We start from the raw sequence: 72,089 nt of genomic DNA, 5'->3' as shown, positions 1-72,089 counted from the left end.
GAGACGGCGCCGCGCCAGGGCACGCCTCTACCTCTGCCACCACCACCCATACGGCCGATACCATCTGCACCGGCAACGAATCGTCGGGGCACTGATGTAGCTCGAGCAGACACATCCAAGCTCAAGACGATGCATGACTACAGAAGAGCGAGAGGGCTCTGTTTCAAGTGTGGCGAGAGGTGGGCACACGATCATGTGTGTCCCACTTCAGTGCAACTCAAAGTTGTTGAAGAGCTTTCGAACATGTTCGGCCTCCACAACTTCATCGACACGCAATGTCCGGTAGGCGATGAGCGGGATGACACGATCATTGAGATATCACTCTCCGCTGTTATAGGTGGTGTGTCGGCCAAGGCATTCCAATTGCATGCCTGGATTCAAGGGCGGGAAGTTCTTCTGTTGGTCGACTCCGACAGCACCAACTCATTCATCAACAAGCAGTTGGCCAGTTCAATCACAAGGGTTCAACCCTTGCCCAAGCCCAACAAAGTCAGGGTAGCAGATGCGGTGAGCTTCTCTGCTCCTCGTTTGTCCCCAGTAGTGCATGGTATTCTCAAAGACATGAATTCTACACGGATCTAAAAGTGCTGGCCCTGGGCACCTATGACATCATACTCGGCATGGACTAGCTCGAGGAACACAGTCCTATGACGGTCGATTGGTGTGATGAGTTCATAGAAATCCAGACGCCAGCAGGTCCACTTCGGCTCCTTGGGCAGGAAGCAGCCTCGACCGACTGCCAAGCAATCAACAACATACAACTTCAAGGGATGTGCAACCAAGGGGCGATTACGCATATCATACACCTATGCATGGTCGTACCTGAGACAAAAGTAGCAGAAAGGATTCCACCTAGCATTCAAGCAATACTTGATCAATTCCCGGATGTGTTTGAAGAACCAAAAGGGCTACCACCATGTAGGATCAAAAGTATGTCTAGAGGGGGGTGATTAGACTACTTGACAAGATAATTTTTTTGCCTTTTCCCAATTTTAGTTGAGAGGCACCTATGGCAGTTATAGCAAGTCAAGTACACCCTACACATGCATTTCTAAGAGTGTAGCAGCGGAAAGTAAAACATGCAAGTGTAAAGTAAAGGAGTAAAGTAGGGAGATCAAACGCATGAGGTTGACATGCTGATTTTTGGCATGGTTCCGTTAGGTGGCGCTATCGCACGTCCATGTTAGTGGAGACTTCAACCCACGGAGGGTAACGACTGCGAGTGTCGACGGTGGGCTCCACCAACAGAGGGTCCACAAAGAAGTGGCCTCGTCTATTACACCACGACTTCTGTCCACGGAGGACTAGCGTTACTCACGGTCGATCTTCACGAAGTAGGCGATCTCCTTGCCCTTACAAACATCTTGTTTCAACTCCACAACACGAAGTAGGAAGCTCCCAAGCGACACCTAACCAATCTAGGAGGCACCACCCTCCAAAAGGTAATATATGTGGTAGATCAATGAACTCCTTTCTCTTGTGCTTCTAAAGATAGCCTCATCAACACAAAATCACTCTCTCACAGAATATGCATGGGTAGGAGAGATTTATTTAGTGGAAATCAGCTTGTGGAGGCTAGAGATCAAGATTCAAATGAATTGAGTGGAATATCTTGGTCTCAACAGATGAGTAGGTGGTTCTTTCTCAGAAAATGGATCTGGCAATGAAGTGTGTGTTCTGAGTGCTTCTCCCACGAATGAGAGGTGCGTGAAGGGGTATATATAGGCAGCAGCCAAAATCCAACCGTTACATACAAAGTGGCAAACTCGATGACACCGAAGTTGAAAATTCGGTGGTACCGATTAGCAGAAAGGTGTGAACTTTTGAATCTCGGTGAGACCGATATATGAAACTCGGTGGTACCGAAAAGGTAGTTAACGGTCAGATGGCCAAACTTGGTGGCACCGATACTCAAACTCGGGAATTCCAATTTTGTGTATCTTGTCAACACAATGTTGGTCACACTGAACTCGGAAGCACCGATATGGATTTGGTTGCACCGATTTGGTGGAAGTGGCTAGGGTTTCTGTGTGAGGTCAAACTCGGGGGGTCCGAAATATGAAAGTTGGTGACACCGAATTTGTGTATGTGGAAATTGATAGCGTGGGAAAATGACTGAGTATGTTGGTGGCTAACTTTGAGCACTTTTAGCAATCGGTTCATTTTACTACCTCACCCCCTTTTAATAGTATTGGCTTTCCTATGGACTCAAATGTGATTTCTCACAAAATAGAAAATGAAGAGCCTTCTAGCTTGAAGCTTGAGCCAATTCTATTCCTGTCTTGCATCAAGGGGAATCTCCACATAAAACTTTAGACATAGCATCTTTTGAACTTTTCTGAAATATACTTGGAAAACATATTAGTCCAATGATGCATATGTTGTGATCAATTATCAAAACCACCCTAGGGAGAAATTGTGCTTTCACCAAGACACGACTGTGACCACCGCATTCCGCTCATTCCGGAGCACAACTAGTAAATGTCAAACCCTATCGTCACAAGCCGGACCTCAAGACTGAAATTGAAGCTCAAGTGGAAGCATTGCTGTGATCACATGTGATCCAACGTAGCACCAGTCCGTTTTCATCACCGGTTATTCTGGTCAAGAAAAAAAGATGGCACATGGTGCCTCTGCATCGACTACTGCCAGCTCAACACTATCACTGTCATGAGAAAACACCATGTTCCAGTTAAGAGGAGCTGCTCGATGAGCTGCACGGAGCAGCCTCGTTCTCTAAACTCGACCTGAGAGTAGGGTACCATCAGATTCGCCTGGCCCCAGGAGAGGAATACAAGACAATCTTTCAAACTCATCACGGACATTTTGAATTCAAGTGGTCTCATTCGGGTTGGCAGGAGCACCACCCACCTTTTTGGGCGCTGCTACTACAACAAAAGACCTTCCAACGGCGCCAGAAACAAGCGTGTTGACGGGAGACTATTCTTGTCTTGATACTCCTTAGCAAAGGCACCAGGAATCCTTCTGCTACGGCTAGGACTTTAGGGACTTCCTTGGCAAATATGCAAAGGATTCCCCCGTGGCCTTGGAGCCTTGCGTTGGTGTTCCCTCAAAGCGGAAAGGGTGATGTAGCACAGCGGCGGTAAGTATTTCCCTCAGTTTTGAGAACCAAGGTATCGATCCAGTGAAGGATTGTCACAAGTACCTGCACAAACACAAAGAGCTTGCACCCAACGCTATGAAGGGGTTGTCAATCCCTTATAGAATGTTTGCCAAGTGAGAACTGAAAGCAAAAAGAAACAAAGCAAAGTAAAAGCGAAAGTGGAAACGATAGTTGTGAATAGACCCGGGGGCCGTAGTGTTCACTACTGGCTTCTCTCATGAAAGCAAGTAGACGGTGGGTGAACGAATTACTGTCGAGCAATTGATAGAACCACGCAAAGTCGTGACGTTATCTAAGGCAATGATTATATCTATAGGCATCACGTCCAAAACAAGTAGACCGATACTTTCTGCATGTACTACTATTACTCCACACGTCGACCGCTATCCAGCATGCATCTAGTGTATTAAGTCCAAAAGAACAGAGTAACGCCTTAAGCAAGATGACATGATATAGATGGACAATCTCATATCTACGATAAAAGCCCATCTTGTTACCCTTGATGGCAACAACATGATGCGTGCCTTGCTGCCCCTTCTGTCACTGGGAAAGGTCACCACACGGTATGAACCCAAAACCAAGCACTTCTCCCATTGCAAGAATCATAGATCTAGTTGGTCAAACAAAACCCAAGACTCGGAGAGACTTACAAGGATATCAAATCATGCATATAAGAAATCAGCAAAGTCTCAAATATATATCACAGATAATCTGATCACAAATCCACAATTCATCGGATCTCGACAAACACACCTCCAAAGAGGATTACATCGGATAGATCTCCATGAAGATCATGGAGAACTTTGTATTGAAGATCCAAGAGAGAGAAGAAGCCATCTAGCTACTAACTACGGACCCGTAGGTGTGAAGTGAACTACTCACGAGTCATTGGAGGGGCGATGATGTTGATGTAGCAGCCCTCCAACTCCAAAGTCCCCTCCGGCAGGGCACCGGGAAGGGTCTCCAGATGAGATCTGACAGAAACGGAAGCTTGCGGCGGCGGAAAAATGTTTTCGTGGATGCCCTGCTTTTTTTCTGGATTTTAGGGAATATATAGGCGAAAGAGCTAGGGCAGGGGGGCTCCAGGGAGGCCACAAGCCTGGTAGCCGCCGCCCCCCTGGTGGCGGCTACACGGCTTGTGGGCCCCCTGTGGCTCTCCTGCCTTGGCCCTCATGTCCCCTGATCTTCCGTTCTGGAAAAATTTATTTCAGGATTTTATTCCGTTTGGACTCCGTTCCAAAATCAGATCTGAAAAGAGTAAAAAACATAGAAAAAACAGGAACTAGCACTTGGCACTGAATTAATAAGTTAGTCCCAAAACAGATATAAAAGGTACATAAAACATCCAAAGTTGACAAGATAACAACATGAAACCATCAAAAATTATATATACGTTTGAGACGTATCAAGCATCCCCAAGCTTAACTCCTGCTCATCCTCGAGTAGGGAAGTGATAAAGAATGAATTTTTGATGCTTTCATGCTACCTAGCATAGATGTCCTTTGTAACTCCTCTTATGTGACGTGAATGTTCAGATCCATTAGATTCAAAGAAATAGTTTGCTATTGAAGTGGAGACAATAATAATTCAAGCAAACTAGCAAGGTAATCATGAACTTTCAAAATAACAAGGCCAAAAGAAAGTTATCCCTACAAAATCATATAGTCTGGCTATGCTCTATCATCCTTGCACAACGAATTTAAATCATGCACAACCCCGGTATTGGCCAAGTAATTGTTTTCACACTTTTACTTTCTCAAACCTTTTCAGCTCTCACGCAATACATGAGCGTGAGCCATGGTTTTAGCACTATAAGTGGAATGGAGTGTGGTGGAGGTTGCAAGACAAACAAGGAGAAGATGGTCACATTAACTAGGCATATCAATGAGCTGTGGAGATGCTCATCAATAGATATCAATGTGAATGAGTAGCGATTGCCATACAAATGATTCACTAGAGCTAACAGTATGTGAAAGCTTTTAAAGAATACTAGTGGGTGTGCATCCAACTTGCTTGCTCACGAAGACCTAAGGCAATTTTGAGGAAGCCTATCATTGGAATATACAAGCCAAGTTATATAATGAAAATTTCCCACTAGCTATATGGTGGTGACAAAACGAGAGACTCTCAATCATGAAGATCGTGGTGCTTATTAAGCACAAGTGTGGAAGGATAGTAGCATTGTCCCTTCTCTCTTTTTCTCTCTTTTTTTGGTGGGCTCTTTGGCCTCTCTTTTTTTGGTGGGCATCTTTGGCCTCTTTTTGTATATGGGCTTCGCTGGCCTCTTTTATTTCCTCACATGGGACAATGCTCCATCAATGATGATCATCACACTTACAACTCAAAACTTAGAACAATGATGACTCTATATGGAATGCCTTCGGTAGTGTACCGTGACAATGATCTAGCATGGCATAGACATTAATGGAAACATCATGCTAGCTATCTTACGATCATGCAATGGCAATGTAGAAGTGGTGGCACATGTCATGGTGGTAGTTGCATGGCAATATATCTCAGAATGACTTTGAAAAAGCCATAGTAGGTAGGTATGGTGGCTGTTTTGAGGGAGGCTAATGGTGGGTTTTGTGCACCGGCGAAAGTTGCACGACACTAAGAAGATAGTGATGGTGGAAGGTGAAACTGCATCTAAACCATGGACTCAACATTAGTCATGAAGAACTCATATACTTGTTGCAAAAGTTTTAGTAGTAACCGAAACAAAGCATTCAACACATACTCCTAGGGGAAGGGTTGGTAGGTATAATCCATCCGCGATCCCGACCGCCACACAAAGGATGACAATGAATAGACTAATCATGCTCAGACTTCATCACATAGCGGTTCACCATACGTGCATGCTACGGGAATCACTAACTTCAACAGAAGTATTTCTAGATCCACAACACCTTACTATCATAACTTCAATATTACCACAACCGCAACTCAAAACTAATTGAGATGAATCAAACTTGTCTAACTATTCAATGCACATGGAGATGGAAGTTTCCATATCACTTTGGATAACTACCCCTTTTGAGACTACTTTCATAGCATAGATCAACTACTAAGCCATGCGCTTCCGTGCTCTAAAAGATATAAGTGAAGCACACAGAGCAAAATCAACTAGCTCAAAACATATAAGTGAAGCACATATGAGCTGAATTGTCTACCAAAGGATATAAGTGAAGCTCGACAAAATCACGGTGAGTGCATGTATCTCTCTCTAGGTGTGCAGCAAGGATGATTGCGACACACAAAAAATAAAAGACTCCTACGATACAAGACGATCCAAGCAAAACACATAACATGTGGTGAATAAAAATATAGCCCCAAGTAACGTTACCGATGGATTGAAGACGAAAGAGGGGATACCTTCCCGGGGCATCCCCAAGCTTAGGCTTTTACGGCATCCTTGAATCAACTTGGGGTGCCTTGGGAATCCCCAAGCTTGAGCTCTTGCCACTCTTTATCTCTTTGTCCATAAGAACTTCACCCAAAACTTGAAAACTTCACAACACGAAACTTAAACAGAAACTCGTGATAACATTAGTATAAGAAAGCAAACCACCACTTCCTTAGGTATTGTAGCAAACTTAAATTCTACTTATGTTGATGTTGGGTTACTGTATTTTCAATCTTCCATGGCTAATACCCCCCGATACTATCCATAGTTTCATCAAAATAAGCAACCAACTCAACAAAAACAGAATCTGTTAACAGCAGACCAGTCTGTAGCAATCTGTATACTTCGTATACTTTAAAACTTCAAAAATTCTGAACACTTACGACAGTCTAAAGAACTTGCATAGAAATCAGCAGCAAAAAGAATAAACTCAAAAGCTCTTACAGAAAAAAAATGAAAATTCTTTTCGTGAGCAGAAAGTTTCTGTCTTTTCCAGCATGACCAAACGATCATCCCCAAGACTAACCATAATGGTTTTACTTGGCACAAACGCAAAAAGAAACACAAAAAATACAGTCATAACAGAATTATTAAAGTGTGGAAAACACAAAACAGAAAGAAAAATGATAGATTCGTTGGGTTGCCTCCCAACAAGCGCTATTGTTTAACGCCCTTAGTTAGGCATAAAGATTTCAATGATGCTCACATAAAAGACAAGAATTGAAGCACAACAAGAGCATCATAAAGCATGTAAAAATCACATCTAAGTCTAACATACTTCCTATGCATAGGCATTTTATAGGAGAACAAATTGGCAAGACAACCAATAGTTACCAAATGCAAGGAAGAAGAAAGAGACAATAGCAATCTCAACATAACGAGAGGTAATTTGGTAACATGAAAGTTTCTACCAAAATATTTTCCTCTCTCAAAGCATTTACATGTGGGATCATAATCAAATTCAACAATATAGCTATCACAAAGGATATTCTTTTCATGATCCACATGCATGCAAAGTTGACGCTCATAAAAAATAGTGGGATTGTCATCAACTAAAGTCATGACTTCTCCAATCCCACTTTCAATATTATTGCAAATATCATATTCGTCATGAGGCTTAAACAAATTTTCAAGATCATAAGAAAGATCATCACCCCAATCATGATTATTGCAACAAGTAGGGGGCATAGCAAAACAAGCACCCCCAAGCTTAGGGTTTTGCATATTTTTAGCATGATTGTCACTAATAGGATTTATAGTGAAACCATTGCAATCATGCTTTTCATTCAAGGAGCCCTTGTGAATCACTTCATAAATTTCTTCATCATGATTTTCAGATTCACGCATCTCAAGCAAAACTCCATAAAGATAGTCAAGTGCACTCAACTTACTAGCAATTGGATCAACATAATTGGATCTCTTAAAGAGATTAGCAAATGGATGAGGATCCATATCACTAGATTTTCAGCAAGCGAAGATGCAAGCATATTGAAGGCACATAGCACACGAACGAACAGGAAGCAAGCGAAAGAAAAGGGCGAACGAAAAGGCGAACGACAAAGGCAAACGAAAAAGGAAAATTGGTGAAGTGGGGGAGAGGAAAACGAGAGGCAACTGGCAAACAAAGTAAATGCAAGAGATGAGTTTGCGACACCTACTTGATTAGATCTCTCCTTCCCCAGAAACGGCGCCAGAAATACTTCTGCTACTGCAACAAAAGACCTTCCAACGGTGCCAGAAACAAGCGTGTTGACGGGAGACTATTCTTGTCTTGATACTCCTCAGCAAAGGCACCAGGAATCCTTCTGCTACGGCTACACCTTTAGGGACTTCCTTGGCAAATATGCAAAGGATTCCCCCGTGCCTTGGAGCCTAGCGTTGGTGTTCCCTCGAAGCAGAAAGGGTGATGTAGCACAGTGGCGTAAGTATTTCCGTCAGTTTTGAGAACCAAGGTATCGATCCAGTGAAGGATTGTCACAAGTACCTGCACAAACACAAAGAGCTAGCACCCAACGCTATGAAGGGGTTGTCAATCCCTTATAGATTGTTTGCCAAGTGAGAACTGAAATCAAAAAGAAACAAAGCAAAGTAAAAGCGAAAGTGGAAACGATAGTTGTGAATAGACCCGGGGGCCGTAGTGTTCAATAGTGGCTTCTCTCATGAAAGCAAGTAGACGGTGGGTGAACGAATTACTGTCGAGCAACTGATAGAACCGCGCAAAGTCGTGACGTTATCTAAGGCAATGATTATATCTATAGGCATCACGTCCAAAACATGTAGACCGATACTTTCTGCATCTACTACTATTACTCCACACGTCGACCGCTATCCAGCATGCATCTAGTGTATTAAGTCCAAAAGAATAGAGTAACGCCTTAAGCAAGATGACATGATGTAGATAGACAATCTCATATCTACGATAAAAGCCCATCTTGTTACCCTTGATGGCAACAACACGACGTGTGCCTTGTTGCCCATTCTGTCACTGGGAAAGGTCACCACACGGTATGAACCCAAAACCAAGCACTTCTCCGATTGCAAGAATTATAGATCTAGTTGGCCAAACAAAACCCAAGACTCGGACAAATATATATCATAGATAATATGATCACAAATTCACAATTCATCGGATCTCGACAAACACACCGCCAAAGAGGATTACATCGGATAGTTCTCCATGAAGATCATGGAGAACTTTGTATTGAAGATCCAAGAGAGAGAAGAAGCCATCTAGCTACTAACTACGGACCCGTAGGTCTGAAGTGAACTACTCACGAGTCATTGGAGGGGCGATGATGTTGATGTAGAAGCCCTCCAACTCCAAAGTCCCCTCCGGCATAGCACCGGGAAGGGTCTGCAGATGAGATCTCGCGGAAACGGAAGCTTGCGGCGGCGGAAAAGTGTTTTCGTGGATGCCGTGATTTTTTCTGGATTTTAGGGAATATATAGGCGAAAGAGCTAGGGCAGGGGGGCTCCAGGGAGGCCACAAGCCTGGTAGCCACCGCCCCCTGGTGGCGGCTACAGGGCTTGTGGGCCCCCTGTGGCTCTCCTGCCTTGGCCCTCAAGTCCCCTCATCTTCTTTCGTTCTGGAAAAATTTATTTCAGGGATTTTATTCCGTTTGGACTCCGTTTCAAAATCAGATATGAAAAGAGTCAAAAACACACAAAAAAACAGGAACTTACACTTGGCACCGAACTAATAAGTTAGTCCCAAAAAAAATATAAAAGGTACATAAAACATCCAAAGTTGACAAGATAACAGCATGAAACCATCAAAAATTATAGATACGTTTGAGACGTATCAGGCGCCATGAACACAACTTTGAAGCCACTTCTATGAGTCTGAGTTTTGTGTTTCTTTGACGTCATCCTCATCTTCTGTGCGACTTCGGAAAAACATGCTCATCATGTTCAGTAAGTACTGGAGTTACTTCGCAGAAATAGCTAGAAGGTCAAGCTAAGAAAGTGTGCATTCAGGCAGTAATGAATAGCTTACCTCAAACATGTCATCAGTGCACAAGGGGTGGCAACAGATCAGACCAAGATAGCAGTCGTAGTACAATGTTCCACGCCAATGGACATCAAGGGAGTCTGTAGGTTCTTGGGCTTAGCGGGGTACTACCGTCGCTTTGTACATAACTTTTGGGTGATCTCAAGGCCATTGTTCAACCTTCTCAAGAAAGGCGTGCCATTCCTTTGGACGTCCACAACAAAAAGTGCATTTCAAGTTTTGAAACAACATCTTAGATCAGCATCGGTACTAGCACTTCCCAACTTCCATCAGCAGTTCAAAGTGGAAACTTATGCCAACGAGCGGGGCATCGGGGCGATTTTCCAACAAAAAGGCCACCCAATCGCATTCCTGAGCAAAGCTCTCAGGCCAAGATATCAAGGTCTATCAACATATGAAAAGGAGTACCTCGCCATCATTGTTGCGGTGGATTAGTGGCATCCATATTTACAACACGCTGAGTTTGATATATGGACTCACCAAAAGAGTTTGACACACTTGGAAGAGCAACGCTTAACCACCCCGTGGAAACAGAAAGCCTTTACCAAACTGTTGGGTGTGCGATATCGCATTAGGAGAAAGGCATGGATAACACGGGCGCGGATGCTTTATCTAGAGCCCAACCAGGGGACCGGCTCACATCCATCACTTCGTGTCATCCCAGTTGGTTGGAAGACGTCATAGCCAGCTACAACAACAACCCAAAAGCACACAAACTTTTGGACCAACTGGCAGTGCGAGAAGATCCCAAAGGCAGATTCCAACTACAACAAGGGATTTTCAGATTCAGAGGCAGGATTTGGCAAGGCGGAGGAACTCAAATTCAGCGAAGGATTATCCAAGCATTCCATGACAGTCCTATCGGGGGTCACTTAGGTTTTCCAGTCACTTATAAATGCATACTTGATGACGAGATGAAGTATATACTTTTCGCACCCCATTTGTTACCCCAAGTGGAAGGTTGAGATATAGTCAGCAGCAAGTTTTCCCTCACACGGGAACTGTAAGGTTTATCGAACCAGGAGGACTCCTAGGATCAACAAGTAGGTGTCTTCCACCCTGGCGCTAGCAGAAGACATGGACCTGCACACACACAAATAACTTTGCTCCCAACGAGTACAGAGAGGTTGCCAATCTCTCTGGCCTTGTAGTTTGCAAAGGATCAAAACACAAGCGGGAATAGTAATAGTGATTGCAACAGAAAAGTAAATGAAAACGGTAAATGGTGGAGGTGTAAACAATGATGGTGATATGGACTGGAGTCACGTGATGTTCGCTAGTGATGTCTCTCTCCCAAAAGACGATAAACACTATGCTTGGGTAAACAAATCACAGTTGGGCAATTGACAGAATTATGAACGCACCGCAATGCTAATTATGCTACTTGATAGTTAGAGGTTCAATAGTAATGGGCAGTATGCCAAGATAAGTAGACTGTTTATTCATCAGCATCTACTTACTAATCATCCACTTTGAGATATCTATCCAGAACATCTCGCTGGTATTAAGTTGCGAGCCCAACCCAAAGTGTAAACTCAAAGCAACGGACAACTGCATTAACGAACTATGCGTAAGGTAAACAATCCTTGCAACCGTGGTCACAAGCACCGTTGTTTTCTCCCTAGTGGCAACAACACATCCCCTAGTCTCTTGTTTCCGTCACTCAAGCTAGACATCGAGGGCCATGAACCCACAATCATGCATAATGCTCCCTGATAACCCACAAGTATAGGGGATCAATTATAGCCTTTCTCGATAAGTAAGAGTGTCGAACCCAACGAGGAGCTAAAGGTAGGACAAATATTCCCTCAAGTTCTATCGACCACCGATACAACTCTATGCACACTTTACGTTCGATTTACCTAGAACAAGTATGAAACTAGAAGTACTTTGTAGGAGTGACAGGATAGGCTTGCAAGAAAGTGAAGAACACGTAAATAAAACTAGGGGCTGGTTAGATAAATAAACAACTACGAGTGTCTAATGAGTGTGGAACAGTGGTGGTAGGAGTTGCGGAATTGTCCCTAAGCAATTGACTACGTTACTAGATCGATAGCAAGTATCATGTGGGAGAGGCCTCTGCTAGCATGACATCCCTTACTTGGAATTCTATGCACTTATGATTGGAACTATTAGCAAGCGTCTGCAACTACTAACGCTCATTAAGGTAAAACCCAACCATAGTAATAAGATATATTGGTCCCCCTTCAATCCCATATGCATCGATTTCTATGCTAGGTTTGAATCTTCTGTCACTCTAGCCTGCCAATACATAGTCCTATCAACATACAACTAACCCTATGGTGTGATCCACGCGTGCGATCATATGATGGGCACCAAAGGACAACAACATAACCACAAGCAAATTAAACCAATCATAGCAATTCATCAATCACCGATAGGACAACGATAATCTACTCAGACATCATAGGGTAGCAACACATCATTGGATAATAATATGTAGCATAAAGCACCATGTTCAAGTAGAGGGTACAGCGGGTTGCGGGAGAGTGAACCACTGAATATAGATGGGGGAAGATGATGGAGATGTTGGTGAACATGACGGAGGTGTTGGTATAGATCGCCGTCACACGATGATGTCCCGGGCGGCGTTCCGGCGCCACCGGGAGAGAGGGGGAGAGAGCCCCCTCCTTCTTCTTCTTCCTTGACCTCCTCCCTAGATGGGAGAAGGGTTTCCCCTCTGGTCCATGGTCTCCATGGTGGCGGAGGGGCGAGAGCCCCTCCGATATTGGATCTCTCTCTGTGTGTCCTTCTGTTTTTCGCGCTCCCAGATTCTGCGTTTCACTGTTTCTTAAATTACTGGAGATCCGTAACTCCGATTGGGCTGAACTTTTAACATGATTTTCTTCCGGATATTATCTTTCTTGCGGCAAAAGAAGGTCTCCAACCGCCTTAAGGAGTGGCCACAAGCCTGCCTGCCGCGGGCCCACCCCCTGGCCGCGGCAACAGGGCTTGTGGGCACTCCGTGCATCGCCTCGCGTTGATTCTTCTTCCCAAAAATCATAAATATTCCAAAACAAATCCCCGTAAGTTTTTCTTACGTTTGGACTTTATTTGATATGGATATTCTGCGAAACAAAAAACATGCAACAAACAGGAACTGGCACTGGGCACTGGATCAATATGTTAGTCCCAAAAGTAGTATAAAAAGTTGCCAAAAGTATATGAAAGTTGTAGAATATTGGCATGAAACAATCAAAAATTATAGATACGACGGAGACGTATCAGCATCCCCAAGCTTAATTCCTGCTCGTCCTCGAGTAGGTAAATGATAAAAAAGATAATTTTTGATGTGGAATGCTACCTAGCATAATCTTGATCATATAATATAATCATGGCATGAATACTAAATCACTAGTGATTCGAAGCAATAGTCTATCATTTGACATAAAGACAATAATATTTCAAGCATACTAACAAAGCAATCATGTCTTCTCAAAATAGCATGGCCAAAGGAAGTTATCCCTACAAAATCATATAGTCTCGCTATGCTCCATCTTCCCACACAACGTATTTAAATCATGCACAACCCCGGTTTTAGCCAAGCAATTGTTTCATACTTTAGTGTTCTCAAAAAATTTCAACTTTCACGCAATACATGAGCGTGATCCATGGACATATCACTATAGGTGGAATAGAATATGGTGGTCGTGGAGAAGACAAAAAAGGAGAAGATAGTCTCACATCAACTAGGTGTATCAACGGGCTATGGAGATGCCCATCAATAGATATCAATGCGAGTGAGTAGGGATTGCCATGCAACGGATGCACTAGAGCTTATAAATGTATGAAAGCTCACAAAAGAAACTAGTGGGTGTGCACCCAACTTGCTTGCTCAGGAAGACCTAGGGCAATTTTGAGAAAGCCCATCATTGGAATATACAAGCCAAGTTATATAATGAAAATTTCCCACTAGTATATGGAAGTGACAACATAGGAGACTCTCTGTCATGAAGATCATAGTGCTATTTGAAGCACAAGTGTGGAAAGAGGATAGTAGCAATTGCCCCTTCTCTCTTTTCTCTCATTTTTTTGTGGGCTCTTTGGCCTCTCTTTTTTATTTTTATATTTTTTTTTATTTTGGTGGGCATCTTTGGCCTCTTTTTTGTAAATGGGCTTCGCTGGCCTCTTTTATTTCCTCACATGGTACAATGCTCTATTAATGATGATCATCACACTTACAACTCAATACTTAGAGCAATGATGACTCTATATGAAATGCCTTCGGTAGTGTACCGTGACAATGATCTAGCATAACAATGACATCAAAAAAATGGACAAGCCATGGAAACATCATGCTAGCTATCTTACGATCATGCAATGGCAATATGGAAGTGGTGGCACATGTGATGAGACGGAATGGTGGTAGTTTCATGGCAATATATCTCGGAATGGCTATGAAAATGCCATAATAGGTAGGTATTGTGGCTGTTTTGAGGAAGGCTATATGGTGGGTGTAATGCACCTGCGAAAGTTGCACGGTACTAGAGAGGCTAGCAATGGTGGAAGGGTGAGAGTGCGTATACTCCATGGATTCAACATTAGTCATAAAGAACTCACATACTTATTGCAAAAGTCTATTAGTCATCGAAACAAGGTACTACACGCATGCTCCTAGGAGAAAGGTTGGTAGGAGTTAACCATCGCGCGATCCCGACCTCCACACAAAGGATGACAATCAATAAATAAATCATGCCCCGACTTCATCACATAACGGTTCACCATACGTGCATGCTACGGGAATCACAAACCTTAACACAAGTATTTCTACGAATACACAATTCCTCACTAGAATGACTCTAATATCACATATTCATGTCGCAAAACTATTGCAAGGAATCAAACATATCATATTCAGTGATCTACAAGTTTTATGTAGGATTTTATGACTAACCATGTGAATGACCAACTCATGTTAACTCTCTAAATAGATATAAGTGAAGCATGAGAGTTTAATTGTTTCTACAAAATATATGCCCCGCTCTAACAAATATAAGTGAAGCAAAAGAGCATTCTACAAATGGCGGTTTTCTATGTGTAGGGAAACAGGCAATCCAAACTTCGAAAGATATAAGTGAAGCACAAGAAGCATTCTATAAAGCCAACCAAGTACTATCTCATACCAGCATGGTGCATAAAAGAAAAAGGAAAAAATAAACACAAAAGACGCTCCAAGCATTTGCACATATCATGTGACGAATTAAAATATAGCTCCGAGTAAAATTGTCGATAGATTGTAGACGAAAGAGGGGATGCCTTCCGGGGCATACCCAAGCTTAGACGCTTGAGTCTTCCTTGAATATTACCTTGGGGTGCCTCGGGCATCCCCAAGCTTAGGCTCTTGCCTCTCCTTATTCCTTCATCCATCGTGCTCTCACCTAAAACTTGAAAACTTCAATCACACAAAACTCAACAAAACTTCGTGAGATCCGTTAGTATAATAAAATAAATCACCACTTCAAGTACTGTTGTGAACTCATTCTAAATTCATATTAGCATTATATCTACTGTAATCCAACTTCACCATGATTCATACCCCCCGATACTACCCATAGATTCATCAAAATAAGAAAACAATGCATAGAAAACAGAATCTGTCAAAACAGAACAGTCTGTAGCAATCTGTATATTCTGTATACTTCTGATATCTTAAAAAATCTGAAAAATTACGAACGTCTGGAAAATGTGAATATAAATCAGCAGCAAAAATAATAAACTCAAAATATCTTCCATAATAAAAATGAAAATTAATTTCGTGTGCAGAAAGTTTCAGTCTTTTCTTAGCGTGATCAAACAACTATCACCCAAATTAATCGTAAAGGCTTTACTTGGCACATTATTTTTAAAAACACAAAGGAATTGTACAAGGGGATAATTATTTTTTTGAGAAACTTCCATGTAAAATTCTAAATTGTTTCCATGAGCATGAACACAAGTGTTCAAGGTCGACCCTCACTTCCGCAATGCATCACCTTTCAATCGCTTCTCTTTTTGAAAAAGTTTGAAGTTCCCCTCTATATTTTTTTGTTTTTAAACTAAATAAAAGCACTCAACAGAAATAAATGACTCTCTAAAACTTCCGGGTTGTCTCCCAGGCAGCGCTTTCTTTAAAGCCATTAAGCTAGGCATAAAGTGCTCAAGTAATGGATCCACCCGGATCCCAAGGTATATCAAAGCCAATTTTAATTAGCAATGATTTGAAATTTAGTAGTGAGCACAAGGTAACATATATCAAGCAATGACGAAGTCTAACTCTCTTCCTATGCATTGTCATGTCATAAAAGAACAATTCATGCACATCAAGTAATGGCCAATACATAGCATAAGCACTTTCTTGCAATTTTATCGTATTGGAAACATAGAGAGGTGGAGATGTAGTTCCTCTCTCATAATAATTGGAAGTAGGAGCAACAAGCACATGCATATTATATTCATAAAAATCATCATGTGTAACATAAGGAACTATAGCTAGCTCATCTTCATAAGCATCATTCATATTGGCATCATGGCCACAAGCATAGCAAGCATCAAGTTCATCGAAAAGGGATATTTCAAACGAATCCAAGGGATCATAGCATTCCTCCTTCGGTAAGAACGAAGGGAAATTAAATAATGTATGAGTAGAAGAGTTACTCTCATTAGAAGGTGGACACGGGTAGCTGGTCCGCTCTTCCTCCTTTTGTTCTTCGCTCTCCTCTTCATCTTTTTCATCTAATGAGCTCACAATTTCAGCATTTTCTTCTTCCATAGTTTCCTGCAAAATAATAGTCTCTTCTTGGGCAGCATAGGATTTCTCCTTAAATCTTTCAATATGGGCATTATATTCATGATTAGTATAACAATAACAAAGCATAGCCAAATTTTCAGATCGGTAAGGAGCATCATCATTATCATCAGACCTTTTAAACAGAGCCTCAAGTTCATAAGCACCCATAAAAGCAACAAACTCTTCTATTTGATCCACATCATAGTAATCATATATACCACTAGCATAAGAAGCCAAGGTTCTATGATCATTAAACTCACAAGAAAAGGGAAGGTGTGGAGCCTTCATCCTAGAGCAACAAGTAACACCATGTCTCTTGCATAGTTCCCAAGCATACCATTTCAACAAATGGATTTGATCCCATAAAAGTTTCCCCTTTTGAGTCAAGCGATAATCCCTAAAGTATTCACGTTGATCCAACGTGTATCCCATTATATAATTGGATGGGGCTTTCTCAGGATTATTAAAGAAGTGCATAATATTTTCCACATAACGAGCCTCGAGGGTTTTAGGAGGTTCCCCATCTCCATGAGTAGCAAGTACACCTAATTTTTTTGGTAGTTGGTGTTCCATATCCATCATTAAAGATAGAGAACAACTTAGAACAACAAATAAATCTACTTAGTGATAAAGCAAACAATCACACACGAGGATATTCACCCCACGCTATTGCTCCCCGGCAACGGTGCCAGAAAAAGGTCTTCATAACCCACAAGTATAGGGGATCAATTGTAGCCTTTCTCGATAAGTAAGAGTGTCGAAACCAACGAGGAGCTAAAGGTAGGACAAATATTCCCTCAAGTTCTATCGACCACCGATACAACTCTACGCACACTTTACGTTCGCTTTACCTAGAACAAGTATGAAACTAGAAGTACTTTGTAGGAGTGATAGGATAGGCTTGCAAGAAAGTAAAGAACACGTAAATAAAACTAGGGGCTGGTTAGATAAAGAAATAACTACGAGTGTCTAACGAGTGTGGAAAAGTGGTGGTAGGAGTTGCGGAATTGTCCCTAAGCAATTGACTACGTTACTAGATCGATAGCAAGTATCATGTGGGAGAGGCCTCTGCTGGCATGTCATCACTTACATGGAATTCTATTCACTTATGATTGGAGCTATTAGCAAGTGTCCGCAACTACTAACGTTCATTAAGGTAAAACCCAACCATAGCAATAAGATATATTGGTCCCCCTTCAATCCCATATGCATCAATTTCTATGCTAGGTTTGAAGCTTCTGTCACTCTAGCCTCCCAATACATAGTCCTATCAACATACAACTAACCCTATGGTGTGATCCACGCGCGCGATCATATGATAAGAACCAAAGGACAGCAACATAACCACAAGCAAATTAAACCAATCATAGCAATTCATCCATCACCGATAGGACAACGATAATCTACTCAGACATCACAGGATAGCAACACATCATTGGATAATAATATGTAGCATAAAGCACCATGTTCAAGTAAAGGGTACAACAGGTTGCGGGAGAGTGAACCGCTGAATATAGATGGGGGAAGATGATGGAGATGTTGGTGAAGATGACGGAGGTGTTGGTGTAGATCGTCGTCACACGATGATGCCCCGGCCGGCGTTCCGGCACCGCTGGAGAGAGGGGGAGAGAGCCCCCCTCCTTCTTCTTCTTCCTTGACCTCCTCCCTAGATGGGAGAAGGGTTTCCCCTCTGGTCCATGGTCTCCATGGCGGCGGAGGGGCTAGAGCCCCTCCGAGATTGGATCTCTCTCTCTCGGTGTGTCCTTCTTTTTCTGCGCTCCCAGATTCTGCGTTTCACCGTTTCTTAAATTCCCGAAGATCCCTAACTCCGACTGGGCTGAAATTTTAACACGATTTTCTTCCGGATATTATATTTCTTTCGGCGAAAAAGGGCTCCAACCGCCTTAAAGAGTGGCCACAAGCCTGCCTGCCGCGGGCCCACCCCCTGGCCGCGGCAACACGGCTTGTGGGCACTCCGTGCATCGCCTCGCGTTGATTCTTTTTCCCAAAAATCATAAATATTCCAAAAAAAATCCCCGTAAGTTTTTATTACGTTTGGACTTCGTCTGGTATGGATATTCTGCAAAACAAAAAACATGCAACAAACAGGAACTGGCACTGGGCACTGGATCAATATGTTAGTCCCAAAAATAGTATAAAAAGTTGCCAAAAGTATATGAAAGTTGTAGAATATTGGCATGAAACAATAAAAAATTATAGATACGACGAAGACGTATCACTCCCTCTTGGAGTTACAATCTACTACTCGGCCAAAGCAATAAATAGCAACGGAGAACATGCATGAATCACTAAGGAACATAATATAAAAGGATAATCAAATATATAACCCATAACAATCTGAACATAATCTCATAATCCATCGGATCCCAACAAACCGAGCATAGCAATAGCAAGAGAATTACATAGATGCCTTGATCATGTAGGGCAGCTCACAAGGACTAACCATTGAAGGACAAGATTGGAGAGAAGGCATCACATAGCTACATGTCATGGACCCATGGTCCAAGGAGGACTACTCATGGCACGTTCGGGAAGCGTCCACGACGGTGGAGAAGCTCCCGGAGGTTCATCCTCCCTCCGGCAAGGTGCCGGGAAGAGGTCTCCTCATGCTCCCAATCTCGGAAGCGTTGTGGCGGCGGAAGGATGGAGAAATTCGCGATTCTGGAAGTTGTGGAAGGTTTTCCTCTCGGAGGACTAAATATACCCACCCAGGCGACCTCCTGGCGCGGCCTAGGGCCTCGCCGCGCCAGCAAGTTGCCTGGGAGGCCCGTGGCTCATCTTCGGTGATCTCGAAGCTTCTGTTTCGCTGATTTTTTTATATATATTTTCTGGAAATTTTCGCGCTTCGGGAAATTGGGTAAAAGCCCATGCAAAATAGACATCAACAGACAGAAACTGGCACTGGGTGCACTTAGTTAGTAGTTTAGTCCAAATCTCTCCCTAATAATAAAGCAAATACGGTTTCTGGTCGCCCGTCTTGAAAATTATCCCTAAAGTTTGCATAAATTACCCACCGTGCCACCGGTAAGTAATAGAAACGTTTCACAAAGCGAAAAATCCTGGACTCGGCCGGTCCATTTAAAAACGTCCTATATTACGCTCTGCACGCTCGGAGAATATCCAACACACCGTAAGGGCTGGCCCATGCACACGCGCCTGCTTTTAGTTCCGTTTATTTATTTATTTTCAGTTCTGTTTTATTTTTTTAATTTAAATAATTTAGAACTTCAAATAATATTTAAAATTTTAATAAACTGAAAAATATAAATCGACATATTTAAAAAATTAAAATGTTTGTGACATTAAAAACTGCTCGGAGTTTTGTAAAAAATACTCGCATATACAATAAAATGTTTGCAATTTTAGAAAAATGTTTGTACAAAAAGAAAAGTCCATGATCTAAAATACAATTCCATTTATTAAAAAAAATTAAAGGCATTTAACAAAATGCTTTCTAATTTAAAATATGTTAATGCATTTAAAAAATGTCTTAAAATTTTAAAATTAGCTAATGCGTGTTTTGATAGTTTCTTTTTTTTATTTAAAATTTTCCGTTCCATTTTTGTTTATTTATAATTTAAATAATTTAGAATTACAAAAACTTTTGCATACTTAAAAATAGTTATTTTGAATTAAAATGCTAACGAATTTTTATTTTGAACTAACAATAGGATTCAAAAAAGCGCCGGATTTTTATATTTTTTTTGCAAATTCCAAAACAATGTCCATGAATTTAATAAATATATAAGTTATTTATAAAAATGTTTGTTTATTCAGAAAAAGTTCATGCATTTCAAAAAATGTTTGTGATTTAAAATAAAATCCTCCAACATCAAAAATTATGTTTGTCTTTTCTTGAATTGGTCACCAATTCAAAAAATAATATTTAAACCCGTTTGAAATATAAAAAATATTCACGATTTTTAGTAAATGTTTGTAAATTGTAAAATAAATTCTCGATTTTAAAATTGTTCCCATATTTGTAAAATTGTTCACGAAAGATCTAATATATGTAGTTAAACATTAATGCTTCTAAGTCTATGTGACAATATACCTCTGTGAATTTTGAAGAATTAACTGTTGGATGGATCAGATTATTATTGTATATTTTCTAAAAAAAATCTTGAAATTCAGAATAAATCTTTGAGTTACCAAGATTTTTGACAACCATGATATATATTTTTTGAAAATGAAAAGATTGCTTCAACTTGTGAATAAATTTGAAAGAAGAAACATTTTCTTGCAATTGTGCACAAAATTTTCTAAATTAGGCAATGATATGTGAACATAATGTGGTCACCATCATTGAAGAGTATGTTTTTTTTTCTTCCGTGGCAACGCACGGGCCAATTTTCTAGTATGTGTAAATGATATAAAAGTGTAGCAAAATATATAACATTGTCACCCAAAAGATCATGGAACAAGCAGAAATTATAGATACGTTTGGACGTATCAACATCCCCAAACTTAAATTCTGCTCGTCCTCGAGTAGATAAATGATAACACAATAATTTCTGTGGTGACATGCTAACACACACATAAGAACTTCAAAGTAAAGCAAGTAAGATATGCAATTCAAGTCAAGACAATAACAAGCAAGAGTCTATATCTAGTATTGAGTTTAGCAAAGTAAGAACATAAAAGTGCAAGAGCTCTCGCTGTCCGTGACTCGAATGTCTCCAAATGGTGTTTGGATGCAAGAAGTGGGAGATGGGTTGAGATCACAAAATATTTTTTATAATTGAGAACTCAATCTACTAAAATTTCACACTTGGTCTCCTTCAGAATCTTATTTTGACTCATCCCCAAACCACTAGTCAGGCACAAGTGAAAATGATCCTCTCCCTTTCGACTTTGAGCACTCATGCAATGGATGAGCGTAAGCAAGATATGTTGGCACTTAGGATGAAAAAGAGAATAATGATGGGGAAGGAAGACAAAAAGGTGTGAAAGGCTCACATCAATGAGGACAACCATAGGCGAGAGAAAGCCAAATGAGAGATATGATGTGAGGAGTAGGGATTGCCATGTAACATGCACATATGAGCAAAGGAAGCTCTCCAATGGAACTAGTGGGGGTGCATCCAACTTGTTTGCTCATGAAGACCTAGAGCTCATTTGAGGAGGCTCATCATTGGAATATGCAAACCAAGTTCTATAGTGTACAGGTCCCCACATAGTTATGCATGAATGATAATCTCTATATAGTACCAATATAGCAATGGAGTACGAGTGTGGATCTTTCAAAAGGAATAGTAGTGTTGCCCCCTTCTCTCTCTTTTTTTATATATTTTTTGTGGTCTTTTTGGCTCTTTCTTTTTATCTCTCATTTGTCCTCTTTGGGATATTTTCCTCACTTAAGGGAAACACTCTGTGTTTTACATGAATAAAAAGAAGATCATCACACTTTATAAGAAGTACTCAACATAAAGACAAGTGAAAACTATCATGATGTATGCAAATGTACGCCTCTCCCAGTGTAGCAGGATATGCTATGATACTAGCGCGTCATGTAGCAATAATTGGGTCAAGGCCCAACTATCATACGGCTCTACGATCAAGCAAAAGCATGTATGACATGAAGATCAAGTCATGAGATGGTGGATGTTGCATGGCAATGTATCTCGAAAAGGCTATGGAAATGCTTTAATAGGTAGGTATGGTGGCTGTTTTGAGGAAAGATATAATGAGGCTTATGTATGATAGTGCGTATCATGTCATGGGTTTCGATGCACCGACGGAATTTGCACCAACTCTCAGTGTGAGAAAGGGCAATGCACGGTACCGAAGAGGCTAGCAAAATATGGATGGTGGAAGTGCCAACAATCGAATACTCACATTAGTCCAAAGAACTCATACACTTATTATCGGTAACTCTCTATCTAGTTAGAAAATTCACAAAAAGACAAGTACCCCGAGGAGGAGTGTTTGGGGGTTTGGTTATCCTTGTGCATCCTCGACTCATGGTAACGTGAGGTTACTCTATATATTCCAACCCCTCTAGAGTTAGCGATCAATTTAGTAGCTAGAGTTCTCAACTAATTTTTAGTTTTTCAAAAACACACGGATTTCCCAAAATACGACACCTATCACTAATAGGCTCAAGCTCTTGAAGAGACATTACTTAAATCAATACCTCAAAACTATTGCAAGTTACTACCATCCTTAAATAGCAGCCTCAATTACCTACTTATGGAAGACATACAACTCAGTGCAATGGGCCAACTCTCTGAACAAGATAAGCATGATAACTCAAAAGAGTTCCAAAAGCAACCTAAATAAAAGCTCTTAAAAGGATAAGCATGAAAACTAAGAGCTAAGCAGTATAATAGCTATCGAAAGATGAAGAACACACAAAAAAGATAAGCACGAAAACCTATGTTGTGTTCTAGAGTGGAATGGAGCGTGTTTCTCTACCAAACAAGGTAGGCTAGATTCATACTTGTTATGAACAGCAAGAAAAACTAAAACAAACTTAAAAGTAAAAATATAGCATATAACATATGAAGTGATAAAAATATAGCATGGAGATGGACGAACTGATGATTGTTGATAGAGAAGGGGATGCACGGGGGCATCCCCAAGCTTAGACGCTTGAGTCTCCTTGAATATTTATTGGGGTGCATGGGGGCATCCCCAAGCTTGAGCGCTTGACACTCCTGTATCTTCTTTCATCATCTCCCATCGCATACTTGAAAACTCCCTTCATACGAAACTCATCATAAGCTGATTAGAGTGGTTAGTACCCTTAATAAAATAATTCATTACCTGCCGGAAATGAAGATTTTCATGAAAAACTACTGTTTCTCATGATTTCCAAAAGGTTTTGAAAAACAAAAAGTAAGCTTAAGATTTGCAAAACAATGAAAACGCAAAACATGGCAGAATCTGTGAAAAACATAACAACATGTAATAAATGATTTATTCGGGGCACTTCTGCAACTCAAATAAAAAAACACAAAACTGATGCTAGAAAGGCAATTATATAGAGCATTCTGTCAAAAACATTTAGATCAAAAAGGTGATCTGGTGATTTTTGGCGAATTTTTCCGTCGGGCAGACAGAATCTGTTTCTGGACAGCATGTCACATTTTTTGAACTTTCTTGCAATCGGAGGCTATAACTTGGCACAAAGCCTAAAAATAAAGATACAATAATGTTGATACAGTAGTAACAAGCATCAAGACCACTAAAACAAAAAGTAAAAACAAATTGGGTTGCCTCCCAATAAGCGCTTTCTTTTATGCCTTTGAGCTAGGCATAATGCAAGAAGATCAAGTGTTATCAACTCCAAAAGAATAACTTGCCCGAGTAACAGACTCATAAGGTAACTTAATCTTCTTTCAAGGGAAGTGTTCCGTTACCTTTTTAAGAGGAAATTGGAATTTAATAATTCCCTCTTTCATGTCAATGATAGCACCAACGGTGCGGAGAAAAGGACGTCCCAAAATAATTGGACATGAAGGATCACATTCAATGTTGATAATAAGATAATCAACAGGCACATAATTATCATTGACAATAATAAGCACATCATCAATTCTCCCTAAAGGTTTCTTTATGGAAGAATCAACAAGACGAACACCAAAAGAACATGGATCACAAGGTTTCCAATCAAGCATATCATACATTATTTTGGGCATAACGGAGGCACTAGCTCCAACATCACACAATGCAAAGCAAGAGATATTATTCAATTTTATTTTGACCATAGGATCCCAACCATCTTCTAGTTTTCTAGGAATAGAAGTCTCTAGCTTGAGCTTCTCCTCCCTAGCTTTGATAAGAGCATTGGTAATATGCTCGGTGAAGGCAATATTGAGTGTACTAGTGTGGGGGTCTTTAGCCATTCTTTGCAAAAAAAGGTGATAACTTCGGAGAGACTACAATTGTCAAAATCAAGATTACTACCATTAATTAAAGTGGTAGTCATGTCATCTAAGCTCATTCTTTTAGTAGTCTCTAAATTCAAAGGACCTTCTTGTCCTATAGTTGAGGCATTAGCATCACCATTAATAGGTCCATTGGGACTAGGAGTGCGATGGGTGCTAAAAGTTTTTAGATCCTCAACAACTTGTATAGTAGCAATGGTAGTATGTGTAGGAAGGCTCTTAATCCTATCTTCCTCTTCTTGAGGTACAACCACTTCAGGTTTGGCTGCCATTTGATTTATCAAAGTGGACTGTGTGTGAGACATATTGGAGACCTCGGTATCCGTGGTGGTGAGTATAGTTTGGAGATTGGAAATTTCATTGTTCAGGCTCTCAAGTTGTCTTCCAATGTTTTGCAAAATAGAAGAATGCTCATCTAATTGTCTAGAGAATGCCTTGTTTTGTTCATATTGAGTGTGCATATAATTCTTTGTAGCCTTCTCTATCTCTAAAAGTTTTTCATAACTAGGCATTCTTCTATCATTAGGAGTGTAACCATAGGTGTTGCTGTTCCCATAGTTGTTGGGTGGGAAAGGTCTAGGATTGCTACCAAAATCACTCCTATAAGCATTATTATTAAAGTTGTTCATAGAGATAAAATTAACATCAACTTGCTCTCTTTCTTGAGCAACCAAAGAATTTAAAGGAACATCATGAGGATCAATAGAAGCTTGCTTAGTAAGTAGAGTCATGATCATGTAAACCTTATCATTAAGGAAGTAGATCTCCCCAACAGAGTTTACCTTCCTACCCGCTGGAGCTCTCTCGGTGTGCAATTGAGAATAATTTCTCATCATCTCATCCAATAGCTTTGTGGCATCATGCTACTGCAACAAAAGACCTTCCAATGGCGCCAGAAATAGGAGTGTTGCTTGATACTCCCGCGCCAGAAATACTTCTGCTGCGGCTACGCCTTAAGGGACTTCCTAGGCAAGTATGCAAAGGATTTCCCCTGTGGCCTTGGAGCCTTGCGTTGGTGTTCCCTCGAAGCGGAAAGGGTGATGTAGCATAGCGGTGGTAAGTATTTCCCTTAGTTTGAGAACCAAGGTATCGATCCACTTGAGGAGTATCACAAGAGCCTGCACAAACACAAAAAAGCTTGCTCCCAACGCTATGAAGAGGTTGTCAATCCCTAATAGATTGCTTGCCAAGTGAGAACTGAAAACAACAAAGTAACAAAGCAAAGTAAAAGTAGAGGTGTAAACGATGGATGTGAATAGACCCAGGGACCGTAGTGTTTACTAGTGGCTTCTCTCATGAAAGCAAGTAGACGGTGGGTGAACAAATTACTGTCGAGCAATTGATAGAACTGCGCAAAGTCGTGACGGTATCTATGGCAATGATTATTTCTATAGGCATCACGTCCAAAACAAGTAGACCGATACTTTCTGCATCTACTACTATTACTCCACACGTCGACCGCTACCCAGCATGCATTTAGTGTATTAAGTCCAAAAGAACAGAGTAACGCCTTAAGCAAGATGACATGATGTAGAGGGATAATCTCAAACCAATGATGAAAACCCCATCTTTTTACCCTTGATGGCAACTACTTAATGTGTGCCTTGCTGCCCCTACTGTCACTGGGAAAGGTCACCACATGGTAGAACCCAAAACCAAGCACTTCTCCTATTGCAAGAATCATAGATCTAGTTGGCCAAACAAAACCCAAGACTCGGAGAGACTTACAAGGATATCAAATCATGCATATAAGAAATCAGCAAAGACTCAAATATATATCATAGATAATCTGATCACAAATCCACAATTCATCGGATCTCGACAAACACACCGCCAAAGAAGATTACATCGGATAGATCTCCATGAAGATCATGGAGAACTTTGTATTGAAGATCCAAGAGAGAGAAGAAGCCATCTAGCTACTAACTACGGACCCGTAGGTCTGAAGTGAACTACTCACGAGTCATTGGAGGGGCGATGATGATGATGAAGAAGCCCTCCAACTCCAAAGTCCCCTACGACAGGGCGCCGGGAAGGGTCTCCAGATGAGATCTCGCGGAAACGGAAGCTTGCGGCGGCGGAAAAGTATTTTCGAGGCTCCCCTAATTTTTTTGCTGAATTTTTGGGAATATATAGGCCAAGGATCTTGGTCAGGGGGCGGCCAGGGAGGCCACAAGCCCTTACACCGCCGCCTCCCCCTGGTGGCGGAGTGGGAGCTTGTGGGCTCCCTGGAGCCCACCTGGCTTGGCCGAGAGGCCCCCTGATCTTCTTTCATTCGGGAAAAAATCATTTCGGGGTTTTTATTCCGTTTGGACTCTGTTCCAAAATCAGATCTGAAAAGAGTCAAAAATACAGAAAAAACGGGAACTGGCACTTGGCACTGAATTAATAAGTTAGTTCCAAAAAAATATATAAAAGGTAGATAAAACATCCAAAGATGACAAGATAATAGCGTGAAACCATCAAAAATTATAGATACGTTTGAGACGTATCACATCACCAAGTGTAGTTGACATAAAGGTTCCTCCCGCGGCTGAGTCTAACAGACTCCACGAGGTAAAGTTCGGTCCTTCATAGAAAGTTTGGATAACCATCCAAGTAGTCAAACCGTGTGTAGGGCAATTCTTAACAAGATATTTCATACGTTCCCAAGCTTGAGAAACATGTTCATTATCCAATTTTCTAAAATTCATAATGTTACTCATCAATTGGATAATCTTAGCACGCGGGTAATACTTCCAAATAAAAGCATCTTTGCACTTATCCCAAGAATCTATGCTATTACTAGGCAAAGATTGAAGCCACACTTTAGCTCCTCCTCTCAAGGAGAAACGAAAAATCTTAAGTTTAACAATATCACCATCTACTTCTTTGTATTTTTGCATATCACGGAGCTAGTGGCTCTAGTGGCGGGAGCAGCAATAGGAGTGCAAATAAAGTCATTGTTGTTGTGACTAGTGAAGTCACACAAATCGGTGTTCTCAGTGGAACCCATAGCAGCGGCAACAAGCAAGAACAAAGCAACTAATTTTTTTTTGGTTTTTGGTATAAGACTCTGAAGCAAAAACTAGAAAGCAAACTAACAAGACTAAAAAGCAAAGGTAAAAGATAGCATGCAACTCCCTATCTTGAAGAGTGGAGTCCCTAGCAACGGTGCCAGAAAACTTTGCTTGATGACGAGATGATGTATATATTTCTCGCACACCGTTGGTTACCCCAAGTGGAAGGTTGAGATATAGTCAGCAGCAAGTTTTCCCTCACACGGGAACTGTAAGGTTTATCAAACCAGGAGGACTCCTAGGATCAAGAAGGTGTCTTCCACCCTGGCGCTAGCAGAAGACGTGGACCTGCACACACACAAATAAATTTTCTCCCAACGAGTACAAAGAGGTTGTCAATCTCTCCGGCCTTGTAGTTTGCAAAGGATCGAAACACAAGCGGTAATAGTAATAGTGATTGCAACGGAAAAGTAAATGAAAATGGTAAATGGTGGAGGTGCAAACAATGATGGTGATATGGACCGGAGTCACATGATGTTCACTAGTGATGTCTCTCTCTCTCTCAAAATATGATAAACAACTATGCTTGGGTAAACAAATAACAATTGGACAATTGACAGAATTATGAACGCACCACAATGCTAATTATGCTACTTGATAGTTAGAGGTTCAATAGTAATGGGCAGTAGCCAAGACAAGTAGACCGTTTATTCATCAGCATCTATTTAGTAATCATCCACCTTGAGATATCTATCTAGAACATCTCGTCGGTATTAAGTTGCGAGCCCCACCCAAAGTGCAAACTCGAAGCAACGAACAACTGCATTAACGAACTATGCTTAAGGTAAACAGTCCTTGAAACCGTGGTCACAAACACCGTTTTTTTCTCCCTGGTGGCAACAGCACATCCCCTAGTCTCATGTTTTTGTAACTCAAGCTAGACATCAAGGGGCATGAACCCACAATCATGCATAATGCTCCCTCTTGGAGTTACAATCTACTACTCGGCCAAAGCAATAAATAGCAACGGAGAACATGCATGAATCACTAAGGAACATAATATAAAAGGATAATCAAATATATAACTCATAACAATCTGAACATAATCTCATGATCCATCGGATCCCAACAAACCGAGCATAGCAATAGCAAGAGAATTACATAGATGCATTGATCATGTAGGGCAGCTCACAAGGACTAACCATTGAAGCACAAGATTGGAGAGAAGACATCACATAGCTACTGGTCATGGACCATGGTCCAAGGAGGACTACTCACGGCACGTCCGAGAAGTGTCCATGGCGGTGGAGAAGCTCCCGGAGGTCAATCCTCCCTCCGGCAGGGTGCTAGGAAGAGGTCTCCTGACACTCCCGATCTCGGAAGCGTTGTGCCGGCGGAATGATGGAGAAATTCGCGATTCTGGAAGTTGTGGAAGGGTGTCCTCTCGGAGGACTAAATATAGGCCAAAGGAGGGCATCGGAGGTGGTGGGACCCACCCAGGCAGCCTCCTGGCGCGACCTAGGGTCTGGCCGCGCCAGCAGGTCGCCTGGGAGGCCCTTGTCCCCCCTGTGGCCCATCTTCGGTGATCTGGAAGCTTCTGTTTCGATGATTTTTTATATATTTTTTCTGGAATTTTTCGGGCTTCGGAAAATTGGGTAAAAGCCCATGGAAAATAGACATCAGCACACAGAAAATGGCACTGGATGCACCGAGTTAGTAGGTTAGTCCAAATATGTGTAAAATGATATAAAAGTGTAGCAAAACATATAACATTGTCACCTAAAAGGTCATGGAACAAACAGAAATTATAGATACGTTTGGGACGTATCAATACTGCGACTGATCGCGTGGCCAAAAATGAAGACCCACATCCAACAATATGTGTGCTCGTGTCTAGTGTGTCAACGAGCTAAACCGGATCGCACAGCTTCATCGGGATTGCTCCAACCACTACCAATCCCCACTCAGCCGTGGGAGATGATCTCCGTGGACTTCATGGATGGTCTACCTCGGTCTAGCAAATTCAATTGTCTCTTGGTCATTGTGGACAAGCGCACCAAATTCAGCTACTTTATACAGTTGGCCCATCCCTACACAGCAGCAACAGTGGCTTAGGTGTACCTGCAACAGATATACAAGATCCACGGTCTCCCGACGGCTATCATTTCCGACGGAGATCCGGTGTTCAGAAGTTATTTTTAGCAGGAGCTCTTCAAAGCTTCAGGGATCGAACTGAGACTCGGCACAGCCAATCACTCACAAATAGATGGTCAAACCGAGCGGATCAGCGAGTGTGTGGAAACATTTCTCCGCTATTTTACACAAGCCTATCCTCAACGCTGGAGTTTCTGGATACCTTTGGCGCAGTTCTAGTACAACAACACACACCATTTAACCATAGGTATGACTCCATTGAGGCCATGTTTGGGTATGAACCAAGGCACTCGGGAATTTCAGCAGTAACTGCTTGCTCTGTACCAGCTCCCAAGTCATGGATCAAAGAACATGAGACGATGCAGCAACTACTCCAACAGAACCTCAACAGAGCGAAGCAGCTCATGAAGCACCAATCAGACAAGAAGCGCTCCCTCAAAACTTTCGAAGTAAGCGATGAAGTTTACCTGAAACTCCAACCCTATATCCAAACTTTGATGGCACCCCGGATAAACCACAATCTGTCGTACAAGTACTATGGACCTTTTCCTTTCATCTCCAAGATCAACGATGTGGCATACAAACTGCAGCTTCGTCCTCACGCAATAGTGCACCCGGTTTTTCATGTGTCGCTACTGCGGTGGGCAATCACTCCTCGTATGATGACTAAAACTGATCTAGCACATTGTACGGATGATCTCGCTATTCCAGTAGCAGTTCTACAAACTCGATGGCGCAAGAAGAACGAGGGCGTCCATGAACAAGTAAAGGTTAAAATGGTCCAATTCTGATGCTCTGGGCACTACCTGGGAGGAAAAGGCTAGTCTCGTCGCTCGGTTGCCACATGTAGAGGATTGGGGTCAAGCATTGTCTCAAGAAGAGGGAGATGTCATCATACCTGCACGTAGGGACCCATAGGGCAGCGACCCCAGCATCGTCAGCACTCCCCCTCGGCCCACCAGGCTACGGCGGCCCAACTCCAACGTCCACGGCCCGGACTAGGCCCAGTGAAGACCCACGCATCACCTACTTATGCGTCCGTGCGCGTTGAGGGAGGCATCTAATGGATCAGGCGGCCGACGACTTGGCTTTCCCCTTTTCTTCCTCCCGCACAAACCCTAGCCAGATCTTCGATCTCATGTATCCATACGTGTAATAGCTACCTCGAGACATTCCTACTCACCATATCAGTTATACTAGTCGGCACCTATCATAGAAAGCTCCAGATTGTTGCGATTTGCCTTAACAATGTCGCCAAGGATCCATTCGACTGCGTGGTGTCGACGGGCTTCGACTATTGCTGCTTATTGGCCACTCGTCCCTAACGATGACGGTGAGTTGCTCGATCAAGCTAGAGCAAGTTGTTGTTCATGTGCTTTCAGTAGATGCTGGAAATTTAGTGAATTTGTGAAGGAAATTCAGTGAATTTGTTCATGATTCTATTATGCGTAGGGGTAGTTTCTTGAATCTGACGTAGCCTGAGATGTCTAGTGTACTCCAAGTACTCCACTCTAGAGAAACCGCTGACAAATCCCTTTCAATTCTGACTAGCTACAAAACATGGATAGATTTAGGATTCTTGATTCAGACCAAGAAGAATGCTTTCAATTCTTGATTTAGGAGTAGGATTCCGAAACATGGATATATTTAGTTAAAGCTTAATTCAGCAACATAGATATATTTAGTTAAAGCTTAAATGAGGAACATGGATAGAGCAAGGTTGTGACAAGTTCAAATATTGGAGGTTTTTAAGTCCACCAAGAGCTTTTTGGATCCCTTCAAAACAAGAGCAGAATGATTCTGGAGTAAAACAAGACCACTAGTGTAGCTTGGCAAATGATTCTCACAGCTTTGATAGTCCATCTACTAGATTTGTGCCTTTGAGTTTAATTATAAATTTATAACAAGAAGGTCAATTTTAGTTAATGTTATGAGTAATCTTCTCACCAGAGTTTCAGATAAATCTTAATTTTTGGAGGCCACTTTTTCAGTTAAGGCTTAGTGCACACAAATTTCAGTTAATTTGTTGCTCACAAAGAGGCCATTGTTTGATGATGTCATTGTTCCATAAGCTTGTGGTTGCTGACTTCTACTTTAGGATTCGTGTCCAACGGGATAAGCGCACCAAAGTCGCTAGAACGAAGTGGTGGAAGCTCAAGGGGGAGGCATCCCAGGCTTTCAGGGAGAGGGTCATTAAGGAGGGCCCTTGGGAGGAAGGAGGCGATGCAAACTTGATGTGGACGAGTATGGCGACCTTCTTGCGGAAGGCCGTTGTAGAGGAGTTTGGGGTGACCAAGGGAAGTAGAAGGGAAGCTAAGGACACCTGGTGGTGGAACGATGAGGTCCAGAAGGTTATTAGGGAGAAGAAGGACTGTTTCAGATGCCTATATCTGGACAGGAGTGCAGCTAACATGGAGAAGTATAAGGTGGCGACGAAGGCTGCAAAGCGGGCGGTGAGTGAAGCGAGAGGTCGGGCGTATGAGGACCTCTACCAACGTTTAAACACTAAGGAAGGCGAAAGGGGCATCTATAAGATGGCCAAGATTAGGGAGAGGAAGACGAGGGATGTCGGCAAAGTCAAATGCATCAAGGACGGAGATGATCAGCTTCTTGTGAAGGATGAGGCGATCAAGCATAGATGGCGGGAGTACTTTGACAACCTTCACAATGGAGAGGTTGGCAGCTCTACCATTGAGCTAGACGACTCCTTTGATGATACCAGCATGTGCTTTGTGCCACGTATCCAGGAGTGTGAGGTTAAGGAGGCGTTAAAAAGGATGAAAGTAGGCAAGGCGATGGGTCCTGATGGTATCCCATCGAGGTGTGGAGAGGCCTTGGAGACATAGCGATAGTACGGCTAACTAAGCTTTTCAACCTCATTTTTCGGTCAAACAAGATGTCCGAAGAATGGAGGCGGAGTATTTTAGTACCAATCTTTAAGAACAAGGGGGATGTTCAAAGTTGTACTAATTACCGCAGAATCAAGCTGATGAGCCATACTATGAAGCTATGGGAGAGAGTCATTGAACACCGCTTAAGAAGGTTGACAAGCGTGACCAAAAACCAATTTGGTTTCATGCCTGGGAGGTCTACCATGAAAGCCATCTTCTTGGTACGACAGCTGATGGAGAGATACAGGGAGCAAAAGAAGGACCTTCATATGGTGTCCAAGGCCTATGATAAGATACCTCGGAATGTCATGTGGTGGGCCTTGGAGAAACACAGAGTCCCAATGAAGTACATTACCCTCATCAAGGATATGTATGATAATGTTGTGACAAGTGTTCGAACAAGTGATGGCGACACCGATGACTTTCTGATTAGAATAGGGCTACACCAAGGGTCAGCTTTGAGCCCTTATCTTTTTGATTTGGTGATGGATGAGGTCACAAGGGGTATACAAGGAGATATCCCATGGTGTATGCTCTTTGCGGATGATGTGGTGCTAGTCGATGATAGCCGAAGGGGGGTTAACAGAAAGTTAGAGTTATGGAGGCGGACTCTAGAATCGAAAGGTTTTAGGCTTAGTAGAACTAAAATTGAATACATGAGGTGCAGTTTTAGTGCTACTAGGCACGAGGATGGAGAGGTTAGCCTTGGTGGGCAGGTGGTACCGGAGAGAGACACGTTTCAATATTTGGGGTCCATGTTGCAAAAGGATGGCGATATCGATGAAGACGTGGGCCACCGAATCAAGGCTGGGTGGATGAAGTGGCGCCAAGCTTCTGGCGTACTCTGTGACAAGAGAGTGCCACAAAAGCTAAAAGGCAGGTTTTATAGGACAGCTATCCGACCTGCAATGTTGTATGGCGCGGAGTGTTGGCCATATCCAACAATTAGGTGTAGCAGAGATGCGCATGTTGAGATGGATATGTGGTCACACAAGCAAGGATCGGGTACGGAATGACGATATATGAGAGAGACTTGGGGTAGCACCGATTGAAGAGAAGCTGGTCCAGCATCGTCTTGGATGGTTTGGACATATTCAACGGAGGCCACCGGAAGCGTCGGTGCATAGCGGACGGATAAAGCGTGCTGAGAATGTTAAGAGGGGTCGTGGTAGACCAAACTTGACATGGGAGGAGTCCGTTAAGAGAGACCTGAATGTTTGGAATATCGACAAAGACTTAGCCATGGACAAGGGTGCATGGAAGTTAGCTATCCACGTTCCAGAGCCATGACTTGGCTTCGAGATCTTATGGGTTTCAACTATAGCCTACCCCAACTTGTTTGGGACTGAAAGGCTTGGTTGGTTGGTTTGTTGGATTGTTCCATTAACTAAGGGGAGTAGTTGAATCCTTTGTTGTGTATAAACCATGTGCAGTTAAAACTAAATTAAAAACCCAAGTTCCATGATTAGGAGTAGTAGTAGGAGTATGATTAATTAGGAGTAGCTAGGAGAAAAATTAAAATTAGGAGTAGGAGTAGGAGATGATTAGGATTAGCTAGGAGCAAAATAAAAAATAGGAGTATGACTAGAGAAGCTTGCATTAAAATTAGTGGGAATTTCTGGGTCAAGCTACTCATATTAAGGTGAGGGGTAAAGACTAAATATGGTTTCCGTGAATGTCTGTATTTTGGACAGATATTTAGATGCATTGAAAGATGAAGGTTAGGGGTAAAGTTTAAAATTTCAGTTAAATAAAATCAACTCAACCTTTTACTTTTCCTTTAAATTAAATTAAACGAAATTTTCCTTCTCAGTTATGTCTTCTTTCTCTCTTCCTGCTCTCTTCTGTTTCTCTTTCACTTCTCTTCTGAACTATAAGCATGAGTACGATTACAATGTTTGCAAGAGTACAATTACAAGCATCAGTACACATAATTCCTTACTGTTCTTGTACTAGATAGTTGCTTGCCTATTGTTCCAGAGTATCAGCAAAAACAATAGACAACAGGCCTAGAGGAACAGAGTATCAACTTGCTTAATTTGCTTGCCTATTGTTCTAGTTTGTGGCTGCTCAACTTATTGTTCCAGTTTGTACTCTTTGTGAGTGTACTCAACACATACGAACCAACACAACTTACCGGTCTTGCAGAATAGTGTTCCCGTTTGTTTAGCAGATTTGTGAGTGTGATCTGACAGTCCTCAGAGTGTTATCTTTAGTTCCTATTCCAATTTTTGGTTGCCCCTATTCCATTTTAGGTACTCGTCTTGTCCTTGTTGATCTTGCTATTGTTCTTGCTTATATGACAGTACTCCTCTTGTTGATTTGTCAATTTCACATATGTGGCAGCTCATGTTCCAGTTTGTGCCTGCTCCTATTCAAGTCTTCTTCACAGTATCAACATGCTTGATCAACACAGCACAGAGGAATCACCTACTATTGACAGTGACAACAAAAGGTACTCTCACTGTTGATCTGCTGATTTTTTTAGCAGATTTGTGAGTGTGATTTGCTTAGCAGAGCAGGATTTGCAGAACACATTAGTGTGATTTGTGAGAGTGTTCCTTGCTGATTTGCTTAGCTGAATAATGCACGTACTCCAATCTGCAGCAGGGCAGCACAACCTACAGCAGACCAGCAGAGCAGGGAAGTTCAAATTGATCCAATTTCATGGGATTTTCACTCCATCGGCAAAAGGGATACTACTGGCGGCAAGCAACACAACTCCTCCTCATGTGGCGAGCTACAAAGGGTGAATTCAAGATAAATCAAGCATCGGAGCAGCACAGGGATGAGAGGAGCAGAGGAGCATCAGGATCAATTCCAGAAGGACCCTAGAGTTGTGGCAGCCGGCAGGGGCGGTGGGGGAGCTGTGGCCGGCGGGGATGGACCTGAAGCTCTCAATTGGAGTGGAGGAAGACGGGGGGAGATGAGGGAGCTGCGGGCTGGAGGGGGCTGGCGGAGGGGAGGAGCCTCACGGAGGGAGCTGTGGACTGGAGACGCCTGACGGACGGAAGGAGCCTGGCGGAGGGAGCTCAGGAATAGAGGGGCGTGATGGAGGGGAGGAGACTGGCAGATGGAAGGGGCCTCGTAGTTTGGTACTTCTCCCCGATTTTCAAATCAGGGGTAATTTGGTACTTCTCCATGATTTCACCTGGTCGAAAATTCTCCTCTTATATTTGTAGGAAGTATTATTTATTCCCTCTGTCCTATAATATTTGATCGTTTTGCAAATTGCTTTACATGAAACGTGCTACATATGTGTCGGCTAAATTTTTTTAAAGATCAGTCGGGTCATGAGCCGTCAGATCTAGCGCATTGAACAGTCGAACGCGGCTTCATCATTGCAACACCTATCTTGGTCCAGAATTATTTCTGCAACATAGGTCTTGTTGTAAAAAATTTGTGCGATAGCTTTTTTGTTGCAACTAAAATTTTGTGGCAAACAAATTTTACAACCGAGTTCTTGTTGCATTTTTTTTGCAAGAGAGGTTTTGTTGCAGAACATAGTATTTTGTAGACATTGCAACATCGTATAAGTTTTAGAAGCATAGCTCATGTTGCAGAAGTGTGTTTGGCGAAGGATGGTATTCGAGTCCTCACTTGGAGAGTTATTTACACAAAACCACCACACTTGAGGCTAGGGTAACAGATCAGTACCACATCTGAGCCAGGTCGCAGAAAATAACCGGTTCTGCGCCTAATGCGTAACAGGCATCACTCACGGGCAGATTTGGCCGTGAAAACAGCCAAACCGACAGGTGGGACTGACCTGTCGGGTCGACATGGCGTGGGATGGAGGGCGCCGTTAGACGGCGGGAGACGTGTGTTTCCTGGTCATGTATGACTGGCTCATGCGGGTGGCTGGTCGCACCAGACCAACCGACCGCTATGTCTCCACCTCGACGCCCACCCCCACCGCCACCGTCAACTCGCCGTCGTCCGCCGCTCCACCATGGTTTCTTGGAGCGAGGGGTCAAGCTCTTCTTCGAATGACGAGAGTGTGACTAGCCAGGTACGCGAATTTGGGGATTCCATCATTTACGGTTAGGTTTAGGGTTCTTCATTTGGGGATTTCTTAACAGCTCGGTGATTTGTTCAATTTCTTATGTTTTTAGCTTCCTAGGACTATCCCATGCTATGAATGCAGTGGCATTTCTCATGAACTCTCTTCTCACTATCTGCATCTAGAGCCTTGCCTCGGGCAAGTTGCATTTCAATCTATGGACACTGGTCGGCGTTTTCTTGCTTGTGCAAAGGAGAAGGTATGATGCTTAGCACTATAATTAGTTAATCTTAGTTAGTTTCTGCTCTACTCAATTTCATGTTTTGTCATAATTGCCAATAATCACTGATATATTTTTTTATATTTAGGCAGGACAAAAGTGCAACTATCTGGAGTGGATAGACCCTGAGTGGTCAGTTGCTATGCAGTTTTGCATAGCTGAATTGTGGAGCATGTATGACAAAGAAAACGAGGACATAATCAGAGACAATCTTAAGATTGGTGAAGAAAATTTCAGAGTAATTGGAGAAAAGAGGAAGATGGAGGAAGAGCTTAGATTTTTAAACTTGATTTTGCAAAAATGGTGACTGACAAGGAGGAGGCTATTAATCAGCTTGGCAATGCTAGGTTGGCTCTTAGTGATCTGAAAGAGGAGATTGAGAAGGATAAGTTGGCAGACCATGGTTGCACCAATATACATCAGGTACTTAGGGCAAAGGCAGAGAAGGAGAGGGACCATTTTGTGCTAAAGAGACCAAGTGAAGCAAGAGAAGAAAAAGTTGGAGTACATCATTTCTGATTTGATGAAACAGAAGCATGGCTATGAGGACAAGAGCAATAAGTTGAAGGAGATCTGATGTCTCTCTCATACATCTTCACAAGGCAATACTTTTTTGCAGCATCTTTGGAAGGAAACTGAAAATATAATGACCATGGCTCCTCAGGCCTACAGAACAATTAAAGTTTTCAGTACAGTGCAGCTAGAACTAACCCACATCGATTTCTAACACTAAGTTGCATCATTTCTAACCCTAAGTTTTTGACACTGGCACTGAGATTACCCGGGTGGAGATGAAGTGAAGGGGGATACTTCCTCCCCCATCGAATGAGCCCGTGCCGCAGCCTTCTCTGACTCCGTAGCACCCTTGCCTGCCTCCTCCGCATACGGGGACGGCGACGGCACGACAACTTTTCCCCCGCCGACGAGTCCGAATCCAGGTCGGCGGAGAGACCATCGGGGTTGGGTGTCGTGTTTGAGCTCAACTTTCCAATGGCGTCGTATTGCGGGCGTCAGCCACCGAAACAACGGGCACCGCCGCAGTCGCCGCCATCACCTCCGCCGGAGCTGGTCGCCATGACTCGCGTGGGAGGAAACTGAATCGGGAGTGTAGATGAAACGGCGAGCAGGTGAACTAAGACACGGCCAGGAAATGGCCGTCTCCCGCCGTCTAACGACGCCCGTCAGCCCACGCCACGTCGACCCGACAAGTCGGTCCCACCTATCGATTTGGCTGTTTTCGCGGCCAAATCGGACCGTCGGTGCTGCCCGTTACGCATTAGGCGCAGAACCGGTTGTTTTTTGTGACCTGGCTCAGATGTGGTACTAATTTGTTACCCTAGCCCCAAGTGTGGTGGTTTTGCGTAAATAACTCTCATTTAGAAACGTGTCATGCAAAGAAGGTGGCGGACGCGACCGTTGCGATCCAGCGGGTGATGTTTTCCTGATTAGCTTGCAAAACAATATTATATCATGGGACGGAGTGAGTAACTTTCTATCGATGACATTGATCATTCACTAGTCTAAGGACTTTGATATAATTTTTTTATACTTATGACAATTTATACTTCTGACTATCCTTTATAGTAAATCTAAGTTATTTGCACTAAAAATTATTTATTTCCTTTGTCTATAAAACAAGGAAAACACTAACAATCAGCCGGCGGATCGCTCAACCGCATCCGCCGGCTGATCCACTTTGCACTGTATGGGCACACTAGCACAGACTATTCGGTATATGAATATGACTGACGCTGCTGATGTTAGCGCGACATGCACTACCAAGCTTTTTGTTTTGTGAACCCTATTTCAGCAAAATAAGTTATTGTTTTATGGTGATGCTTTTATGTACTACTAGCAAAAGAGCCCGTGCGTTGCAACGGAAGAAAAAAAATACCACACGCTTTTAATTTTTTTATAATCATTTTAATTTATTAAAATAATAAGCTAACTAACTAATGTAGTCAGCCATATCCTATTTTGTTGAGAAATCAACCCGTTCATTGTTAATTCCACCATGATGAAAAATTAAGCGCGACAAGCAAAGCAAAACAAAGAGGCTACGTGAATAGATCAATGTACTGTTATTTTATTTCTGTAAGTACATCTAGTGCCCCTTAGTGATTTTGGTGGTTTGAAGACTTATAGGTTAAGTATCTAATGTGTTTATGAGTGTACACAGGATCTATAAGTCATCGAGGAGTTTGAGATATTTGAAGAATATCGACCCCTAAAAATATATGTCTTCAGTTGAAGAAATTGGTCTGAAGCTGAAGAAATGAATCGCGAAGAATTTGCGATGAAATTGATATTCCTCGTGAAGATATTGATATTGAGAAGATCGGTGGTTCCTGAAGAAAATCGTTTTGAAGGAATTGAAGCGTGAAGACATACGTTTTCTGTTTTACTTTCTTCGCATTTGATGAATAGGAACACCGTACTGTTAAAGGGGGTCAAAGTAATACTATGGAATGGATTTCCTCATGATGCTCAACCCAAGCCAAATCCTACCAAAAGCCTCAAGTGAGGAATATGAGTGACATGAGGACTCTCACAGTTGAGGGTCCCGACCGTTTCGATAGCCACGCCAAGTCACTGGTCTTATCCACTCTAACGGTCATATTATTTAAGGGCATTAATGTCAAATCATGTCGGGATGCTCCCAGGCTATAAATAGCCGCCCCCCACAACCACTAGCTGGTTGGCTGCTCCACTAGAAACTGACACTTGTCATAAGAGCAACCCAATTCCTCAGAGCTTTCAAGAGTAAATCATCAGTGAGGAAATACACCACCCACCGAAACCACAAACCAAACCTAGTGATTGAGCATCACTGAAGAAGTTGTTCCTGTGTGGGACTGAAGCCTTTTACCTTTGAGGACTGTGCATCCTCCAGACGGTTAGGCGTCATGGTCTAGAGCAATCCAGCAGTCAATTGTGGATCGCCGGGTGACCGAGTTTGTGAGGGTTTGGAAGTCTGCCCTGAAGACTTACCACGAGTGTTGGGCGAGGACTGTGTGTCCTTAGCTCAAGGAGAATACGGTAGGGACTGGGTGTCCTTTGGTTTCAATACCAAGCCGCTCCAAACAAGATGTACAACTGTCACAGCAGTTGGAACTGGGTCATCAACAACAGTCTTCACCAAGAATCGGGTTCTAATTCCTCAACTCTTTACTTTCTCTGTATTATGTGTTGATGACTTTCACTGTGACTGTTTGAAGAATTTGCTGAAGACTTTCTCTGAATTTCCTCAACCCCAAATTCTTCAGTTGAGTTAATCATCATCTGCTTTCTGCGTGCGTGCTTACTGTGCAATCTGTTTTCACATTCTTCACTCTGTAATACTGCTATTGTGAAAGGTTGCACGTCTGATCCGTAACCGTTTCCGCTGTAAGTTAGTCATCAGTGAGGAATTTCCTCAAAAGGAATTTCCTCAGTGATGAAATTCTAAAAATCTCCTATTCACCCCCCCTCTAGTCGATATAACGCACTTTCAATTGGTATCAGAGCAAGGTACTCCCTTGTTCTGTGTGATTTTGGTTTAACCACCTGGAGTTTTAGTTATGTCGACTGCAGGCATGTTTAAGGTGACTGCAGCATGTCCTACCTACGAGGGAAAGAACTTTCCCTTCTGGAAGAACAAAATGCAAATACATCTACAAGCTATAGACAATGATCTCTGGTATATTGTGGAAAATGGTGTCCCCATCATTTCTGTTTGTGTCACTGCAGCTGATGTGAAGAAATTCAAGCAACTCGATTCTCAAGCGAAGAACATCATCTGTGGTCATCTGAGCCCTGGCCAGTTTGGAAGAGTAAGTGCCTTAGGCTCTGCTACACTGATCTGGGAGAGACTGTGCAAGGTAAATGAAGGAGTATCAACCCAACGTGACTCTCGTGTTGATATTCTTCGCAATCTCTTCAATCGCTTCAAGAGACATGACAATGAAAGCTGCCAAGACACCTTTGATCGCCTCACTGACATATCAAATGAACTGCAAGCACTCGGAGCTCGAGACATCACTGATTACGAAGTTGTGAAGAAACTGCTGAGATCTTTGGATTTTTCATTTGACACTTTAGTTCTGATGATCCAAGAAAGACCAGACTACAAGATGCTAGATCCTGCTGATATCCTTGAAAGGCTAAATACTCATGAATTCCAGCTAGAAGAAAAGAGAGATCTATATGGACAAAGCTATTCCAGACCACGTGCACTGAAGGCAAGAGCAATTTCCTCATCTAAAGAAGAAGACACAGATGACAGCAGTTGTGACCCTGAAGAATTTGGTCAGGAACTTGCAATGCTTGTGAGGAAATTCCAGAGATTTACACGACGAGGCCAGTTCGGTAAATCATCGAGAAGAGACATGAGGAAATCACAATCTGCATCTGAGGACTACAAGAAACGGACCTGTCACAAGTGCAAGAAATCAGGTCATTACATTGTTGATTGTCCTCGCTGGGGAAAGGAATCAAAGAAGAAGAAATACAAGGATGACAGTTCTGATGACTCAAAGAAGAAGAAGAAATCTTCAAAATCCTCATCCTCAAAGTCCTCCTCACACAAGAAGACTAGCTTCAGAAAGGCTCGGGCACTTATTGGCAAGGAGATGGATTCCGAGGCAGAATCAGAAGAATGTGATGATGAAGAAGGCTCTGGAGAAGATTCAGAATCCGGACAGGCTAGTCTTGCACTAGCAACCAATTTCGTCAGCAAGTCAATCTTCAATCTTGAAGAAAATGAGTGCACCAACCATACTGATGACTTCGCTCCAACCTATTGCTTCATGGCAAAAGGTTCAAAGGTATCACATAATGCCTCCTCATCTGATTCAAGTGACTGTGAACATGATGATTACAAAAAACCCAGTTACAGTAAACTTGCCATCATTGCCACTAAACAATAAACTGCTCTAGAAAAGCTTCAAAAACTGCTAGACAAAAGTGATGATCTGTTGAATGATGAAATGAATCTTAATCAAATCCTCGCTGATGACATGAAAAATCTTCAGACTAGATTTGATATTCTTCAGGATCGTTATGATACACTCCTCACTGATCATGAGAAGCTTTCCTACGAATTTCTTCAAAGGAAGCTTGATCTTGAGAAACTGAGGATGTCTTATGATGATCTTCGTATTGAAAATGATTCATTACTAGCTCAACAGATCAGCGCTAGTCAAGTTGAATTTATTCCTCCATGTCTTAAATGCATTGATCGTGAAACTGCTAATTCTTCACCAGAATCTTCAAATGCTACCACTGCTACAAATACTTCAACTGCACCTGTTGTGTTTATTTCCTCACTTGAGGAAAACACAAATGTCACTGATGAAAATGCAGGGTTGAAGGAATTATACGTGACAGGCATGTACAAAAGCCTCAAAGGACATCAAATCCTTTGTGATGTGCTCAAAAAGCAGATCTTGAACAGGAACCCGAGGAAAGAAGGAATTGCCTTTGAGAGGAAATTGAATGCTGATGGATCTTATTGGAAACCTGAGCAGTATTCCAAAACCTCATGGGTTGCTGCTACTGGGCCTCCTTTTGATCCATCTAATCTAACTGGCTTCTCATGTGAATTATCCTATTCCTTGGATGAGTCATTTGATTCCAACTATAAACTGTTCAAAAATCAAACTGGTGAAGTATTTGCTCGATATGTTGGAACTAACTGCAGGAACGGCCCTCCTCTGAGGAAAATCTGGGTTCCCAAAAGTTGTCTTGAAAATCTTCAAGTAAATGTCCTCATGACATCACCTCTGAAGAATCTGAACCCCAGATTAAATTCCTTAGGAGGACCAAAGTCTTCAAGAGGATCAAAATCCTCAACTGGTCAAAACTATGCTCATACCCGTGCTTATGCGTCTAACATGCAGGAAAACTACAAGGAATATGATTATGAGCGCTATTCTTCAAATCATTATGTTCATAAATCCTCAAACCAGTTCTTTGCATACTCATATGAGTACTTTAACCCCCCTACTTTTAAGAGAAATGCATTAGCTTCAATGCCACCTTTCTCATATGGTGCTCGCAGGATGATGAACGCTTTGCCACCCCTTCAGATGTGGGTGGTGAAGAAATCAAACTAATCTCTTCTGCAGGTCAGGTCTCCAGATGAATATCATCATCTGAAGAATTTGTTGGAGACCTGAGGAAATGCTTGATAGGACGCAAGCTAATGATTGATGAAATAGAAATATTTCACACGTCCTTACATTTCTGTTATGATGAGATTAGTATCATATTCTTCAAAATTTGAAGCATATGAGATGGTAAGCTGTACTAATTCATCTGCAGGATGACAAACCCAAAAATACTGAGTGGGTTCTCGATAGTGGCTGCACACATCACATGACTGGTGATAAAAGCCTACTGATGAATATGTCACTAACTCCATCACCTCTGAAGCAAATCACATATGCTGATAAAGGTAAAAGCAAGGTATTGGGACTTGGCAAAGTAGCTATTTCCAAGGATAGGCATATGGACAAAGTGATGCTTGTTGAATCCCTTGGTTTTAACCTCATGACAGTCTCGATGCTTTGTGATCTTGATATGATTGTTATCTTTGGTAGATATAGATGTGTAGTCATCATGGAATCTGACAGATCCAAAGTCTTAGAAGGTGTAAGAAGAGGGGATTTGTACATTGTTGACTTCTCTACAGGTCCTCAACCAGCCACTTGCTTACTAGCAAAAACCTCAGAAGGATGGTTGTGGCACCGAAGACTAGGTCATGCAGGCATGAGGAATTTGCACACACTTGCAAAGAAGAAGCATGTCATTGGCATCGAATCAGTCAAATTCCTCAAGGATCATCTCTGCGGTGCTTGTGAATCTGGGAAAATGACCAGATCCAAGCATCCCTCCAAAACCATCATGACCACTACACGTCCATTTGAATTGCTTCATATGGATTTATTTGGACCTACACACTATGCAACACTAACTAATGCAGCATCTCTATATGGCTTTGTCATAGTTGATGATTATTCCAGATACACTTGGGTGCATATCATAGTGTATAAAACTGAAGTGCAGGAAATCTTCAAACGATTTTCTTCAAGGGCCTCGACGAACTTCGGCATCAAGATCAAACATATTAGGAGTGATAATGGAACCGAGTTCAAAAACACTGGTCTTGATGATTATCTTGATGAACTTGGTATTACTCACGAATTGTCTGCTCCTTATACTCCTCAGCAGAATGGTGTCGTCGAAAGAAAGAACAGGACTCTGGTTGAAATGGCAAGAACTATGCTTGAAGAATATCAGACTCCTCGTCGCTTCTGGTCTGAAGCAATCAACACTGCATGTCATATCATCAACAGGGTATATCTTCACAAATTCCTCAAGAAAACCTCATATGAACTCCTCACTGACAAGAAACCCAATGTAAGTTATTTCAAAGTCTTCGGTGCAAAATGCTGGATTAGAGATCCTCATCATAGCTCAAAATTTGCACCTAAGGCATATGAAGGTTTTATGCTCGATTATGGAAAGGACTCGCACACCTACAGAGTCTTCAACAACTATCACAACAAAGTTGTTGAGACTGTAGATGTGCGGTTCGATGAAACTAATGGCTCGCAAAGAGAGCAATTGCCTTCTGATCCAGATAAGCTGTCTCCTGAGGAAGCAATAAAGCTTAAGCCTACTGAAGACATTGTCCCCACTGAGGAAATTGGTGAAGAAACAATCCCAATCGCTGATGAAAGTCAAGAAGATGCTCCTGAGGAAATCGCAAAAGCACCACTTCCTCAGCTCAGACAAAATCCTCAACCAGCTCATCCGAGGATTGCAAATGCAGTAGAACTTGACAAAATCCTCAACGACATCAACGCGTCAGGTCCTCTCACTCGCTCAAAAGCTTCACACTTAGTTAACTTTTGTGGGCATTTTTCTTTTGTATCCATCACAGAACCCTCAAAAGTAGCTGAGGCTTTTCTGGAACCGGAGTGGATCCAATCCATGCAAGACGAACTTCTTCAATTCAAGCTGAATGACGTATGGGAGCTCGTCAAACGACCAGATCCTCGCAAGCATAACATAATCGGCACCAAGTGGATTTTCCGAAACAAGCAAGATGAGGACGGTCAAGTGGTGAGGAACAAGGCACGACTTGTAGCGCAAGGCTACACCCAGGTTGAAGGAATAGATTTCGATGAAACTTTTGCACCTGTTGCTAGACTTGAAGCTATTCGAATTCTACTTGCTTATGCTAATCATCATAACATCATCTTATATCAAATGGATATGAAAAGTGCATTCCTCAATGGTAAGCTTGAGGAAGAAGTATATGTTGCTCAGCCCCCAGGTTTTGAGGATCCAAAGAATCCAGACAAAGTCTTCAGACTCAAAAAGGCTCTGTATGGTCTCAAGCAAGCCCCTCGGGCATGGTATGATACATTGAAGGAATTCCTCATGAAGAAAGGCTTCAAACCTGGTTCACTCGATCCAACTCTTTTCACAAATTCTTATGATAATGAGTTGTTTGTATGTCAAATATATGTTGATGATATCATATTTGGCTGTACTGACAAAAGATACAGTGATGAATTTGCTTATATGATGAGTGAAGAATATCAGATGTCTATGATGGGGGAGCTGAAATTCTTCTTAGGTCTTCAAATTCGTCAACAAAGCAATGGAATCTTCATATCACAGGAGAAATACCTCAAGGATGTTCTGAGGAAATTCGACATGCATGAATGCAAAGGTGCCAAGACTCCAATGCCTACCAACGGTCACCTCGGCACTGATGAAAATGGTAAAGATTTCGATCAGCAGGTATACCGTTCTATGATTGGCTCTTTATTGTATCTATGTGCATCTAGGCCAGACATAATGCTTAGTGTTTGCATGTGTGCACGTTTTCAAGCAAAACCGAAGGAATCACACCATAAGGCTGTGAAACATATTCTTCGATACCTAGCTCACGCACCAACACTAGGATTATGGTATCCCAAGGGCTCCAATCTTCATCTGGTAGGGTATTCTGATTCAGACTATGTTGGTGACCGTGTGGATCGCAAGTCAACTTCTCGCACATGCCATTTCCTCGGAAGATCACTGGTTTGCTGGTCCTCAAAGAAGCAGAATTGCGTATCACTCTCCACTGCCGAAGCTGAGTACATTGCTGCTGGTTCTTGTTGTGCTCAATTGCTATGGATGAAGCAAACCCTCAAGGACTACGGCATCAACATGAAGAATGTGGCTCTCTACTATGACCATGAGAGTGCTATCAAGATTGCCTACAACCCAGTGCAGCACTCGAAGACCAAGCACATCCAGATTCGTCATCATTTTCTTCGGGACCATGTCCTCAAGGGCAATATCCTCATCGACCATGTGAAGACTGATGATCAACTGGCTGATATCTTCACTAAGCCCTTGGATGAGAAAAGGTTTTGCAAGTTGCGGTCTGAGCTAAATATCTTAGAATCTTCAAATGTTTTGTAAAAACATGCACACATCCTAACACTTATGCAAAGTTGATGACTTAGATGTGCAACACATGACGAAACGATTTTCTTCAACCAATGAAGAAAGTCACTCTGAATGTGAAGAAATTAACGAAGAAATTGATTCTCAGGGCCCTACGACAATTGTATGTGGCGTCTGTAATCAACATTCTTATATGGTGGGCAACGCCACCGCCCAATGTGAAATTCCTCAAGTTGATTTTCTTCAAATGTTCAAATTCCTCACAATGCATTTTTCTTCAAAACAGTTGTTCTTCATTGTGATGATCTATTGCAAAATCTTCAAAAACACTTGATGACTTTCATTTGCCTAGGTAGACTGTGATTTCTAGTCCTCAACAGCATTCACTTATTGCTATTTCTTCAAGTTGATGTTTCTGCTAAGTGAATGTGATCGGACCCTATTTTCCCTCTATGCTATACTTACCCAGTCTATTCAATTCTTCATATGCGTTCTACTTGAAACTTTGTTCAAAATCCTCACTGCATTCTTGTCAGCTGATGATTTTGTAACGAAAATCCTCAAATCTTCGAAAAGTTGTTTTCTTCAAAGGAACAGTAACTGAACCCCCACTTCCCACGATTGGATAGCCACGATCTCCACTATCTCCACCGCATCGTACGGGAGCTACACGTGTCCTGCGGAGACGTAGAGGCAAGGGCTATTCGGTCCGAAACTTTCACGCCAAACAGTAACTTTCGGGCTATAAATATGTCCTTAACCCCTTCAGTATCTTCTTCTTCGCCTCATCGCTCTCCTGCCATCACACTCTCCATCGAACCCTAGCGCCACCGCTGGTTGTCCTGTCGCCGGCAAGGAAGAGCTTCACTGCCTCAACCTTCTCGCCGTCGGGATCACGCCGAAGTCGGAGCATCTACGTCCGCCGCCGCCGTAGACGTCCTCTGCTACCAAGTTAGGGTGCATTGGACGCTTGACCGAAGAGCCTCTCCAACGCCACCTTTTTGTGTTCTTCGTTCGCACCTTTCAGGGTAATTATATCCCATTTTTACAACAGATTACATCTGAAATTTTACCTCTCCCATGTGAAATCTGTTTTTCCTCAAAGATACGATGCGCACATGATTCCTCAAACACTATCCATCTCCACAATCATTGATGAACTAGCTAAGCATCTAAGATTTTCACGAGATTCCTCAATTGTGCGAATTTTCGGATCTGTACAACTCTGGAACCCAAGAACAGAATGCTTAAGCAAATTCCTCAACCACTGGTTATATTCCTCAAACTGTCAAACTTTTTCATTTTCTTCAAATCTGAGAACGCATATGACCTCTCCAAATTCCTCGCAACTATACTCTGTTCACAGGTACACACATGTCAGCTGATGAATCTCTCGGTTCTCATCACATTAACTCATTTGCAGCGTTTCTGGAAGAAACTCTTCAAGGCTCATCAGAATCCTCAAGAGTTCAAAATCCTCAGAAAGTTCCTCGTCTGAAGAAAATGGAGGAAGAAAGGAAACAGAAGGGAGGAAAGAAACTGGAGCAGAACACAGCTGTTGATATTCCTGATGACATATACCTGGACTATTGCACGCCTGATGATGAACCTGAGACTATGCCTAAAAGGAAGATTAGGCTGCAGAAAATTGAACGCAGATGGGCAAAGGAGTGGAAGGAGTACAGGTTTGTGACTCCAAAATATGCGAAGAAATTCGCTTTGAAGCCTCCTGGCAGAAGGGCCCCACTTGAGGATCATCAAGTAGCTCATCCCTCAAGTCTTATGACACTTGATGACTACCCAGATGAAAAAGAAAGGCATCTGGCCAAGCTCAAGAAGCAAGTAGAAACAGTAGTGAAGAAATTTCATGAATCCTCAGCTGCTGCCTCCGGTGCTGCTCATTCCTCAGCAGCAAAAACCTTAGGCTCTGAGATTCCTCAACCAAAGTCTGTGCCAACAAAGCCAAAAGCTTCAAAACCCCAAGAGAAGTTTCCACAGACTTCTGTCACCAAACCCTCAGCTCCAAAACCCTCGGTTCCAAAGCCGTCAACACCAAAACCATCAGCGCCAAAACCTTCAGCACCAATCGCATCTACACCAAAGTCCTCAGCTCCACCTCCAAAGCCAGTACAGAAGAAAGTCGTGAAGACTACGAATGCTAGCTCTAGCTCCTCTCTCCCAGCTGCAACTAGCTCGGAGACAAAGTCTTCAACACCCCTTTTGAAGACTTTGACAACAACTGAACCTGCACCTCTGCCCAGCCCCAGCAAAATCATCACAGTCCCGTCTGCATCAGATGGAAGTGATGAATATGATGATGAAACTCTGGAAGCCATCATCAGGAACAAGCAAGAAAGGGTAGCACAAGCATCAGGCAGTGCTATTCCTCTGGCGATGGACCCCAAGGTCCTCCTCGACTTCATCAATGTGTGGTATGAAGACCCAAACACACCCATTGATGATTTGAAACTTCCTCCTGGTGTCAGCCACATGGTGGCTACCTTCATAAACGAAGCCAAATGGAAGGAACAGAAGGCCAAGAAGGCAAAGATTGCAAAGGCCAGAAAGGAGAAATTCCTCAGGCAAAATGTTCTCAAGCTGACGCCTGAAGCATTGGTGTCCACCCAGGCAGAGCTGCAAGTCTTGACTGACAAGTGTGAGAAACTGTCAGACCGCACAAGCATCAAACGCAATTTCATCAAGCTAGCCACTAGTGCTGTTGATGATTACAACAAACGTCACCCCCCACCAGCACCGACTCCTCAGCCCCTGGTTGAACAGCCAGAAGATGCATCTCCTGATGAGGAGGAAATTCCTCAAGCTGAAGAACAACACCAAGAGCGTCGTGCTGATGAGCCGGCTATTGAAGAAATCATCACCGAGACTGCTCCTGATGAAACTGCAACCCCTGATGAAACTGCTCCTGATCCAGCTGCTTCATCAAAGCAGGCTGATGACTCTGTTCAAGCTGGTTCCTCACTGCCAGCTGGAGAATCTGTTGAGAAAACACCTTCACCAAAAGCTTCAAAGATGAAGAAGTTAATCCCGTCTGCATCAGACGCGAAAAAGACAAGAGAAGCTGAGAAGGAAGCAAAGAAGAGAAAAGCTTCCTCAGCAGAAGAAAAGATTGAGGCAAAACGCCTCAAGGAAACTGAAGAATCTGCCCCTCTGGACCCGGTGCCTCTTAATGTTGCACCCTCATATGAAATGGTCGTCCTTGGTGACCACACTACAAGGGCAGATGAGGAAATGAAGGATGCTACCTCTGAGGAGCATACTGATGAGGAAATACAGATTGATGACAGTCCTCAACCTCATATTCCTCAGAAAGAAACTACTCAAGCTTCAGCTGCAGCAGCTGATGAATCTGCGTCTGCCACAAAGTCAGCTGATGAAAATCAAGCTGAAGAAAATGTCCAGTCTGAGCAGGCTCCTCCCACTGAACAGGCTGACCAAACTCCTCAAGCTGAGAAGGAAGAAGAAATTCCTCAGCCTGATGCTCAGCCAGAGCAAGAAATTCCTCACCCTGAGGAAACTGCTGAAGAAAATGTTCCCGCCCCTGACAATGACTTCATTGTGCTCAACCCCGAGACTACCATGGTTGTTTCCCCTCCCATTCCTCAGCACAATCTCAATCCAGTTCAGCGCCTGCCATTCTTGAAGCGGCCAAAGTTTCAGAAAGAGAATTTCTTTGAGGAACGCATGTATTTCATCGGAGAGAATCCTTATGACAGGCCTCAAATGAGGCATCTGAAGTTTTGGACAAGGACTCAGATGAACTACTATGCTTCTGTGCTCTGTGGACGCAACAAGATATTCCAGCACAAGCACATTCCCCATGATGAACTTGAAGAGATTCCCTGCATGGAACCAGTCCTCAGTGTCCTACATGATGTAGGTTTGCTCCCTATGTGCTCCGACATATCAGATTGGAATAGTGAGCTAATTCTTCAGTTCTATTCAACTCTGCACATCTCGGGCAATGCCGATGACATCAACACTTGGGTGTTCGACTGGATGACCCAAAATACTCACTGCAAGGCTCCAGCATCTGAACTCCTCAGAGAACTGCCCGTACCAATTCCTTCAGAAGGGGCAGTGAAGCTTTATGGTGAGCGTGAGCTGCCAAATGGAATGATGGAAGTCCTCATGAAGCCTTTGGCTACAGGAAAACCCTCAAGAACCACATTCCTCGTCCATGAGCTCAAGTACACACCCCGGTCTGTCTACCGCATTCTCTGCAGTGTGCTCGCGCCAATCAAAGGCCATGATGATGACGAAGATGTCGTCGGCCTCATGAAGAATATCCTCTTCAACATCATTCACGGTATCCCCATGAATATCCATGATTTCTTCTTGAGGACTTTGGCTGACAATGCAATGTGCCCATATGATCACAAAATTTATGCACCATGGATCATGAGATTCCTCAGGACAAGGACAGGCATCAACTTTCACGCAGATTTCCAGAACCATGTTGGTTATATGCCTCCTATCCGGGTCAACAAGAAGACTTTCGAGCCCATTGAGGGAAAAGGAAAGTCTGTAATTGATGAAGGAAGCAGGCCTCTTGATGGTCAATTTAAAGAGCCAGATGCATATTCCTCATGGGACGATACTGAGACTCGACCACCAAGCCCAGTTCCTCCTCGCGTGCTAAACACCAGAGAGCTTCTTCTCAGTCTTCATCAGAAAGTCGATCACAACCACAAATGGGTCAAACGCCAGTTTGGTGCCATTGTGAAAACCCTCACTGAGACACAGAACAGTGTGAAGCTTAATCATCACTATCTGCATGAGGTTTTTGATCGCACCTGGGCTACCCTTGCACATCTGAAGACCCAGACTGAGCTCGAAGAATTGAACTTTGAGCAGGACTTTGACTGGTCGTGGCCTCCCAAGAAGAAGTTCAGGCCCATTCCTGTGCCAGATCTTGAAGACAGCTCCTTCTCGTCATTCCGCACCGCCGAATCTGATGAGGAACAACTCGACACCGCAACAGGACCAAGGAAGAAGACTACACCCAAGAAGCGCCAAGGATCTTCATCAACCGCAACGAAATGAAGTCTTCACGAGCGTTAGTCCTCAGTTTGTCCCTTTTTGTCACTTGATGACAAAGGGGGAGAAACTTGAGAGTTAGTCTTCAAACGGGATTTATTTTTGGGGCTTATGAACTATATTTAAGTTACAAACTCTTGGCTCTTCTAAAGTTTTTATGTAATGAGTTGTAACTTAAGCCCGATGGCTCTGACGCTTTTTGAACGTTTTTCTTCGCATGCTTATTCCTCAAGTTTTAATGCACGCATGCTGGAATTCGTCAGATACCATTTCCCATCATGCATTTTCATTTTCTTCATATGATATGTTATATGTATGCATGAGTTACAAGATTCAGGGGGAGATCTCTATGATATAAATCATCAATGTGCATATGCTATAAAAGCAAAATCCTCAAGACTTAACCTAATTGTCATCAACCACCAAAAAGGGGGAGATTGTAAGTGCATATAGTGCCCCTTAGTGATTTTGGTGGTTTGAAGACTTATAGGTTAAGTATCTAATGTGTTTATGAGTGTACACATGATCTATAAGTCATCGAGGAGTTTGAGATATTTGAAGAATATCGACCCCTAAAAATATATGTCTTCAGTTGAAGAAATTGGTCTGAAGCTGAAGAAATGAATCGCGAAGAATTTGCGATGAAATTGATATTCCTCGTGAAGATATTGATATTGAGAAGATCGGTGGTTCCTGAAGAAAATCGTTTTGAAGGAATTGAAGCGTGAAGACTTACGTTTTCTGTTTTACTTTCTTCGCATTTGATGAATAGGAACACCGTACTGTTAAAGGGGGTCGAAGTAATACTATGGAATGGATTTCCTCATGATGCTCAACCCAAGTCAAATCCTACCAAAAGCCTCAAGTGAGGAATATGAGTGACATGAGGACTCTCACAGTTGAGGGTCCCGACCGTTTCGATAGCCACGCCAAGTCACTGGTCTTATCCACTCCAACGGTCATATTATTTAAGGGCATTAATGTCAAATCATGTCGGGATGCTCCCAGGCTATAAATAGCCGCCCCCCACAACCACTAGCTGGTTGGCTGCTCCGCTAGAAACTGACACTTGTCATAAGAGCAACTCAATTCCTCAGAGCTTTCGAGAGTAAATCATCAGTGAGGAAATACACCACCCACCGAAACCACAAACCAAACCTAGTGATTGAGCATCACTGAAGAAGTTGTTCCTGTGTGGGACTGAAGCCTTTTACCTTTGAGGATTGTGCATCCTCCAGACGGTTAGGCGTCATGGTCTAGAGCAATCCAGCAGTCAATTGTGGATCGCTGGGTGATCGAGTTTGTGAGGGTTTGGAAGTCTGCCCTGAAGACTTACCACGAGTGTTGGGCGAGGACTGTGTGTCCTTAGCTCAAGGAGAATACGGTAGGGACTGTGTGTCCCGGGACTGGGTGTCCTTTGGTTTCAATACCAAGCCGCTCCAAACCAGATGTACAACTATCACAGCAGTTGGAACTGGGTCATCAACAACAGTCTTCACCAAGAATCGGGTTCTAATTCCTCAACTCTTTACTTTCTCTGTACTATGTGTTGATGACTTTCACTGTGACTGTTTGAAGAATTTGCTGAAGACTTTCTCTGAATTTCCTCAACCCCAAATTCTTCACTTGAGTTAATCATCATCTGCTTTCTGCGTGCCTGCTTACTGTGCAATCTGTTTTCACATTCTTCACTCTGTAATACTGCTATTGTGAAAGGTTGCACGTCTGATCCGTAACCGTTTCCGCTGTAAGTTAGTCATCAGTGATGAATTTCCTCAAAAGGAATTTCCTCAGTGATGAAATTCTAAAAATCTCCTATTCACCCCCCCTCTAGTCGATATAACGCACTTTCAATTTCACTCATGGGGTAGAGAATGTGGGATGAGATGACAAACTGAAGGTGGCGTTCCATTCTTTGTCTCTACAACAATACAATCTTACATTCAATACATTCATTCATCAGCAAACAAATCCCTAGAAAATAAAATTTCTTGCCGGTGCTTGGCACACGGTTGGAGGCATGGGGAGGGGATCTCACCAGATGATGAGTTCCTGCCGGAGGAGGGGATACGATGAGGGGAGCAAGGGTTAGGCGCCTCTATCTGGCCATAAGGAGTCGCCGTTGCCGCGCCATAACCTCGGAGTTCCCCGTGTGAGCCATGGAGGCCTGCCTCCACCTGCAAGTACTTCGCTCTGCCGCGCTGCTGCCGTTCTGCATCGAGCAGACGCATCATCCCAAGTCACTGTAGCTGTCGCGTTGATTTGATCCAGAAGCTGTGCTCGAGCGCCGAAACGGGGGCAACAAGCGGGCAGAGGTATGGCCGTGGAGGCGGGTGGGTTGAGATCGACAACAGTGATGGTTGAGGTCGGCCGCGGCGGCGAGTGGTGTGGCAGCGGCATGGGCACTGGCCAGGGTGGACCAGGGTCGACGCGATGCTCTCGATCGCCGCAACGGGGGCAGTGAGCAGGGAGAGGTACGGCCGCGGAGGCGGGTGGGTTGAGATCGACAGGGGTGGCGGTTGAGGTCGGCCGCGGCAGCGAGTGGTGTGGCGGCGGCCTGGGCACAGGCCAGGGTGGTCCAGGATCGACGGGAGGAGGCGATGCGTACGGGTATAATTTTTGCAGTGAATCGTTTTTTTCTTTTGCGTTGCAGATAAATGATGGAGCGCGGGTTGAATAACAAAAATTAAGAGGCTTTTTATAAAAATACCGCGATGGATTTTCCGACGGAAGCAATAGCCGCTTTATTATTAGGTATAGATTACTTGAAACTAAATGCCAAATCGAAATGGAACAGTCCTCGTAACGAACTATCGAAGTTACTCGTGCACTGCATGGACAGGAGATCTAAATTGAGATCACACCCACCCAAGAACCAAAGCGCACGCAAGAACAACGCAATGGCTGACGACTGGATAAGATAGCAAGAAAAAAAATTGGACCATAGCCGGGGAGTCCCAAAGGAAGAATATGTATGGAATAGAGAAAACCACACAACATCCATAGGCGACGGCACCATAGAAAGCAGACACCAGAACCATCCTTTAGATTTACATCACCACCATTCAGATGACTTTCGATCAACATCACAACCGTTCAAGTACGACAACCATCCTTTAGATTTACATCACCACCATTCAGATGACTTTCGATCAACATCACAACCGTTCAAGTACGACAACCATCCTTTAGATTTACATCACCACCATTCAGATGACTTTTGATCAACATCACAACCGTTCAAGTACGACAACCATCCTTTAGATTTACATCACCACCATTCAGATGACTTTCGATCAACATCACAACCGTTCAAGTACGACAACCATCCTTTAGATTTACATCACCACCATTCAGATGACTTTCGATCAACATCACAACCGTTTAAGTACGACAACCATCCTTTAGATTTACATCACCACCATTCAGATGACTTTCGATCAACATCACAACCGTTCAAGTACAACAGTTGTGACACGGAGACGCTGGCATCAGAACCATTTTGGGTGTGTCATTTCCGCGCACCCAGAAACTGTGTTAACGAGCAGAGCCTGCCATACTGATACATGGCTGAAAGAGTTAGCGTCGTTAATGAAGTCTGAACCTTCTAGTTGGTGTCTTGGTGAGGATTTCGTTCACAGGGGACAAAAAAGGATAGCTCGACAGGACAACAAAATCTTTTGCATTAACCATCAGCAGCGCGCCCCGTCGTAAGAAGGAAACATTCAAGCTTCTTCACTCGGGAAATCGCAGGCTCCGCTAAACTGTACTTTACCCAACTCGCCAATCACTTCCTCAAGCTGTTGGAGATTATGATACAGATAGTTAGATTATGGATATCACCGAGACAAGTATTCTATGGCTAAGCACCAAAGAACAGAATATAGGAGGTATCCAAGGAAATGCAGTGTGGAGACAGAAAGAAAAAGGTTGAAGATCTTAGGGTACCTTCGAAATGTGCGTCAAAAAGTAATCACGGTGGTGCTTGCTTGACTTGGATTCAGTAGCATGAATTATTTCCTGCATTAACCAAATGATATTAACAAATCGCATGGGGTGGTCACGTTTGGTAATAATAATAATATAACGATGAATCATACTTGTATTGCAACAATCATTTCAAGAGCAGACAAAACAAAGGTTTCCGAAAAACAGACACAGTCACAGTGCTATCTTCGTGTAGAAAAAACCTAGTGGAGACATGAAAAAATAACCCATCGAACCATGCACACGATTTTGCACTAATTGTTCAGTTTAAGATCATATGATTCTTATGCGTAAATGCAACATATGCTCAATTTCGAGCTTATATGCTGAATATAAAAGCTTAAAACTTAAGAAATTCAGTAGATCAAGATCAAGCAAGGAGATGATACTTCAGAAGCATGCAAATAAACATTCCTTTTCTCCAAGCAGGTCGATAAAAATATTAAACAAAAGGCTCTGTTTGTGAATGCACAAACAAAAAAGGAATACAGGTTGTCCATAAGAAGGCAAAAAAAGGTCGTAGTTGGTACACAACAATTGTGCTACCTCATCAATATAGAAGTCAAAGTCTGCACTGGATGTGATCTTTCCGTAATTGTCAACGGCATGAGTTTTGCGTGTGTACGCCAGAAGGATTGTCCTGTCCATATACAAGTTAGGATCCCTAAAACTCTTTAACATAATCAGTAAAACATAAATAAAAAAACTATACAGACCTTAGACTGTCCTCATTCAGTTTCATGTGCTGGGCAAGTTTGCCGATGGTTATCGCTGAAAACACTTTTAGGAAGCTTCTGATATCCCCAAGAAATTGATGTTGCTTCACTTCATCAAGAAACAGCTTCAATTGAAGACGATATACATCCTGGACAGTACGCAATTTAGAGCTTGTTTTGTTGACAGAAGTGAAATTGCAAACTAAGCCAAAGAAAGCAATGTCTCTATAATTTCATAAGCCATTAAGCCAAAGAAATACAATTAAAGCAATTGCTCTATAATTTCATAAGCCACGAGTACATGTCATGCCAGAAACCAGAAAATAGTGTTGAAACTGAATTTAGTACTACTAAGGTCGAATCAGTACATATACATTAGCATAAAACATTCCTCTCTACAAAAAATTTCATAACAGATGTTCACGGGCTACAATAGTATAACTTCGTCTATGTATGTGCCCAATTTTACGTTTCTATATACTTCCTTAGTATATAACTGTGAACCAATTAATATTGCTAAGAATTTTTACTAGGTTATTCGTTTTTCTAATCCCTGGTAGTTATATCTAGTAACTGGTGTTACTAAACCATGTGGTTCCTGTTTTTTCCTTTGTTAAATCACAGTGTGGTATCAAGCCAATAACAGCTCGTGCCGTGGAAGACAGGACCTTGCGGAGTTACTGTTTCCTTTAACTTTTCCCATTCAAACTGTACCAGACTGGACTGTTAATGGAATTATTATTACCCATGCAAACTCAAGGCCCTCGATGCTTCTTAATGCTTATTTTACCCGGTATGCCATGGGCGCCAGAGTGACAAAAGTTGTGGCGTTTCAGCTTATCACTTTTGGCCTTTCAATGACAAAAGTTGTGCAAACATATACTGATGCGGTAAAAACGGAACAAGCAAAGATACACTCTATGTTCCCAGACTAGAAACGCCTTGGTACCTAACCCAATTTGGGATACAACAAAATATACATACAAAGGAAGAATACCGGTGCTATATTAGCTTTAGATAATACCTGGTTGTAATCTGTGAATGGCTCTTCTAAAACTGGAGGCCATGCAGCAATGAACTTGGGGCAGGCAAAGGAAAAGAGTTCATCATGATATGCCACACCATCACATCTAAGCATCTTTTCCATTTCGGTACCATACTTCCCCTTCAGCTCAATGCCAACATTTTCATCTATTAGATTGTTCTGTGGGCACAGTGAGAGGCAGATTGCCAATAGTGCATACATCTGCCCATTCTTCTTCAGTAGAAGGTCATACTGTGGAGACTTCTCGTGGTTTTGCTTATACTTCAGGATATACAGCAGAATTTTGTTGAATTGATGTATCACGTCAGCATACCTAGATCAGTCCAGAAACATGGTGAATCAGTTAAAAGCAGTTCCAGCTTGGACAACATCACGATGCTACAGTGCAACTAATAACATGTGCCTATTGCACGCCACATAGCAACATACTCTTATCTTTGTACAACTAAAACACATGCTCCAAATTATTGATCGGGTAATATCACTCATCAGAAGCACAGAAACCATTAATACTTTATCAGGTAATAATATCGAAATAATATCATTCATCACAAACCCCACGAAAATTAAGCACTTTCAGTTAAGCACGGGAAACAAGAATAATTTATTGGCAATCAATTACCATAGAATAGCTTAAACACGGTAGGGACAAAAAGGAAACTTCAACAGAAGCTTTATCGATAAGAAACCATGATGTTAAACTACAATTATACATTTATGCCAACTCACTCCAAGCTCAAAGTACACAACAATAGGACCGCCTATGAAATTTTTACATTTGGGGAGACAAGACATTCAGTCATTATTTCTACAAAGTGGAGGGGCTACAACTATCATATCCCATAATGTGCACTTCAGTGTTAGTAGAATGCAATATAAATATATATGGTGAAAATGCTCAAGCTAGTGTATTACACACCTGTGCATCATGAAGTTAGCAAAACCATAGTAGTAGATAGTGGAAATGTAGCTCCCAGTCACATTGGTGTAGACACCCTGCTGGCCAATATCTATAGGCAACAAGCACTTGAGCCCAGTATGGTAATCCCCTATCAGGCAATGCACCCTCAGCAGTCCAATCATGCTGTAGTACCCCAGCATCTTCAACACATTGCTCCCACCCTGCTTGTGCTCATACCCATTCGTGATCGTGAACTGCTCAAGCCCCTCCTCCCTCTCCAGGGTCTCTCTGATCATCGAATTCTCCACCAGTGCCTTCAAGTAATTAAGAACCCCATACACATTCCATGCCTGTAAAGAAGACTATTAGTTAGGAAACTACCACAAACATATCCATCCAAATTCAAGCTAGACTAACCAATAGTGACCTTAGAAACACCCAACTCAAGCCTAACTGATAGACATATTGTAACAAGTCACAACTCAATATCAAGCAAGAACCACCTGTGCAAAACACACACTTATGGCTAGCTCATGAAAACTAAGTTAACCAACTGAGAGTACAATTGAACAAACAATCTGCAGGCGCCACATAAGTAATCAAAGTAGTGTGTACTATGCACTGAACCTGCAGGGACTACCCTCAACAAGCAAAAACCACCTCTGCCACCACAATCCACATACATAACTCACGAATAATACTGGGACACAATGAAATGCAGTAAACTGCCACAGCACAAGCCACATCTGACACCTCAAGTGTACCTCCTGAATAAAATTGGGACTGGCGTTGATATCCTGTTGTAAGCACGAACCAGCTCAGCATCCTAAATATCACAATCTAATTGAAACATAGAGAATAACGAACCTACCATTCAGTAAACTATACTGCCAGGAGAAATTGAAATTCGCCAAAGGACACCATTTATTTACCATGCACGGACCACAGTTCGTTCTAAAAGCCAACTAAATGGACATAAGTAAGCGCGGACCTTGTCGAAGCGCTTGAGTAGGCCGATCTCCTCCTCGGTCTTGTCCTCGAGTTTGGTGCGGTACTGGCAGAATCTCTGGAACTGGGACACGAACCCATCGACCATGTCCCAGAGCCACTGGTTGGGCAGCTGCATGGTGACGACGTTCTCGAGGACGACGGCGAAGAGGGAGCAGTAGGTGTCCCAGGAGTCGGCGCGGTGCGTGACGGTGAGGCCTGGGAGGCGCGCGTGGGCGTGGCGGGACGTGAGCTCGCTGTAGAGGAGGAGGAAGACGTGGTCGTCGTCGCAGTAGGGCGCGACGGCCTTGGCGGACGGCCAGCGCGCGTCGCGGTAGACGCGGTCGGAGAGGCGGTGGAAGTCGCCATCGTACAGCTGGTTGGCGCCGAACACGTCGCCGCCGCGGATGGAGCGGTAGAGGTCGGAAACGAAGCCCTTGACGGAGTCGGGGATGTGGTCGCTGTAGGAAGTCGCGACCGTCCCGGAGGCGGCGGCGGCGGCGGCGGCGGCGGGCATGGTCGCCGGTGAGGGGTCTAGGGCTTAGGTAGGGGTGGGGATCCGCGCTGAGTTTGCTGCGGGGGTTTTGGGGTGGCTCTGGCCTCGTGTTGGCTGCCGATTGGTGCGGAACAGGAGAAATGGAGAATGCTGTCCAGCTGTGAGGTCTCGACTCTCGAACAAAAGGGCTTTTCGGCTAGCTCCTCGCTCTTATCTTACTGTACACCGATAAATCAACTCAATTCTGGAAATGCTACTCCCTCCGATGTTGATTAATCGTCCCTGATTCCATACAAATTTATACCAAATAAACGATAAAATTAATAGTCCTTAAAAACTCGTGACAAAAAATCCACGTCAACCTAAGTACTTGGACGGGGCAATCAAGCAAAGCCGACTTTTGAAATCCCACAAGTGGGCCTCAAATTGGGGGAGCTTTGAAGGACTTAGGATGTCTGCCATGTCAATAATCTGACACGCCGGGTTCACATAGAACTCTTTGCTCTTAGCCGACTCTAGAACCTTTCACGTATTCACATTGGTTGACCGACATGCACCCTACTCGCATTCACGATGGCACGATGATTGAGAAGCCTTATTCCACTTTTAAGGTCGATTGGCCTCTTGCACACAAACCCTAGCCGCACATTCCTCCTCCTTTCCCACATCTTCACGGACTGCCGCACACCTTCGGTCGCGGCGATGGGCAAGAACGAGGACAACAAGAAGACCTAGGTGTGGTGAATGCTCGGCGGCTATTGCTCTAACCAGTTGTCGCCATGCTGGGGCAACAAGAAGACCTTGGTGTGGTGAATGCTCGGCGGCTACCGTCCTAACCATTTGTCGCCATGCTAGGACACCAAATCTGGGAGGAGTCCTGAATTCAGTATGCATTGTCATCCATGGTCGTCGGGCCTATCGTCGTCCACGGGTCCATCCACCGTGAAGGTGGATCCGGTCTCCTTGGAGCGCGAGGAGTAAAAGCCTCACCTGCTTGTCGTCACGGCGTCGAGAGGCGACGAGTTTGCGGCGTGAATGGAGGAGGAATTGTCATTGCTCGCATGCACCATCCCCGCCGTGTCGCTAGCTAGACAACCAATGCCCTCCCCCCTCCCGTCTGTTCGTCATGAAGGAGGAGTCCTCCTCCCCGTCGCGTCTAAGTCACCCCACGCCTTCACTACTACCAAAAGGCATAGTGTCAATTGCACGACACCCTCCAAGTGCAAAGTCTAGGCGGAGGAGCGCCATCGAGAGCGGTGCAATGTCCATCTCAAGACAACGTTCATCAAGATCGAGACGCTAGTGGTAGCATGTGGATGTTGCTTATTTATTTGTTGGTCTCTTATGCCTATTTTGAATTATTTTTCTATACCCAGACCCGTGCCTTCTTGAATTGTATGAATGATGTAATGTCGGGTTAATGTTGACCTCTGCTTGGTGATAATTGTGTGTCGACATATGTATGCCATAATGTTATCTTGTATGTACTCATATATCTTGTTTAGTTGTACTTATTGTGATTTCACCTTGTTATCGGCATATGACACTTGCTTGTATGATTGCTAGTCATATGTTGGGGCGACCAAAAATGCGCTTTTATCTTTGAGAAAGATTGCAAAGTCTTCTTGGATTTAGGACCGCATCTTGAACGTTACATATTCTCCTAAGCTCCTAACTCCAAAAGTACTCAACATATCGTAAACCCTTATGTGTGGCCCTACAGGTTCGGTGAAATATGGACATGACAGATTCTGTTTTTGTTGTGTTGATTGCTTATTTTGATGAAACTATGGATAGTATCGGTGGGTACTAGCCATGGAAATGTGAGAATACAGTAATCTAACACAAATATAAATAGAAATCAAGTTTGCTACAGTACCTAAAGAGTTGGTAGTTTGTTTTCTTGTGCTAATGATATCACGAGTTTCTATTTAGGTTTTGTGTTGTAAAGTTTTCAAGTTTTGGGTGATGTTCTCATGGACAATGGGATAAAGAGTGGAAAGAGCTCAAGCTTGGGATGCCCAAGGCATACCAAGCCAAATTCAAGGACACCAAAAAGCCTAAGCTTGGAGATGCCCCGGGAAGGCATCCCCTCTTTCGTCTTCAATCCATCGGTAACGTTACTTGGAGCTATATTTTTATTCACCACATGATATGTGTTTTGCTTGGAGCGTCGTGTATTATAGGAGTCTTTTATTTTTGTTGTGTCACAATCATCCTTGCTGCACACCTTTTTGAGAGAGACATGCACTCATCGTGAATTTGCTAGAATACTCATTGGGCTTCACTTATATCTTTTGAGTTAGGCAATTTAGCTCCCATGTGCTTCACTTATATTTTTTGAGCTAGATAACTTTGCTCTTGTGCTTCACTTAGATCTTTTTAGAGCACGGCGGTGTCATATTTTTGAGAAATAAGAACTCTCGATCTTCACTTATATCTTTTTGAGAGTGCTTTCTCTGAGTAACTTGGTAGTTGGCTTGTGCTATGAAAGTAGTCCTAAAGATGATAGGCATCCAAAGAGGATATAATAAAACTTCCATATTCATGAGCGTTGATTAGTAAAGAGACGTTTGATTCCTCTCAATTAGTTTTGAGACATGGATATGGTAATATTAGAGCTTTGTTAGTAGGGTGTGGTGAATCTAGAAATACTTGTGTTGAAGTTAGTAATTCCCGTAACATGCACGTATGGTGAACTGCTATGTTAGGAAGTCGGAGCATAATTGATTTATTGATTGTCATCCTTTGTGTGGCGGTCGGGATTGCGGGATGGTTAACACCTACCAACCCTTCCCCAGGAGTATGCGTTTAGCACTTTGTTTCGATTACTAATAAAACTTTCGCAATAAGTATATGAGTTCTTCATGACTAATGTGAGTCCATGGTATAGATGCACTTTCATCTTCCATCATTGCTAGCCTCTCTAGTGCCGCGGAACTTTCGCCGGTGCACAAAACCACCATATACCTTTCTCAAAACAGCCACCATACCTACCTACTATGGCGTTTTCATAGCCATTCCGAGATATATCGCCATGCAACTCCCATCGTTCCGTCTCATGACTTGTGATGTCACTTTCATATTGCCATTGCATGATCGTAAGATAGCTAGTGAGATGTTTCAACGTCATACGCTAAGCTAGATCGTTGCACATCCCGGTACACTGTCGGAGGCATTTCCTATAGAGTCATCATTGCTCTAAGTATTGAGTTGTGAGTAAATAAAAGTGTGATGATCATAATTATTAGAGCATTGTCCCGTGTGAGGAAATAAAAAAAAAGAGGCCAAAGATGCCCACCAAAAAAATAAATAAATAAAAGAGGCCAAAGAGCCCAAATAAAAAAAAGAGAAAAAGAGAGAAGGGACAATGCTACTATCTTCTTCCACACTTGTGCTTCACAATAGCTCCATGTTCTTCATGATTGAGAGTCTCTTGTTTTGTCACCATCATATACTAGTGGTAATCTTCATTATATAACTTGGTTTGTATATTCCAATGACGGGCTTCCTCAAAATTGCCCTAGGTCTTCGTGAGCAAGCAAGTTGGATGAACACCCACTAGTTCTCCTTTTGAGCTTTCACACACTTATAGCTCTAAGTGCATCCGTTGCATGGTAATCCCTACTCATTCACATTGATATCTATTAATGAGCATCTCCATAGCCCGTTGATACGCCAAGTCAATGTGACCATCTCACCTTGCAATCAATCGTGAAGGGATTGACAACCCCTTTGTAGCGTTGGGTGCAAGTTTGCTGTTTTTGCGCAGGTACTTTGGAGACTTGCCTTGATACTCCTACTGGATTGATACATTGGTTCTCAAACTGAGGGAAATACTTACTGCTACTGTGCTACATCACCCTTTCCTCTTTAAGGGAAAGACCAACGCAAGCTCAAGAGGTAGAACGCACCCCTACCTGGCATGCCAAATGTCGGAATCGGGGCTCCGCAGACCCGGAAAGGTTCAAACTCTGGGTGCACTTGCCCTCCTACCCTGTTCTATCTCTCAACTTCACGGCGACTCACCGGTGGCTTGAGCTAAGGCAATCGAACTAGAGCACGCGAGCAGTTTACCCAGGTTTGGGCCAACCTACGGTGTAAAACCCTACTCCTGCTTTTCTGGATTCCTTGAAGGTGGAATACGGGTACAAAGGTGGGTTCTTGCCCTAGTGGAGACGACGGGGGTCCGATCTCTCCTACTACGGAGGTCGGGCTTCCCTTTTATACATGCATCGGTCCTCCTACCCCCAATAATTGCCCTTGGCGGGAAGGGTTGCCAGAACAGCCATTTTGAAAGGGGACAGGACTACGGCCTGCCCTCACAAAGGTGGTCATCGCATGCAAAAGCCCTTCTTCATGACGCACCGGTGGGCTCGGGGGTGACCTCCGTCCTGTCGAGCCCCCAGCTTTGGTCCTCTTGCACCGACCGAGAAACCTTTGAGGGTTTGCCTTGGGGACCCGCGACTGGCTCATCTCCCTTAGCACCAAAGGGGAAAGATTATGCGTCCGTGCCTGTTGGCACCGGCCCTTGCGCCGCGCAGTGCGACTCTCGTCACCCGCGTGAGGAGGTCGGACCGTGCGACCCCGACAGGCCGCCGTTGACTTGTCTGCCCCGCGTGGTCCTTAGGTGGCCTCGGGATGCATCTCAGTAACGAGTCTTGTTTGTTGGGCCCGCCGCAGGGCCGAATTAGCCCAGCGCAACGCGTCGCGCCCGGGCCGCAGGCCGACGGGCCTGGATACCCCCGGTCCTAGGGGGCCGTAGTGTGAACATGGAGTGTAATTGGTTTGGTGCCAAAAAATTGGCATGCCAATATTTGGCATTGTGCCAAATACCGGATACTAATTTGTTGGTTACCAAGTTTTTTTTGTCCATCTCACATGAAATTGCCAATATTTGATAAGCTTGGTATTGCCAATATTTGGCAATGCCTATATTTGGGTAGCCTAATATTTGTAGCAAACCAATCATGCTCCCGATCTCTTGGGAAGGACTTCCAAAGATCAAGGACAAGATTGTGCTTGTGCGAGGAGTAATACTACCGAAGCACAACGCGAAGAACGTGATGAGGATCTGCGCGACGATGGAGAATGATGCAGTTGTCTCTAGTGTCGATGGTTCCTTAGTTGATGATAACCTCTCTTAGTTTTTACGTCTTGTTGTTGAGCTATGCTCCTCTTGAACTTTGCTCCTGCGTGAGCTGTTGCAGGGCACGTCTTGCCTTTAAATTTGATATGTTAGTTTCTGTGTCATTAGGTTTTCGTCCCAATGATAAAAAGATTAATGCAAGCATCTACATTGGTTTTTTCAGTGATGCGTTGAACTCATTTTCTTCCTTTCTAGTGGTGTGTTTTTCTCCCTCGCCTTCTAAACAATGTCGGATCGGCTTTGTAATTCCGTTAAGCCCGGTTAGTGAAAGAAAAGATTACATCGAGGCATCTTTCATGCTTGCATTATTGTACTTCCTCCGTTTTAAATATAAGTCTTTTTAGAGATTTCACTACGGACTATATACAGAAAAATGAATGAATTCACGCTCTAAAATATGTCTATATACGTCCGTAGCGGAATATCTAAAAAAGACTTGTATTTAGAAACGGAGGGTATTGTGGAGCCAAGGAGATTACACATCATTTGCTTGATTTGCTTACAAATGAAGATAACAGATGCTTACTCACAGTACCAATTTGAAGAAACAGCCACCCTCAACGAGATTTTTGCGGTGATTAACTTGGCCCTAGCTAGCATGTTTTAAATGGCAAATCGTGGCTGGCAGCCGCACGCACAGGACAGGACCACCCTGCCCCTGCCTGCCGATCGACGGGCCAACATTCATGAAGACCAGCATGATTAATTGACACATGGAGGAGACCGCTACATTGCCCATGTGTGGCCACCTCGTTGGCCTCCGCACGCACTGTCGCAGCGCGCTACAAGTTCGCTACCACCGCTCGCTCGGGCTACGTTACGTACGTACGCCGCAGTCCTCAACTCCTCATCGTCCACGCACGTTCTCCCGCCCGGTCGCGGACAGACGCAGGATGATCGCAGGCAGACAAATGCGCGCGTGCACGGTGAGAGCAGCGTATACGTATCGTATCGTCGCCATAGCAGCAGCACAGCTCGTGCTAGCTAGCCCGCTATATATCCGTCCGTCTCGTCAGGGGCCTCCCGGGTGCTGTCGTCGTCCTCTCGGCTCCATCAGCTCCATCACTATCACCTGTGCCTGTGTGTGCGCACGACGGAGTGGCAGTGGCGCCACTATCGATCATGCCGACCGGCCTCTCCGTGCCGCGCTCCTCGTCGTCCTCGCCATCTTCCTCCTCCGCCGCCGCGTCCCCTCACGGCGGACTGTACAGGCCGGGAGGCGAGCGCGAGAAGAGGACGCCCTCAGGCGGCAAGCGCGGGCGGCGGCTGGCGGCGATCGGGCCGCGGGCGAGGTGGGCGCGGGAGTGGGACCGGGCGTACCTCCTGGCGTGCGCGGCGGGGCTCATGGTCGACCCGCTCTTCCTCTACGCCGTGTCCGTCAGCGGCCCGCTCATGTGCGTCTTCCTCGACGGCTGGTTCGCCGCCGCGGTCACCGCGCTCCGGTGCATGGTGGACGCCCTGCACGCCTGGAACCTGCTGCTGCGGCTCCGGACGGCGTGCGCGCCCGGACAGGAGGAGGAGGACGACGGCGACGGCGACGAGGAGGCGCAGCGCGTCGGCGGCGCCGCGGCGCCGGCTCGGCTGCCGAGGTCCAAGAAAGGGGGCCTCCTCCTGGACGTGTTCGTCATTCTTCCGGTGATGCAGGTGCGTCCATGCCGTGCGTTCCGTCAGCTCAGCGGAATGTTTTAACTGTTTGTTTGATTGGTACGACGAAGCATCTTTCACATGCAAACAACCTCGCAATGGCCCGTAGTGCCGGATTATTAGAACCAACGCATGTCCAAAACATCCGGAGACTGAGGAATTCGGAGCCTTCGACGTTGCAGGCCTGTAGTGATGCCCTCCTACTCCTAGCATGTCGTCGTGGTATGATGCGGTAGCATCGCATTTCCTCCGGCCACGCACAGCCATGGACGGTCTGCAGAGCCTGCACCCAGCAACGTGCTGCAGTGCAGCGCCGTAGCTTCCGTGTAAGCAGTGCACATGGCCATGGTGCTCGGTCTAGTCTCTAGTGTGATGCCAGGGGGCGATGCGTACTTGGGCGGATTAGCCACATTGGGGCCGTTGCCGAGCCGTCGGTTTACTACCATGTTTGAGCCAACGGCGCATTCAATGCAGATTCAAAGTTGGTTCCAGAATGAATGGCCGCTGCCAAGGCCCCACCGATACGTGCAGCGGCGCTACCTGTGACTGTGAGCTGTGGCTGCCTGCCCGATATTTCTTTCCATTCAGCTTGCTTTCTTTGCTTACTTATCATTGTACTGTAGTAGTAGTCCTTCTGGTTCAGATGAGTCATGTGGATGAATACGTGATGCAAGATGTATGTATGTATGAATGGATGGGTGCCGTGCGCAACGCAGGTGGTGATCTGGATGGCGATACCGGCGATGATACGCGCGGGGTCGACGACGTCGGTGATGACGGTGCTGATGGTGTCGTTCCTGTTCGAGTACCTGCCCAAGATCTACCACTCGGTCCGCTTCCTCCGCCGGATGCAGAACGTCGCCGGCTACATCTTCGGCACCATCTGGTGGGGCATCGCGCTCAACCTCATGGCCTACTTCGTCGCCGCCCACGTACGTCCCGTCCACCTAGCTCCCCCGTGATCCACCGGTCATCTTCATCGCACGTACGGCCCTGTCACGCGCGCGCGCGCGCGCACATGGCATTCTGGCACGCGAGCTTCATTGCTGAGGCAGCAAAGGACACTTGGGCGTTTGTTGGTTGCAGGCGGTGGGCGCGTGCTGGTACTTGCTCGGGGCGCAGCGGGCCACCAAGTGCCTGAGGGAGCAGTACTGCGCCGGGAGCAGCGGCGCCGGGTGCGCGGCCGGCGCACTGGCGTGCGCGGAGCCGCTCTACTACGGCGGCGCCAGCAGGCTGGTGGGCGCGGACAGGCTCGCCTGGGGCCGCAACGCCAGCGCCAGGGCGACGTGCCTCGACAGCGGCGACGAGTACCAGTACGGCGCCTACAAGTGGACCGTCATGCTCGTCGCCAACCCCAGCCGGCTCGAGAAGATCCTCCTCCCCATCTTCTGGGGCCTCATGACACTCAGGTCATCCATCCATCTTATCTATCCCGACATTTTACTACTTTAGTTGCTGATCGTTGTTTCTGATGATCAGCACGTTTGGGAACCTGGCGAGCACGACGGAGTGGTCGGAGATCGTGTTCAACATCGTCACCATCACCGGCGGCCTGATCCTCGTCACCATGCTGATCGGGAACATCAAGGTGTTCCTGAACGCGACCACGTCCAAGAAGCAGGCGATGCACACGCGGCTGCGGAGCGTGGAGTGGTGGATGAAGCGCAAGAACCTGCCGCAGAGCTTCCGGCACCGCGTGCGGCAGCAGGAGCGGCAGCGGTGGGCGGCGACGCGGGGTGTCGACGAGTGCCGCATCGTGCGCGACCTCCCCGAGGGCCTCCGGCGGGACATCAAGTACCACCTCTGCCTCGACCTCGTCCGCCAGGTGCCGCTCTTCCACCACATGGACGACCTCGTGCTCGACAACATCTGCGACAGGGTCAAGTCCCTCGTCTTCCCCAAGGGAGAAGTGGTAACCAGCCAAGCCCATGCAAAAACAAAAACAAAAACGTCTCCATTGATTCCTCGTAGAAGCTGCTCGCCTGGTGACCTTGCTTCTGCATGCATGCGCAGATCGTGAGGGAAGGCGACCCGGTGCGGAGGATGGTGTTCATCGTGCGGGGGCACCTGGAGAGCAGCCAGGCGCTGCGGAACGGCGGGACGAGCTGCTGCATGCTGGGGCCGGGGAACTTCAGCGGGGACGAGCTGCTGTCGTGGTGCCTGCGGCGGCCGTTCCAGGAGCGGCTGCCGGCGGCGTCGTCGACGCTGGCGACGCTGGAGAGCACGGAGGCGTTCGGGCTGGAGGCGGGGGACGTCAAGTACGTGACGCAGCACTTCCGCTACACCTTCGCCAACGAGAAGGTGCGGCGGAGCGCGCGCTACTACTCGCACGGGTGGCGCACCTGGGCGGCCGTGGCGGTGCAGCTCGCGTGGCGGCGGTACAAGCACCGCAAGACGCTCACCTCGCTCTCCTTCATCCGGCCGCGGAGGCCGCTGTCCAGGTGCTCCTCGCTCGGGGAGGAGAAGCTGCGGCTCTACACCGCGCTGCTCACCTCGCCGAAGCCCAACCAGGACGACCTGCTGCTCTGACCTCTGAGTCTGAGACGGACGGGACAAGGCCGCGCGCGCGCTATGGTCCCTTTGCTTTGCTTTGCTCTGTCGTCAGAGCGCCGCGCGAATGCAAGGTACCGACGACTCGTTGCGGTTTGGGATGGAATCCATCGAGCCGAGGGTTCAAAGGAAGAAGGGGAAAATGCTGCTGCTATTTCGCACATTTGACAAATGTCAGTTCTCCAGGGACTAGCTGGAACTGTTTTTCACGAACTCTCCGAAAAAGCACGGATATAAACAAGAAAATAAATGCCACCCCGTATTCGCTGAAGGACGTGTTTCTCTGTTTCGGTATTGCTAAATCGCACTTGATTGGGACTTAACCAAGTCTCTGTCGATGCTATACTCATGAGATCTTACAAAAATATTCATACAGTATTTTCGTCTCAGTTTTTTCTTTTCTCTTATTTCCTCGATGCATTAGACATCTTACGAAAATTAAATAATCTTAAAACACTAAGGCACATTAGAATAGTATTCGTTGTATGCATATTAATTAGACCACATTTGTTAGTTAAAGAACCAATGCATTGCAATATACATGGCATGCTTTTTGGATTTCAAGAGTCTATTAATTAATAACATGTTTTTAATTAAAAAAAATAGTTTGATTAGCTTCCTCTGTGATTCAATTTCTTCTCCCTCTCCAATCTCGTCGTGCCTATGTTGCATTGCACCTTCTACAATGGCTAATGCACCGAGACGGAGGGAGTACATGTTATATCATTTGTTCGAGACTAGATTAAATCTCGGTCGCACTATTTTTTTCCTTCTTTATTTTCTACGCTTTGGCCATCATTTTTTAAACGGTATCGAGTTCTTCTTACTTTATGAATGCATCAAGTTTTTTGGGGGAAAGAAAGTGGTTTTTCATGGGGAGGGGCGTTTGGCACCCAGGGGTGTATGTTCATGGTTTTTAAAATGTACGTTAAACATATTTGGAATGTGAGAAAAATCTGAAAAGAAGGCCCGCACGTACATCTCAACATTTTACATGCTCACAAAGTTGGTTCACGAAAAACCAACAAGTTTTGTTTCACGTGTAAAAAAAGATATTTTTTTATGTTTAAAAGGGCTTTTCACGAGACATTTTTTTGTCTTTTTTACACGGAGCAAATAAGTTTTTTTGGATTTCCACGAAACTTGTTGTACGCACATAGAATGTCGAGATGTACGCGTGAAAAGAAAATTTGTTTTTTTTTACATTTTGACATGTTTTTACAGGTGGCAGGAGCATACGCTCCCATGTGCCAAAGTGCATTTCCGGTTTTCCATGCCCCAAACTTTTAATAAGAAGAGGCCAACATCCAAACAAAACATCGTTATGCAATGCTCGATCACAATCAAAATAGCTGCAACAAAAATTATTACAACCATAAAGTCGACTATGATCAGCATAAGGCCTACATGGTTCGCCTCTAGGCAATCTTGAGGAGCACTCATCGACGATGATCCAGGAGATGTAAGAATCTAAGAAGCATAGCCGCTTGAGCATCGATGCAGAGTACCTCCCACTCAATGGAGTAGCCAGCAACCACGTAGGCCCCGGGCCACTCAAGCAGCCATTGTAGCTACAGTCAATGAAGGAATCACCTTCCATGACCCTGGTAGGTTGGCGCCTGGCTACGCCCCTGCTCCCATCGGTGTATGAAGGAACTCATTATGCCTAGAATGCATTTAAGACCTCTTCAAGTGCGGCCCTGAAAGACAAACTCACTTCAAAGTAACCATAAACTTCATAAAGGTAGCAACTTAATTATTATTCTTCCAATAGACAACTAAATCATCAAATGAGCAAGGAAGTGGGATATCAACCACTTTAGAAATTATTTGTCAAGTGTTAATAGCCACGGTGCAATAAAATAAAAGATGTTTAATACTTTCCTCATCATCACAAAACACAAAAGTTGTGTCTACCACGTGGTGATCTTTAGCAAGATTATCTCGTGTTAGGTTCTTGTTACTCCACAAGAAAACTTGAATTTGTAAGCCGTGTGATTTTTAAATTTGTGTAAGACAAGACAGTTGATCTTTCTGTCAAGATTCAGACTGTTTTTTGTTCTTGTTTCATGCCTTCTTAGGCTGATTTTTGACTTGCCCCAGTTTGGGGTAAGTCAATTTTTAGTAGGCCCGATTTTTTACTCGCCCTTGCTCGAGGCAAGTCAATTTTTTCTTAGGGTGGAGTTTTGACTTTCCCCTTCTTTGTGGTAAGTTGATTTTTCTACTTGGCTTGAAGCCTTTCACATTGCCTTCTTTTTTTGTATGTGTCTTGCTTTTGCTTTTCTTTGAATTGCTTAGTCGGTTTTTCCTTTTTACACGCGTACTTTTGTCATGGGTAATTTGGGCATTTATTTAGCTATATGTAAAGTAGCTTGAAAATTGATTTTGGGTTAGTCAATTTTCTTTGGCCGTTGAATACTTCTTTGAGATTTATGCTTCCTTTTTCCTGTTCTATTTTATGAGTTATTTTGGGCTTATTTTTGTTGGATTGACCATATATTTGGGCAGAACCCCATTGCATGTGTGACCGAACCCTCCACCCATCCCTCTTTCTCACTTTCTTCTTTTGAACTTTCATGTTTCGTTGTTTTTGCTTTTAATTGTTATTTTCCTTTATTAGTCATTTTCTCTCTTTACTCGTTCCATAACACATCATCTCGTGGCTAACTCATTAGTTATATTGAGCTCTCGTGGCTAACTCATTAGTTACATTGAGCTCAGTATGATGATGCATTACCGAATGAGTCCAGAGATACCTCTCCGTCATACGGAGTGACAAATTCCAGTCTCGATTCGTACCAACCCAACAGACATTTTCGAAAATACCTGTAGTGCACCTTTATAATCACCCAGTTACGTTGTGACGTTTGATACACCCAAAGTACTCCTACTGTATCCGAGAGTTGCACAATCTTCTGGTCTAAGGAAATGATACTTGACATTAGAAAAGCTTTAGCAGACGAACAATAAGATCTAGTGCTATGCTTAGGATTGAGTCGTGTTCATCACATCATTCTCCTAATGATGTGTCCCGT

The 72,089-nt window shown here is 43.9% G+C and overlaps 2 protein-coding genes across 2 annotated transcripts; one reads left to right on the top strand and one right to left on the bottom strand.

Moving 5' to 3' along the window:
- Positions 1-54,606: 54,606 nt before the first annotated feature.
- Positions 54,607-59,842, bottom strand: LOC123444572 (eukaryotic translation initiation factor 3 subunit L-like). The gene is made up of 7 exons (XM_045121346.1): positions 59,220-59,842; positions 58,247-58,578; positions 57,307-57,640; positions 56,283-56,431; positions 56,113-56,206; positions 55,528-55,599; positions 54,607-55,379 (listed from the first exon to the last, which is right to left on the bottom strand). Exons 1-7 carry the CDS (start codon positions 59,730-59,732, stop codon positions 55,305-55,307), a joined length of 1,569 nt encoding a protein of 522 aa, XP_044977281.1. The 5' UTR covers positions 59,733-59,842; the 3' UTR covers positions 54,607-55,304.
- Positions 59,843-65,739: 5,897 nt separating this feature from the next.
- LOC123440338 (cyclic nucleotide-gated ion channel 4-like) lies at positions 65,740-69,429 on the top strand. The gene is made up of 5 exons (XM_045116909.1): positions 65,740-66,504; positions 67,221-67,436; positions 67,591-67,913; positions 67,984-68,416; positions 68,518-69,429. The coding sequence occupies exons 1-5, from the start codon at positions 65,983-65,985 to the stop codon at positions 69,031-69,033; spliced, it is 2,010 nt and encodes a 669-aa protein (XP_044972844.1). The 5' UTR covers positions 65,740-65,982; the 3' UTR covers positions 69,034-69,429.
- Positions 69,430-72,089: the final 2,660 nt, after the last annotated feature.

This window comes from Hordeum vulgare, chromosome 3H, assembly GCF_904849725.1.
Source record: "Hordeum vulgare subsp. vulgare chromosome 3H, MorexV3_pseudomolecules_assembly, whole genome shotgun sequence".
In the NCBI taxonomy this organism is placed as follows: Eukaryota; Viridiplantae; Streptophyta; class Magnoliopsida; order Poales; family Poaceae; genus Hordeum; species Hordeum vulgare.
This window is presented reverse-complemented; position numbering and strand designations above follow the sequence as displayed.

What these genes read in the sequence shown, in the direction of transcription:
- LOC123444572 (XM_045121346.1), bottom strand. Translation starts at nt 59,732, where the DNA reads ATGCCCGCCGCCGCCGCCGCCGCCGCCGCCTCCGGGACGGTCGCGACT. An exon ending in GCTAACTTCATGATGCACAG is followed by an intron (nt 57,641 to 58,246) that starts GTGTGTAATACA and finishes GGACTGATCTAG; the next exon opens with GTATGCTGACGTGATACATC. An exon ending in CATTCACAGATTACAACCAG is followed by an intron (nt 56,432 to 57,306) that starts GTATTATCTAAA and finishes CGTACTGTCCAG; the next exon opens with GATGTATATCGTCTTCAATT.
- LOC123440338 (XM_045116909.1), top strand. Translation starts at nt 65,983, where the DNA reads ATGCCGACCGGCCTCTCCGTGCCGCGCTCCTCGTCGTCCTCGCCATCT. An exon ending in TCATTCTTCCGGTGATGCAG is followed by an intron (nt 66,505 to 67,220) that starts GTGCGTCCATGC and finishes TGCGCAACGCAG; the next exon opens with GTGGTGATCTGGATGGCGAT. An exon ending in TCTTCCCCAAGGGAGAAGTG is followed by an intron (nt 68,417 to 68,517) that starts GTAACCAGCCAA and finishes ATGCATGCGCAG; the next exon opens with ATCGTGAGGGAAGGCGACCC.